General features: G+C 38.7%; 3 protein-coding genes and 1 pseudogene across 3 annotated transcripts; 2 read left to right on the top strand and 2 right to left on the bottom strand.

The window, feature by feature from the left end:
• Positions 1 to 865: 865 nt before the first annotated feature.
• LOC146723070 (uncharacterized) lies at positions 866 to 2,017 on the bottom strand. Its single transcript, XM_085483216.1, has one exon. It carries the CDS (start codon positions 1,981 to 1,983, stop codon positions 886 to 888), a length of 1,098 nt encoding a protein of 365 aa, XP_085339342.1. The 5' UTR covers positions 1,984 to 2,017; the 3' UTR covers positions 866 to 885.
• Positions 2,018 to 17,951: 15,934 nt separating this feature from the next.
• Positions 17,952 to 18,929, top strand: LOC146723069 (uncharacterized). The gene has a single exon (XM_085483211.1). The coding sequence runs from the start codon at positions 17,952 to 17,954 to the stop codon at positions 18,927 to 18,929; it is 978 nt and encodes a 325-aa protein (XP_085339337.1).
• A 13,506-nt stretch (positions 18,930 to 32,435) lies between these two features.
• On the bottom strand, positions 32,436 to 33,556 carry LOC146723068 (uncharacterized; annotated as a pseudogene).
• An 11,038-nt stretch (positions 33,557 to 44,594) lies between these two features.
• On the top strand, positions 44,595 to 45,731 carry LOC146723067 (uncharacterized). Its single transcript, XM_085483210.1, has one exon. The coding sequence runs from the start codon at positions 44,595 to 44,597 to the stop codon at positions 45,729 to 45,731; it is 1,137 nt and encodes a 378-aa protein (XP_085339336.1).
• Positions 45,732 to 72,089: the final 26,358 nt, after the last annotated feature.

The following is a 72,089-nucleotide window of genomic DNA, read 5'->3' as shown; positions in this document are numbered from 1 at the left end:
TTATTGTAAAATTTTTAGTTTTTTCTTTATCCAAAAATGACGCTAATTTGTCGAGACTAGCACTGAGAAACTTGTACGAATCGATAAAGCGTAATTTAATATGATTTTTCGAATTGTTATCTTGCGTCAATCTAACAGTTTTCGAGAATGAAATGTATTTTTCCTTTGTTATCGGCAGTAATTCGATTTCCCTTTCGAACGCTGTGGCTATGTCCTCGATAATAAAATGTGCGTCGTAGCCGGACAGATTGTGAAAGACTATAGGGATACAAAATGATTCTTTGTAATTTAAGTTACAATTTGAATGCGCAGGACCCCTGTACCGCCCGGTGAGGTGGCAATGATCGCGGACGCGTGTATCGTCTTCGTCAAACGGTTTTTCACAAATGTGACAATGCGTCGCGGTGCGAAATTTTAACCACTCGTCAGGCGTTAAATTTACCATGGGGACATTGGTCGTTAAAATATTTTTTACGCGGATTGCTAAATTTTTAAGCTGTTCGGCGAACCATGCGACGCAATCGACACTACGGCGGGAATTGTACGCGGACAACGAACTGTCGTACGAACACTGTACATAGTATGCGATGCTGAACACTTGATGGTGTTGATGATTTTTGGCATCTTCGGTCTTTGCCAAAACACACTCGAGGTCGGCGTACACTACAAACGGCAGCCGCTCTTTCCTCGTGTAGTTGTCGAAGCTGAGCCACTTGTCCTTGTCGCTCGGCAACCGGATAGCGCAGTCGTTCAGTTTCCCGCAATCTTCCGTATGCGCCTGCAACTGGTCCTCAGAATAGAAATAATGTAGGCATCTGTAAAAAAAAATAAAAATAAAAAATTTAATTAGAAATATTTTAAATATAATTTAAGTTTACTATATACTTACCGATCGCAAATAAATTTTCTACATTTGTGTTTGCTCAGTTGCGAGCTCACGAGACGAGACAGATTTTTTATGCACGCGAAATGCCCGTGTTCGTCCTCCACGTACAGCAGATTGACGTGCCTGTCCTTTTTTTCCGAAAGACGCAACGGGACAATGTTCTCGTTCTCGATGATGTACACATTCACGGAGATGTCGTTTGCAAGTTCAAACTTTTTAATTTGATTCACAGTCACTGGAAACTCAATGTTTTGGAGATTCAGCACTGTTGTGTAATGTGGATAAGAGGATTCTCGACCCGTGTTTCTTTCAGCAGGGTAAAGAGCGGCCACCACCGACCATGCGAAACACGCTTTGTCCGCTGATTGCACATTAACCACCGCTCTCTTTGCCATAATTTTTTGCGGTAATTTGACATGACATCCCGCGCGCATTGGATTGTACTTATTTACATTCACTGTCAAATCTATTATCCGCGACAATGCCCAGCCGCTATCGCGTTCCTGGAACTCTTCTAGCGATGCTAGCGTGGGCTCGATTACGCGGCGCTCGTACCACTCGCGTACATCGGACGTGCGAAAGAGTTCAAAGATTCTCGTGTTAATACTTTTATTGGCGCGCTTGTCACCGGACACAAATTCACCGTTGAAAACAGTGTTCACTTTTACACTGATGTGTCTCTGCAGCACATTCTCCACGTTCTCGACTACAATGTCTGCGGCATTTTCCAAAAACTGACGCGGTTCGATGTGGTCTGCGTTAATTACCACGCCGGTCAGTATACGGCTATCGAACGCCGTATCGATTTCGCGCCAAACTAGTCTTTGCGCGTTATTGCCGCCGCCACTGAATCCGCCGCCACTAGGCATGGATTCACCGACATACCGTCTCTGCAAGCGCACCTTTGCACCCTCGAATCGCGCTATTCTCGCCACCAGAGATTGTCTATGTCCAATCGAGAGACGCGGACGCTTGGCACGGCTGCGTTCTTCCAGCTCTTCGATAAATTCTTCGCACTCTTGCAGCCATCCGAAATATTCGCCCAAGTTAGCAACTTGGCGGGAACGCTCCAACAGGTCGCGCTCAACGTTCTCCATTTTTTGTAAAAAATTCACTTTTTTCACACTTATTACAAAAAACAACTTCTTTGCACACTAAACTTTTTTTTCTTGCACCTCGAATGAAGCGTGCGCTCGCCAGTGGTACTATGGTCCGGCAGCTGCATCGGTCCTCATTATATATCCCGATCATCCCTTTGTTCGTGGGGATGATGATGCAATTGTTAATTCGCGAGAAATATTTGTGTGATATCTTCGGAGAAAATTTAGATATCGCTGATAATTCTTAGAAATACATAGATAAATTTCACCCCGTCGGCAAGACACGCCGGATCGGATTGACATGTCGCAACCTGTACGGATCAACCCGCTTGATTGTCGGCAAACCTTTTGTTTTTAGTAATTCGCAGAATTATCTTATCTTCGGAGAAAACTTAGATATCCGATTGTCGGCGCTCGGCTTGGATTTGGATTTTGCGGCAGCCATTCGCAGAATTTTTATCTTATCAAATTTAGATGAAGAAACGCAACCCCCTTAGTAATAGATATCCGATTGTCGGCGCTCGAAATGCGGCAGCCATTCGCAGAATTTTTATCTTATCAAATTTAGATGAAGAAACGCAACCCCCTTAGTAATAGATATCCGATTGTCGGCGCTCGGCCTGAAACGGCGGCAGCCATTCGCAGAATTTTTATCTTATCTTCGGAGAAAATTTATGAAAACTTTGATACCGCTCATAGACGCAGCGTATCTTTGATACCTTTCAAAGACGCCGCTTATCTTGGATTCGAAAACTTAGCTTATCTTATCTTGGATTTTCGGAGAAAATTTATGAAAACTTTGATACCGCTCAAAGACGCCGCTTATCTTATCTTATCTTGTTTATGAACATATCAGGTAACATGATCCCCTTATCTTATCTTGTTTATGAATATATCAGGTAACATGATCCCCTTATCAGGTAACATGATCCCCTTATCAGGTTATCTGATATGTTTATAAACAAAGATAAGCTTATCTACTGATAAGACCCCCTCCCCCCGCGTGACGTCACCCCCCTCGCCCCCGATTCCCTCCCGCCCCGCACCCCCCTCATTGCCCCTGAGTTAGAACCCCCATAGTATACCTACTGAAAAATTCTCGCGCGTATCCGCTATCGAAAAATTTTGCAATTATTGCAAGAAGCGTGGACATAACCGCGAAAAATGTTGGGAGTTAAACGGGCGACCGAAAAATAAAACGCTCCCACGGAACAAACCAGAGAATCGAAAAAACCCGCGAAGTATTAATAAAATAGATAATCAAAGAATCCGGCAGGAGAGAAATTCCGATTCCGAACGTAGCAGCGATGAAGACGGATAACGCTTAGATAAGATTAAGAAGACTCGCGCGCTCGAGTATCAGGTGACACACGTGCGCCGAACGCCGAGAAAGAGAGAGCGAATTTAAATATAATTACTCTGCCCATGCGAGAGGCGAAGTACGGCAAAGTAAACATGCTGTACGAGTTAGGAGCCACGATTTTATTAATAAAAGTGAAACACTTAAAAGGCGCGACCGAAATCCACAATGATAAAATAACCGTCGTTGGAATAACCGGTCACATAGCAAAGACGATCGGGAAAATGTACGCGATCTATGAGTTAAACAGAAACAAGATAAAACACGCGATTTACATCGTGAAGGATGATTTCCCGATGGAATATGACGGGATCATAGAAATCGATTTTTTCCAGAAGCAGCAAGTCACGTGCAATTACAAAAAACGCGAATAACAAATCGGAAACGCCGTTCTAAAATTGCAACTGTATAACAAAATTATCTTAAAGCCGCGTAGTGAAACAATTATACAAGCGACAACAAATAATAAGACAGGGATTATTCGAGCCAAGGAAGCCGCCCAGGAATCTATATCGGATGATGTTTGGTGGAACCGAAGAATTGCCAATGTCCCATCATCGTAATTAATACAACTGATAAGCCGGTCAAGATCCACACACCCCTCGTAACCGTAGAAGACATTTGCGATGATAACAGGCACGAATTATACACGATATATTGTGACGTGGCCTTTTGGAGCCCGTCACAAGGGCGAACGCGTCCGGCCGGGAAGAGTCGGAGAGTGTTCAAAATTTTGCGTATTGCGGGTGAGCAGCGATCTTTTCGCTGGCTCGCCCTTACTCGGTAGCGGGAGTCGAGGTGGTGGGCCAGGAGGGTTTAAATTGTTTTAGAGAGAAGAGGATTCAGGCGAATTGAGGAGGGACGACCCTGAAAAGGGAAAAACGAAGGCTGAGCGCTTGGTCCGGTGAGTAGTAAAGAGAAGTCGAGTATATGCGGTACCAAGTGTATAAGAATAAGATACTGCGAGTGAAATCATTACAGCCCCGGCTAGACGACCATAAGCAGTCCGGAACAGGGACGAAAAGGCGCCTGCATCCCTCGACAAGGATGATCACCTTGAGGGGCCCGCCGTCACACGTCGAAGAGGACCCGGAGGTCGTCCGGGACCGATCACCCCGGAACGATCTCCCCAGCGGAACAAGGCCGTCACGAACACCATCATGTAGCCGTACGAGGTATGGACAGGGCCGCGAAGAACGGACCTGTGACGTCGTCACTCCTGAGGGCGAGCATTTGAACTTGGCGGCAGGAAGTCCGCAACCCGCCGCGACAGACGGAGATCGATACGAGGATCGATTCCGGGCCTGGCGCGGGGCGCAACGCTGCCGCGAAACATGGCAACCGGGTTGGGGTGGCGCGCAGTGTCTCCCCCTCTCCCAGCGTACCTCCCGAGATCCTGCCGGCCCGAGGCGAATTCACTGTTTGGCGAGCCGGTGTCCCAAGCGCACGAAAACAACCTGCATCCCGCGAAGACTAAGCAGTATTGTAAGGCCACCTCCTCGATCTTCCGGTAAACGTGGATGCGGCCGAGACCCGTGTGCTACTAGAGTCTTTCGCGATACCGAGTGTATGGGCTCGTTGTAATTTATTGTTGAGAATACCGAGAATCTGTCGGAATACGCACGGGACTCGCGTCGATTTCTGCGTAATTACGTATTTAAGCATTCCTTTGCCTTTTTCGCCTCTCCGAGGGGCACCAAAAACGAGTCGACAGTCACTTTATTATCGTATTATTATTGTAAAATTGTATCGAGTCCTTTATTACCGAGCTTTGAGAATAACTTTCGCTGGATTAACGTATGGCGTTCACGATTCCGAGCGGACAACAAAAGGAGGAGAGTAACGATAATTAGATACTTAAAGAAAAACCCAGCGACCTTCTTCGAGCTCAACGATTATATTGTATAAACGCCTTGTTTCTACCCACCACTAATTGGAAATATACAATTGTTATTTTATCTTATATTTGATTGTAGTTTATGTTGATATTTCCTCTCTCTCTCCGAGACTGCGATTCCGACTCTCCTTGCGGAAAGAACTCCAACACTCTACCCCCTGTTAATACCGAGCTTCCGAGGCTAAGCCGTCGTGTCCGCTAATTAGTTGTCGCGATTTTAATGAGTGGTGCGGCCTGAGCGTACCTGGCGCCCAATATTTGATACCCAGTAGCAATCGAGTTAACGGAGAGCGGCACGACGAAGTTGCGCATCGGTTTCTCTCTCACTCTCCCTCTTGGCAAGAGGACGGAGAGACGGTGGCAATATACAGACGAGACTCTGAATCTACTAACGCGTGACGAACAAATCTGACAATTATTACGCACAGAACATTTAAATATGGAAGAAAGGAAAGCGATACAGAAAATATGCAAAGAATATAGCGACGTGTTTTATTTAAACGGAGAACCACTGTCATGCACAGCAAAATTGAAACACGAGATAAGCACGCGCGCCGATACTTCATCCGTCAATGTGAGATCGTATCGCCTTCCCGAGAAACACAAATTAGAAGTGAACAAGCAAGTACAGGAAATGCTAAAAGACGGAATTATTAGTACAAGCATTAGTCAATGGAATGCATCGTTATTAGTAGTGCCAAAAAGAGCTAACGCAATAGGCAAACCGCGATTAAGAGTAGTAATCGATTTCCGGAAGTAAAATGAGTTAATTATAGGCGATTCGTTTCCACTACCAAATATTACCTATGTTTTGGATCAGCTAGGAAACGCGAAGTATTTTACGACGCTTGACCTCGCATCTGGATACCACCAGATACCGATGGCCGAGCGCGACAAAAATAAGACAGCCTTCTCGACTCTCGACGGACACTACGAGTTTAATAGAATGCCGTTTGGACTTAAAAACGCGCCTGCGACTTTCCAACGACTCATGAACTCGGTGCTAACCGGGATACAAGGGCTGCAATGTCTCGTTTATCTCGACGACATTGTTATATAAGGATCCAGTTTAGAGGATCACAACAGAAGACTCGCGGAATATTACAACGGCTACGGAAACACATCTCACACTACAGCCTGACAAATGCGAATTTTTACGCAAAGAGGTGATATACCTTGGACATATTATTTCCGAAAACCGTATATTGCCAGATCCGTTGAAATTAGAGGCGGTAAAAAATTTTCCGACACCGCGGAAAATAAAAGACGTACAGTCATTTATTGGACTAGCGGGTTATTACCGAAAATTTATAGAAAACTTTTCGCGAATCGCAAAACCGTTAACAAAATTAACGAAGAAAACGGAAACGTTCGAATAAAAAATGAACAAATCGCGTTTGAAAAATTAAAGGAAAAATTAATGACAGCGCCAGTGCTAAAGTATCCGGACTTCAATAAAGAATTCAACGTGACTACCGATGCCTCGGACTATGCCATCGGAGCCGTACTATCACAAGAAACGGTAGGCAAGGATAGACCTATCGCATACGCCAGCCGAGTATTATTTTGTGCGGAACAAAATTATAATACTACGGAAAAATAATTATTAGCGATTGTATGGGCCGTAAAACATTTTAAATCATACGTATATACGGGACAAAGTTCAAAATTATCACAGATTATAAACCATTAGTATGGCTATTTAACGTAAATGACTCCGGCTCAAGGTTAATTCGCGGAGGTTAAAATTAAAAGAATATGATTACGAAATTATACATACGGCCGGACGAGCAAACGGAAACGCCGACGCACTGAGTCGGAACGTAATCCGAAACGCTGACTCGAGCAAAAAGATGGAAGAGATATGTAAGACAAAAAAAGAAGAGAAAGAATTCGCCGATAATACAAGGAAATATTCTGAAGAGGAAAAGAATCAAATACTCTATGAATATCACGATGCATGCACAGGAGGTCATCAAAGAATCGAACAAACAATAAAAAAAATACGATTAAATCATAACTGGCCAGGATTGACAAAAGATGTCGAACGATATATTGCCAAATGCAAATCCTGCCAAAAAAATAAGCTATTACGCCGAATAAAAGCACCTCTTGTAATCACGGATAATCCGAATAAACCATTCGAAAAATGTGCATTAGATATTCTCGGACTTCTAACAGTTACCACTAACGGAAACAAATATTTGTTAACATTCCAGAATAGCCTGACAAAACTCAGTAAAGCGATATCGATCGCAAATCAAGAAGCAAATACCGTCGCGAAAGAGTTTGTCACAAAAATAATTTTCGAACACGGCATTCTCGAAAAAATTTTAACAGACCATGGCACTCATGAGCGAAGTATTTAAAAAAATATGCAAATTGTTAAGAATAAAAAAGATACAAACAACCGCGTACCATCCGGAAACAATCGGGGCACTCAAACGGTCACATAGGACGTTAACGGAATACCTTCGGCATTATATTGACGCTGATCAAACCAACTGGGACGAATGGACGCTTTATGCAATGTTCACTTATAATACGACCCTACACAGTGCAAAGGAATACACGCCTTTTGAGCTAATTTACGGACATTAAGCAAACCTACCGACGGCATTAACAAAACCACCGAAGGCTACTTACAGTTACGATGACTACGCCCAAAAACTTAGAGAAAGGTTAAAGGCCACCCAACAAATTGCAAAGGATCGCGTAAACGAAGAAAAAATCAAATCAAAGAAATACTATGATAAAAATGCAAAAGAAATAAAATTTAAAGTCGAAGAAAAGGTGCTAATGTACGATAAGACACTACGACGAGGACGACCAAAGAAACTTGACGCCTTATGGACAGGACCGTACACGATAATTGAAAAGAACTCCGACGTCAATTATACAATAAAGAAAGGAAGAAAAGCGATACGCGTGCACACAAACAGATTAAAATTATTTATATAAAATTAGGATTTACCTAATTGTCTGCTTCGTCCTCGCGACGTACACGCCCATAAAAGAGAGGCCGCCCCTCTTGCAGAGCTCTCAGGGTTTGTATAGCCGCAATCATGAACCCTTCCTCGGGAGGCACTAAGGCAACCTCTCACACAACGCGCACATCGGACCGCACATTTACACTTACGTGTAAAGAAAATGGAAAAGATCTAGCCGCATATCGTGCGACAGCCCCAAAAGCCTGTTCAAAACAGCTGGTCAGCAATTCTGACCCCACAACCGGCCCCTGACGGCTAAGAAACCGCGAGCAGGAGGAACACATTGGTTTTCACCAGGGCACGAACTCTATATGGCATCGCGAACAATCAAAATACATATTCTCAAACATTTTTTTTGCTATACGACACAACTGTATTAACCAAGCAAAAGTTGTCATAAGATTAAAAGGTGACGACAGAAGACACGTAGAACGAACGCTTCTTTTTCATGATAAAAATTGCAAACAAAAGTATATACTCACGATCAAAGATGAAGTAGTAAGAGGAAATATATGTATATTATTACAGGGCACTCTCACTCTTAGCCTGCAACGCTGCAGTACTCAAGAAGGAAAGTGAGAAGGGTCAACGGTATGAGATAACAGAATTCAAGCACAATCCAGGGATATATTTCGAGCAAATCGGACAACTACATTTTTCCAAGAAAACATGGAAATTAGTAATAAAATTAAACCTTGCACTCTTACATTACAGACACGAGCAAATTGACAATTACATGAAACAGACAGAAACGATGTGCGACAAAACAGAGAATACATGCGTAAACTCCATTAATATCATAAAACAGAAATTAAAATACCTAAACAATATAAAAAATCAAATTGATACTATATACAAAGGACCTACAAACAAACGTCGAGGATAATAGACGGTATAGGGTCAATAACAAAAACATTATTCGGAATCATGGACGCAAACGATGACTTCGAAATACCGCGATCAGTACTAAAAAGAAATCAAAGTACTAAATTTTAAGAAACAATTATAAAACCTACTATGTATCGGGGAAACTATAATTGTACGTAGAATAAGATATAAACATAATCAAATATTGTTAAAACCAAAGGTATAACGAAAAACCTCGTACCTCCGTTTTTCTCTTTGAACGGGGGAGGGATGTTATAGCCCGAAAGGCTATAATTATAAGTTTAACGGATATAAAATATAAAATTACTACACTTTCCACGTAGAGACCGCTGATACAGCAGCGGGCCGGAAACCGCAAAGACGCAAGCTAAGAGCTTTATGTTTCGAACAGCTTTTAGCTCAAAATCTAGCCGCGTAAAAAAAAAACCATGCACCAATCGGGTGCCTGTCGCCAGGCACCTCTTCCAAACGAAATAACGAAAAACCGAGTTTACGTAAGAACTCGGAAGTGAACAGAGAGAGTTCAATTAGACCAACCAACCGAGTCACATCAAGGATAACTCCCGACTCGCAATCAGACGAGCCGTTAACTAACGTTCGAATAAATCTAGAGTCGCGTCAAACGAGTGGAAAAGAGAAACGAAGTTACCAGAGGTTTATAAAAAACTATACGCCGAGTCTTATTAAGTTTGTATACCAATATATATTGAATAAAGAAAAAGAATTCTACATCTAACAAGACTATAATCTACGGAGAAATCTCGACGATTCGGAAGTCATCGGGCGGTAGAGGGGTCCCGTGCACTCAAATTGTAACTTAAATTACAAAGAATCATTTAGTATTCCTATAGACTTTCACAATTTGTTCGGCTACGACGCGCATTTCATTATCGAGGACATAGCCACAGCGTTCGAAGGGGAAATCGAATTACTGCCGATAACAAAGAAAAAATATATGTCTTTCTCGAAAACTGTTAGATTGACGCAAGACAATAATTCGAAAAATTATATTAAATTACGGTTTATCGATTTGTATAAGTTTCTCAGCGCTAGTCTCGACAAATTAGCGTCATTTTTGGACAAAGAAAAACTAAAAATTTTACATTCGGAATATCAAAATTTATCGACAGATACGTTTAATTTATTGACACGGAAGGGCGTCTTTCCGTACGAATACATAGACTGTGTGGACAGGTTACAAGTCACATGTTTACCGCCGCGCGACTCATTTTACAGTTCCCTGACCGGCGACACAGTATCCGAGAGTGATTGCGCGCACGCCGAGACCGTCTAGAGCCGATTCTCCCTTCGAACGCTAGGCGAATATAGCGATTTATATTTAAAAATTGATGTCTTGTTATTGGCCGATATATTTGAAAATTTTCGCGACAGTTGTATAAAAAGTTATGGACTCGATCCCACGTATTATTATACTCTCCCCGGATATACATGGGCCATGTTAAAACATACAAATATAAAATTTAAATTATTAACAGACATTGACATGGTAATGTTTGTCGAACGGGGTATACGCGGCGGCCTTAGTCAATGTTCAGACCGATACGCACAGGCTAATAACAAGTACATGCAATCGTACGATTCATCGAAACCCTCATTTTACCTCATGTATTTTGATGTAAATAATTTGTACGGATGGGCAATGTGTCAACCATTGCTGTATGCCGATTTTCGGTGGGTCGACGATGTATCGAATTTTGATATAACATTTAACGCGTTCGATTCGCCTATAGGCTATGTTCTCGAAGTAGATTTAGAGTATCCGCAGCATCTTCATGACGCGCACATTGACCTACCGTTTTGTCCGATGCGCGATAAGCCGCCCGGCAAGCGGGAGTATAAACTCCTCGCAATGCTTTACGATAAGAAGCGCTACGTAATACAATATCGTAATCTACAGCAGTGCACGCGCCACGGGTTACGCATAACAAAAATATACCGCATACTACAATTCACGCAGTCAGCGTGGCTGCAAAAATACATCGGGTTTAATAACAGTATCTAGTTTTTTTGGAATCGTATAAATAACACTTAAGCCTGTTTTCTTAATAGATCTCTCAATAGTCTCACTTAGGTTCTTAACATACGGCATTAAAATAAACTGTTATACTCCGAAAAGACAAATTACCTAAAGCCGATATGACCGAGATAGTTTATAAAGTTGACTGCAACGACTGTGACGCCACATACATTGGACAAACTAAAAGACACCTTAATACTCGGATTAAAGAACACATGAATAATATAAAAATGCATGTCAGCAACCAAAATGTTATAAGCAAACATAGAAATGATTTTTTGCATGACTTTAAATGGACAAACTTAAATATTTTACATCGAGAAACAAACACTAGAAAAAGAGAGATTGCTGAAATGTTTTTTATAAAAAAATTTAACAACACGATCAACCTACAGAAAGACACAGAGAATTTGAATCCGATCTATGATAGAATAATCCAAGCTGTTTAACTTAGTTCGCCTTTACCATCCATACTGAACGTTTTACGTGACACAGTTTTTATATTGAAATGTGTAAAATAAAAAAACTTAATTATATATTGTACTAAAGATTTTGTAAGGTACGTCTTAATTTGTTATTACAATCTTGGTTTGCGCTTTGCTTTCTTAAAAATCGAAATTCTTGTATGTACATCTATTGTATTTTTTAATTTTAATTTTAGACTTGATAAGGACCTAAACCTAAGGTCGAAACGTTGTCTTTTCTTGTATATGACATCAAACTAATAATAAGAATCAATTTAAGCCAGTTGGGACGTCTCACAGTTATTTTTAATATTATATTTATATTATATTATATTGTAAGGATGTATTAATGAGAATTATATATTTTTTTTGTTATATATATATATTTTTTTTTGTTATATATTTTATATATGGTATACAATATATAGTATGTTATACAATGATTGAATAAAATACTTTAAATAACATTGTTTTTATGTATCCATGAGTTGTGCGAACTGTCGAATCCCAGCCATTTTACGTAAACCTCGTCACCCCTCCTGCGCAGTATTTTCTCCACGAGGTACACATCTGGACAATTTGCGCGATGCAGCTCGTGCTCGTAAAACGCTCCAGCGATAGATGTCTTGCGATAATCCTCGAGTAGATATGTTACGGGATTAGTATGCTGCACTTTAACAATCGTAAACACTTCGGTTGTCCAATTTGGCGTGTATCCCTTCTCGAAAAGTTGTTTGTACTTGCTGACGCGTACCTGATCACCTACTTTAAATTTTGCCGGGCCCGCGATTTTTACACGATTGTACACGGTAGCCAAGAGTCTTTCATCGATCGCGGGGGTAACGTCGGCGGGTCGCATACCAATCGTTCGATGCTTGCGTCCTTTGTAATCTGATATGAGGCGTGGTAGCATGTCGAACCACTTGTAAGTGCCATTCAGCGTAAACATCTTCCACATGTCGTTCTTTTGCGTGCGATTGAATCGCTCGACGACCGACGCCTTCAATATCGAATATGTAGAATAGTGATTAATGTCATGTTTTCGCATAAGTCGTTGCACATCGGCGTTGTAAAATTTCTTCCCGTTATCAGTTTGCATGTTTTTTGAGCATCTCTTGCTATCTCGAATTATCTCGGCGATTGCGTCAGTTGTCTCGCTTCCTCCTTTACTCTTGAGTGGTACAGCCCACGCATACTTGCTCAACACATCGATGACGGTGAGTATGTAGTGGTAACCTCTGTTGAAACGGGAGTACGGACGCATCTCGACAATGTCGGCTTGCCACAGATCATCGTATCCTCGCACTGTGACATGTCTTCGAGGAAAATTTTTTCTCGCTGACGCGTGCAACTCGTTTACCAACTGCCGTTTCTTCAAACTATGTTGCTCGTTGTTATTTTCACTATTCATTCTCGTTCTTTCGGGTTCGTGCCTCGTTATTTCGGGTTCGTGCATCGTTCTTTCGGGTTCTTTCACGTTCGTGCCTCGTTATTTCGGGTTCTTTTGAGTTAGTTCTTTCGGGTTCTTTCGTTTACTCACGTCCTTGACAGTTTCGAAAATTGTTCCTGACTCGATCGCAGTTTTTTTCGCAGTCGCTTCTGACGCGTTCGAAGCCCGCCCTGGCCCGTTTGCAGCCGTACCTGAGGCGATCGTAGCTTTTAAGTACTTGTTCGTAGCCTCGTTCGCAGCCGCTTGTGACCCGTTCGTAGCCTCGTTCGCAGCAGCTGATACGCCGTTCACTGTTAGACTTTTGGGCAGTTCTCAGCGGTCACATAACTACCATCGCTGCTCATTGTAGATTAGTACTACGCTGATAATCCTTTGTAGCTGTTCAACAACTGTTTGCAACCACTCGAGAATCCCTTCTAGACGTTTTACAACTGTTTGATAGACGTTTCCGAGCCAACCGCTCATTAGATGTCTGTGTCTGAGGTAGTGTTTGCCGCACGCAAAAGTTCTTTTATCGCAGTCTCCAACGCTCGTACATCCTTCTCTAACGCAGTCAGCTTCTCATCTAACTTTTTCTGTTAGATCATCAATGTTTTAAAGCACTCTTCCAGGTACAATTTGTTGACGGCATCGGTATCCGCCTCAGGTAGCGCTACACGGCGAATCTTGCGCGATCTCGCGTCATAATCTATAGCGACGCAACATAGAGCGTTTTTACGCACACATCTTCTCATCAATGTGTACCAATGATCGCCGGTTGTATCAATTCTCCTCTCGAATAATCCAAATTTATTGATAGACTTTTTTTTTTGCAATGCTTTGTAAAGTGTCATGCAATGGACTGAATAGATTGTCGGGATCTCGTTTAATTTATAATAATGCCCGCTTCCTGCAGTTCCTCGATGATCGACAGGATCTCGTTGTGCGCGTTGTTGCCGGCTTGGCGCGAAGCGTCGAGCAATCGTAAGCGATCCACTAGCTCGTTGGGGTCGTCCCAGTGCACGTAATCAATCTTATTGTCGGTTAGCGTCATAGCGCGAGGCATTCCAATGCCAGATTTTGGGTCGTCCGATTTCACCCGCGTCAACAGTGCTATTATATATTTGTACTTGTCCCCTTTGCTACTCTTCACACGGCCTTGCGCATCAAAATTGCGTTTATGCGCGTTTGTCGCCAATAATATGTGCTTGTATTTTCGCAAATCGTCTTCCTGGTAATCAGGTCTTTTCTTGAAGATCAACTGGTATAATCCGGGCGTTCCAATGTACCGCGTGTCACCTATAATTATATTGTCATCTTTATCAATCGCGAATCGCTTATTTCCAATGCGCATTTTATTCTCGCCGAAATAGACTCCGTATACATTATCAATTTTTTTCTTCTCATCAGCACCGAAGAGAGCGTCCATGTACTCTTGTTTTAATAGCCCCCAATTCTTTTACATCATTTGTTGACCTTTCGACGATCTTAACCAGTGTCGAAGGGATATTTCGGGTGGGTTACGCGTGGTTTCAAAAACATTTTCGTTTACAAGTGTTTTGGGTATTACAAGTTGTACGCTTTTTGGTATAGAGGTTGTCGGCAATAAAGCGTCCAATGGCTTTGAAATATCTTGCACATATTTTCTCTTTTTCGGTGTCTCCTCCTCCTCCTCCTTCTCCTCTTTATATCGCTTGATGGTTTTATGTTTTCCCTTTTTCGGTGTCTCCCTCTCATACCGTGTCTCGATCTTTACACCGCCGTCGTCGGTGTTAGGCTCGTTTTTCACCAAAATCGTCGCGTTGTCGACAATCTTTTGTAGCGGCTCGATAATGAGTTTAAAGTGAGTCTTGACAGCGATATCGTCATCGATCTTTCCGGTCTTCAGAGCGCGATGTTTCTTGCGGATCGATTCGGCCGTCTTCGCAATCTCCTTGGCAATCTTTTCACGCTCGCGAATATTATCAGCCATGTCGGCAGCACTTTCTAGAGTTTTCATCCCCTCTCGACGTTCCTCCGCGAGAGGATTGTCGGCGACGACTAATGGCTCTGCGGTATCGCGAACTCGTTAAATCCTTTTTTGTATCGCCCGTTTGTAAGCGAGCTGTCCTTGTTTATCAGTAGAAATCCATACTTTTGCTGCCAACAAGTACGACATAACTTACTGAAATTCTCATACGACATGTCGGTATTCACGTGATCGTTGTACACGTGCTTCAAATTGGCGCTCTGTTTAAACAGGATTAGCAGGTTCGCGTTGTTGCGTATAAGATGTTTTGGTATTCTCGCGTATGTCTGACAGAGATAGAAGCAGTCGATGTTCGAGTGGCGCCCCATTGAGAAGTACTCTCTTATCGTATTTTGCTTGTCACATGCCATGTCATCAACAACAAATTGTTATTGGAGAATGTAAAATAGCCGATTTCGTCAATCGGCGTCAATAAATCCTCCAAATAGCGATATTTCGGTTGTTGCAGCGATTTTAAGTACACGGTCTCGAATCGCACGTCGTGCGGACTTTCCAGCAGGCTTATCAACACGTTGGTTTTACCGCAGTTTGAGGGGTCGCAAACGATCGCGCGTATAGTTGTCGGTAGCATCGTACCGTGTTTGCGCACACCTTCGTTCACGCTGCAGCGTACTCTGTCGTCGTAATTTATTATTCGTATTGTCAGAGGTTGTCGCACGAATTTCATTTTCTCACTCCCGATTTGACCTCCAACGTCTGCCTATTTATAGCTGCGCGGACTCGCGCTTTGCTCAGTAATGTCTAGAGATTGCAGCTAATGTCAACGAAAAAAGGCACAGGTCTATTAAATCGTACGATAAACGCACTTCCGGTCGAGCTTCATATCCCCGGATATCAATTTTGTGGCCCGGGAATTCGTTTGGAAAAGCGATTGGCTAGTGGTGATCAATGTGTCAACCTATTGGACGCGGCGTGCCGTGAACATGATACAGCGTACTCTCGGAGCAGCGAACTCACCAAGAGACACGTGGCGGATAAGGTACTCGCCGAGAAAGCGAAAACTCGCATCGTCGCAAAAGACTCGAGTCTCGGTGAAAGAGCCGCGGCCGCAGTTGTCTGGGCAGCGATAAAAGCCAAGATGAAGCTTGGCATGGGCTTGAAGACGAGAACGAAGAAGAGGATACTTTCGGTAGCGAAACGAGGCGGATTTTTACCGATTTTACCAATGTTGGGCGCGCTTTGATCCCTGGTCGGCGGAGCGGCGTAGCGAAAGCGGTGAACGACAAAAAAGCCGCGCAACGTCAGTTGCAAGAGATACTACGCCACAATCGCGCCATGGAAGGCCGCAGACTGTGTCTCGCCCCTTACAAATATAGACGAGGACCGAGAAAAAAAAACGTCAAAAAAACGTTAAAAATACCGGAAGGTGTAACTACAAATGTGCAATTGCTACAACTTGCAAAACGTATGCACATTCCATATTTTAAAGGTGTATTTATGCGCAATAATTTACCGATAAATGGCGCGCGAGAAAATGAGAGCGGTATCGTCAATCTGGACAGTACAGACGGTCCTGGCCCCCATTGGGTGGCGTATGCAAAAAGGGGAGATCGCGCAATCTATTTCGATAGTTTTGGCAATCTTTGACCACCCGAGGAATTGGTGCGATATTTAAAGATGCCGAAATTGGAATACCATTACACCTCTTATTAAACGTATGATCAGAGTATCTGTGGACAATTATGCTTGCAATTTCTCCGAGAGGTTGAATTCTCGCCGCGAATTTAAAGACTGACATTGCGTTATTTAACTCAGCTTTGTCAACATGTCGCTAACACTAACATTGACTGGGAAGAGTAGTGTCCTCGCGGCGATCTACTTTCTGTCTATAGATTTGAGCGACGCGGACTACGAGCTCGGTCTAACGGATTTTGAAACTTATCACACTATATCGAATGTGAATTTCTCGAATAATAAATTTTACTACGGCAAAGACGACGCGGAAATTACGATTCCCGAGGGATTGTACGAGCTGCAAGCGATATATGAGTTTTTGAAACGCCGACTTTCCCGAAAACATAATGCTATTAGTGATAAAGATGTCGACGATGAAGATTACCCAATTGTACTTTGCGCTAATTACAATACGATGAGAAGCGAGATCAAGTGTGCCTACAGAATAAACTTTAGCAGACCCAACAACATTGGATCGCTGCTGGGATTCTCGAATCGTATACTGCAACCGCGAAAATGGTACGAATCGGACATGGCGATTAATATTATCAACGTGAACGTTATCCGCATAGAGTGTAACGTGATTACGGGTGCATACAGCAACGGTAAACTCGTTCACAAGATACACGAATTTTCACTGAGGGTACCACCAAAATATAAGATATCGGAAACACTGGCGCAGATCATTTACCTGCCGGTCTTCGTACGGAGCATTACTGATTTAGTGTTACGCGTTGTTGACCAGGAGGGACGATTGCTCGATTTTTGAGGTGAAGAGATAACAGTTAGATTGCACGTACGACGGCAGGCCACCCTTGTGCGACGGGATGCTCGTATTGAATAAAGATACGAAGGACACAATCAGACCAGCAGCAACATCATTCGCTAATATCAAATCAACCACGAAGAAGAGACTCACCTCGTCAAACGTTGCGTTTTTACAATCTTTGGGATTTGCGGTGCGCGCCATCTGAACAATGACTGAGATTTTCAACATCGAGGAAGAGCCAGTCTTTGACGATTGCATCGTCAAGATTGAGACTCACACATACAACCCGTTTGCCAACACAACATTTGGACACAGCGACGAGATAATAATACCCATACAACAACAGGATTTATATACGTTGCCGTATGAGATTTTTTTCTACATCGAGAGAGAACTGCGGATAAATCATCCAGTTAAGAGATCCAATATGGCGCTAGGAAATAATTGCGTCGCATTCATGTTTGACGAAATTCGCTATGAGCTCGATAGTGTGGAGATTGATCGCAACAGGAATGTGGGAATAACAAGTCTGCTGAAGAACTATGTAAAAATGTCATCCGATAGAAGCGTGATTATGCGAAATGCAGGCTGGGATAGCCCGACTACTGTGAATGGATACTTTAATTTTTGTGTGTCGCTGCACATGTTGCTGGGATTTTGCGAGGATTACAAACGCGTGGTTATTAATGCGCGTCATGAGTTGATCCTAATACGAGCGCGCAACGACAATAATTGTCTGTATGGAGATTCTGCACTAGAGCCTGCGATCAACATATTCAAGATACAATGGCGAATGCTACACGTGTTGTTGAGCGAGATTAAGAAGCTGTCGATGCTGCGCGCTTTGGAAAGAGAACGTTACCTCAGCATGGGTTTCCGCTTGTGGGATCTATACGAATTTTCGCTATTGCAGCGTACGACCAAGCATTCGTGGGCCATTAAAACCGCGACTCAACTGGAGAAGCCGCGATTTGTAATTTTTGCCTTGCAGACAGAGCGGAAAAACATGTCCGAGGATACGAGTCGATTCGACAACTGTAAATTAACCAACGTGAAACTCTATCTGAACTCGGAATGTTATCCGTACGACGATATGAATTTGGATTTTGATAGAAATAGATGGTCGATTCTGTATGACACGTATGCACGTTTCTGCAAAAATTATTACGGATACGAGTATCTCGAGCCGAGCCTCACCGTCTTGTTATTTCTACGTCACGGTCCGTTTGTGATTATCGATTGTTCTCGACAAAACGAGTCGGTCAAGAGCGCAACGATGGATGTGAGATTAGAGTTTGAGTGTAAGGAGAATATACCTAATAATATCACAGCATATTGTCTCATCATGCACGATCGCGTGATCCAGTACAACCCGTTGACCAACGTTGTGCGCAAAATCACCTAAAAATGTTTACACAATTACGCGTGTGAGAGAGGGGGAGGAGGATACATAATCATGATGATGTGAGATGTCTGAAGAGTATCGTAATATCTCTCGACTAACTCACATCGAAGATTTCATGTCTGCACCAACGTTTGTTGACCTGTAAAGATTTATCCTAAATAAACGATTTATTGTGAAGGAAGCAGCAATCCTGAGAAGAGGATATATCCTGTCGCACTATTTCTTCGCATGCCCTGTGCCATAGAGCGTGCTTATAAAGTCGGAAAGGCGCCAGGGCTCGTGGTTAACTCAGCATTATCGCAGCTTGCAATGGAAGGATGGAAATGTTCCATACGGCATGGCTCAGCGCCTGATCACGGCAGCTATCGTTGGCACAAATGAACAAGAAGAGGAGGAAGAGTCCTCTTTCGTGTATGTAAAAGGACTCGAAAAGCGAGAATGGCTGGCCGAAATAATGGACGATGCGAGCAGCGATTTGTACCTGCATTAAATAAGTTAGATCCCACATATACTCTACGGTGTAATAAACATGTAAAAAATTGCACGTTACAAAATGTATTTAAATTATTTAATAGGTGGTCGGCCAATCGCGACAATTATCCGTTTTTTGAATAATCATATTGTTTACATACTATTCTCTTTGTTATTTCTCTCCCTCGCTCACCAGATATTTCTAAGAATTTGTTTTATCCCCACTACTTTTAAAAATTTCTTACGCAATCATATTTTTAAGAATTTTTTTACCCCTTCTCCTACTATTTAATTTAGTTCCACTATTTTTAAATATTTCTCTTTGTTCTTTCCCTCCAGATATATTTCTAAGAATTCGATTTACCCCTTCTCCTAATATTTTTAAAATGATCGTTACTCGATTATTAGTACTTTTTTATACGATCAGTCTCTCGTCGATTGTTCTAACTGACGGTTCACTTTTTAATACCCTCGGTTCAAAGAAGCAGCAGCATGAATTACTACATGCCGAGACGTGATGAAACGTGCGAGAAGAAATGCGACGAGTAAGTATAACTTTTTTTGTATTTTTTATCTTTTTTATATTTTATATTTTTTACGAGTTATAATTTTTATCTAATTTTTTACAGCGTTTCGCTGGAGTCTCGTGCGGTTCGTATACTAGAAAGACGATACGCATTGACGGCCACGAAATTTAAATTCCTCAAAATCGGCATCAAAGTGGATCCGCCGAGTTACGTGGAGATCGCCATAGGAGATCATCGGGAAAAACAGCTATTTATCATAAAACAGCTGGAGTGAAAGAACTATCTCTCGAAACGTGGAAAAGACTCTATGAGCAACGTCACGCTATTCAAAATTATCTGAACAATGACTCCCTCAACAATGATGTGTATAATTTCATAAGTGTTGGGCCGCTAACAGTGCGATTTCACAAGATAAACGACACCAAGCTCATAAGTCTCGAATCAGCGGACGTGCGCATGATGATGGTCGAATCGACGTTACGTCGTATGTTCGAGCTCGATTCATGCATCGAAATAATGTTTGATCGATTGACGAGGCTCATTGCAACGGTTGATATCAAGTATACACAATTCTCTAATATTGCATCCACTGTAACGGATGCTAGAGAATTGCCGAATGCGATACGCGCTAGCGACGCCTTCAACAAGCACCAACTTGTCTATTGTGAGCTGGTGGCTTTAGTTTTTAATATGTAATAAAACTTTATATATAATTATGTATTAAATATAATTATGTATTAAATATAAGACGAATAAATACCTATATGTATATATCATGGTGTACTTTATTTGCTCGCCACCTGTTACATACTTTGCGAGAGATAATTATCGTGTCAAGGACATTGTCATATCCAAATCTGGATTCAACGGCAGCGAGAAAAAAATCGATATTTTTATCTTACGAGGTTAGAGATAAGACGCGGCGAGAGAAAATCGATAATTTTATCTTACGAGGCGCACGCGACGGTCTCATTAAGAGAGAAGACGCACGCATTCGAAAGAGAAGACGCACGCATTCGAGAGAGAAGACGCATGCATTCGAGAGAGAAGACGCACGCATTCGAGAGAGAAGACGCACGCATTTGAGAGAGAAGATGCACGCATTCGAGAGTGAGAGAGACGGCGAAGTAGCGGCGAGAGAGATTCGGCGGCTCGAAGAAGCGGTGAGAGAGATTCGGCGGCTCGAAGAAGCGGTGAACGAGAAAGATTCGGCGGCTTGGGCCTGCGGCGAACGAGAGAGAGTCGGCGGCTTGAAGAAGCGGCGAACGAGAGAGATTCAGCGGCTCAAGCCTGGATTTAGCGGCGAACGAGAGAAAGATGCGAAGGAGAGGGATGCGAAGGAGGGAAACATTTTTTTTAAATTAATAAATATTTTTTGTTTAATAAATATATATATTTTATTCATTATTTTTTTTATACATTACCGCTTTTTTTTTATACATTACCGCTTATTTTTTTTATACATTACCGCTTATTTTTTTATACATTACCGCTTATTTTTTTCTATAAGGATATCGAAGGAGAAAGGCGCGAAGGAGGGAAACATTTTTTTTAAATTAATAAATATTTTTTTTGTATAATAAATATATATATTTTATTCATAATTTTTTTACATTACCGCCGGCATTGGCGTTACCCAAAGTGTACCACGTGGAGGTTGCCGGTCGGATTTACACATCTCATGTGTATGTGTATGTGCGTGTGTGTGTGCGTGTGTGTACTTGTACATGTGTTACAGTAGAGATAAGGACCCCACGGTTCGTCACTTCCGCGGTATTTACTGACTCCAAACCCTCTCTACTGTGTGTGCAAATATAAAAAATAAAAAATAATATATGTAAAAAAAATATATAAAAAATATAAAATATAAAAATTATACAAAATATAAAAATAAAGATAAAAATAAAAAAATAAAAAATAAACATTAATATAGGTGGTTGTACAATGACGGCGAGAGAGAGCGGAGAGAGCCTTATCGCGGCGAGAGAGAGCCAGCGTGCCGCAGCGGCGATTGCGAGAGAGGGGGTCGCGTCAACCATCGCTGTCAGACTGTGCCTCTGCACCTGCACATAGAAATATAATAAATTATTATACTATTTTATATATTTTGACATATATATATATATATACTTACAGCCTTGACATATTGGGCACAAGTTGGCCAGGAAGAGTATGAACACTCTTTCCTGGCAATCAATGCAATGAAGATGCGGTACATCTCTGTACCGCATCGTCACGTGCCCCTCGATGGTTGTGATGGTCGCGAATCTTTCCCTGTTTCTTATGAAACAGGGAATACAGATTCTCACCGACCCCCATGGTGAGACGTATGCCATCGTAATGCATACCCTCGTGTGTTCGTTGAGGGATGCAATTGCCCGTACGTCTAGCGTACGTGAGTGGTACGACTCCCGAACAGCGTTTCCACTGTCGTACCCATCGTCGTGGAGTGGTTGCAGTTCTTCCAATTCTTCTTCATCATCACCATTGTCTTCTTCAACGATGGGTATGACATCAACCTCCATCTCTTCAATATCATCTAAGATGATATTGACCTCCCTGTCATATTCGGGGTCGTACATCTCGGCGTCGCTGTCGCTGTCGGAGATCATGATGACTTCCATCTCGTCATCGGAGATCACCATCATGTCTTGCTCTCGCCATTCTTTATTTTGTATAATTCACTCACTCACTATGCTCACTACTATGATCGTGAATGTCACCGTACTATGGCCCGGCAGCGGCATCGGTCCTCATTATATATCTCAATCAACCCTTTGTTCTTCAACGCGCAATTGCAATTATCTTCAAAAGATGCTCTTCGCTGAAACAAAAATAGCGGCTGCTCAGTAGTTGACTATCGTCATGTTTACACCTTCCGCGAAGACATGTCTCTTACACCTTCCGCGAAGATATATACATATCTACTCTCAGAAATGTTGATATACTCTTCGCATATGTTGTACACCTATTTAATCAAGCAAATAAATAGGTTGCGACAAGTAATCTGACGATGATGACGATGACAATGACGGTGATGGCGGTGAGCCGTAGCGGTGGATCCATGCCTGGATTCAACAACGGGCCCGATGGGGAGGGTTGCAGCGACGGAGATTTCGGCGGTGGAGTATTATTACAGCCGGACGGGACTCCTGCATAATATAGAGAAAACAATATTAAAATTTTTATAAATTTTTTTTTAAATTAATACTTACAATCTCGGTTCCCTTATATCTGACTCCTCCATTTCTTGGTCCGAATCTGTATCATATTCAGATGATTGCGATTTACATGACGTCGATGGTGAAGGCATATCCATGCTACCAAAATAGAGGTTTTCTACTGTGAAATAATCAACACAATTTTTGTAGCGACGCTGAAAACATGCGACTCGCTTGTGTCGTTTAGACGATCTGGTGCATTTAGATAAACCACCAGTCATTCTTAAAATGTCTTTGTGAATTTCCAGGAAATCGGCAACATCTCTTGTATGTGGTTTTTGCACACCAAGTTCGCGATTTCTTAACAATTGTACAACCGAAGTCACCGGAATGTTCTTCGCTTCACGTTTAAAACGAAACGGGTTATCTTTTTTTCACCATGATCACATTCCTGGAGATGCTTATATCATATCTCGATATTTTCATAATACTTGAATGATTTTACTGCGTTCTCCATTTTAATTGTCTGTCACTTTTCACACGTATTACACTTGTAACCTCAGCCTATTTTCGTTGACATTCGCTGCAATCCCTGATCATCGGTGCTGGACCGTCAATATGCGTTTGCATCCACGGTCGATTGTAATGTTCAAGGCAGCGACGATATGTCTGCACCTCCGGATCCGCCTTGATGTGCTTTGAAAGCTTGTCCCACAAAGTTCTACGAAATAGCCGCACTTTTGCAGTAAAACAATTTTCGGAATATATTGCAACTGTTCGGCACTTAAACTGAGAATATCAGAAGCACTTGATAGCATGACAAACATCATGCACCCCGAATGAAGAGAGCGTGCGTTCGCCAGTAGTACTATGGCCCGGCAGCTGCATCGGTCCTCATTATATATCCCGATTATCCCTCAACGATTGTTAATTCGCAAGAAATATTTGCGATATCTACCCGCTGATAATTCTTAGAAATACATAGATACCCGACACGTCACAACCTGCGAAGACATGTCGCAACGCGTTCGCCCCCATACTTTCGCCGCTGATATTTCTTAGAAATATACGTATGGATCACGTATCAACCCGCTTGATTGTCGGCGCTCAAGCATTGATTTAGCGGCAGCCCTTTTGTTCTTAATAATTCGCAGAATTTTTACCTTATCTTATCTTGGATTTTCAGAGAAAATTTAGATGAAGAAACGCAACCCCCTTAGTAATAAATATCTGAATGTCGGCGCTCAAGCCTGGATTAAGTGGCAGCCATTAATAATTCGCAGAATTTTTACCTTATCTTGGGTAATAGATATTTGAATGTTGGCTCTCACCAAAGAATTGGCGGCAGCTTTTAATAATTCGTAGAATTTGATTAACCAGAATTTTTTACCTTATCTTATCTTGTAATAGATATCGCTGTAATAGATATCGCTGTAATAGATATCTCACAAAGATGCCGCTTATCTTATCTTGTAATAGATATTGCTAGAATGTTTATCTTTTGTTTATAAACATATCAGGTAACATGATCCCCTTATCAGGTAATATGAGCCCCTTATCAGGTAACTTGAGCTGATAAGATAAGCTTATCTGCTGATAAAACCCTCTTCCCCGCGTGACGTCATCCCCCTCACCCCCGATTCCCCCCGCCTCTCACTCCCTCTCATTGCCCCTGGGTTAGAACCCCCCTAGTATACCTACTGACTGACAGAGTTTTTCGTCTTTCTCATCCAAGATTCCACAAGAATAATCTCGAGTTAATAATAGAGATTTTAATTGATAACGGCTACCCAATAGATTTTATTTTTAAAACTATTCATGACAGATTAAAATATTTATTTAATAAAAAAGAAGATATTATTAATGTAAATAATAAAAGTTTTTCGGATTCGACGTCTGATATTCGAATCTCGTTTTTTAATGTTCCATATGTCCGAAATTTCTCTGAAAGATTTAGAAACACAATACGGGTCACAAATGTTAAACTTTTTTTACATATATTACAGTTCATAAAGAGAAATTACTAAAATCTTTACACAATAATGTTGTCTATAAAATTTCATGCTCTGATTGTGACGCTTCTTATATCGGACAAACAAAGAGACTATTGTCCACTCGTGTTAAAGAGCATAAAAATCATATCAACAGAAATACTAACCAGACTTCTGTTATTACTGAGCATTGGTTGCAGAGACATAAATTTAATTGGGATAATGTGGAAGTCTTGGATGAGGAACCTTTTTTTCATAAAAGACTTGTGTCGGAGATGTTATTCATTAAGAGACAAAAAAATGGCCTTAATAAGCAGGAGGATACCGAAAATCTGCATTCTACTTATTTATCGATTTTGAAGAATATGCCGACCGTGTAATTTTTTACTCATATTGATATGTTTGCTCAATCTGTATTATTTTTGTTTTTGGGATTTTCGTGTGTGTCTGCTTATTCCTTGACATTTAGTTTAACTTAGACTCTCGAATGTGACGGTCGTGCGTTGTTCTTCGACTTCTGGCGTGTGTTGAATTGGTAAGTCTCAGTTTCTTATCGGTTTAATTGGGCTATATTACTCAATTTCTTTAAGTTTTGGACGTGTTTTTTTCATAGCTTTGCTATGGGTAGCATTTCCACGCATTACTTCCGTCTTTCAATTGGAATCGATGAGAGGCTTGTCATGCGATGCACGCCATTATGTCTGATTTGGCTATGACTTTATGAGTTATATAATTGCTAAGTTTTCTTTTGTACGTATTTCTGTATTTATATCTCTTTTTTAGTCTGATATTTCTGATAGCGTAATGTTTTTTAAAAATAACTTTTTATGTTACATATTTTGTTTATTTTTGTGTTGACAGTTACTGAAGATGATTTCAAGGAAGGATCGAAACGTATAATTAAAAATTTTTTTTGTGTTCGAGATTCGAACGTTAAAAACCTGCGGATAAGAAATCATTAGAAACTTTCATGCAGTATTAGCATGCAACATGCATCATGCAGATAATTTTAGATTATTTTGTAAATGCGTAATCTTACATTATAATAAAAATAGCGCTCGGCCGCGAGGGTATACGGATACCCCGCGCCGTCAAGAAATAAGCGCTTAAATCTTTTAACATTAAATGTAAACACCTCGGTCGCGCGAGAGGAAACAAAAATAGTTCCTTTAATAACAAATATGAGATCTAACTCCGAAGTAAATAATTACAGTCCACGCTCTTTCGCTCTCAACCAAACGATAGAATAAGAAAATTGTTCTCGAATATTCTAGAAATACAGGCCTATATAAACCTCCTCTCTCGTGACCGCGGCGCTCTTTTCCGATTGCTTGTCGCGTCAAGAGTGTGCTTCTACTTTACGAAAAAGATTGCTTGTCTTTTTTCGTGTCTAATTACCGTTGCTTGCGGAACATTTAGTTATTAATTATTGACTCGGCTATTTCCTTTGGTTTATTCTTATTAGTTAATTCTTTTGGTAAATTCTGTGCGGTTTCAATAATTGTATTTTTTGTTATTGATAGTTTAAATATATTTTTTATATTGAACGATACGTGTGTGTCGAGTGCACTGCCTATCTATCGTCTCGCTTCCGCCCTTCCTATCCTGCTTTCCGTCGCGCACATTTTGTCTTAGTTTTTTATACCTTTTTATTGTTTTTACTTACGCCTTTACCACCCGCGTTGCGGCTCTTACTAGCCTATTATTGGATTTTTATTTTTTTTAAAATTTTTAATTATTTTTTTTTGTATAGGGATATTGAAGGAGGGAAACATTTTTAAATTAATAAATAATTTTATTATAATAAATATATATTTTATTCATTATTTTTTTATTTGTACAACACCGCCGGCATTAGCATTGTCCAAGGTGTACCATGTGGAGGTTGCCGGTCGGATTTACACCTCATGTGTATGTGTAAGTGTGTGTGTGTGTGTGTGTGTGTGTGTGTGTGTGTGTGTGTGTGTCACAGTAGAGATAAGGACCCCACGGTTCGTCACTCCCGCGGTATTTATAGACTCCAAATTCTCTTTACTGTGTGTGTGTGTGTGTGTAAATATAAAAAATAAAAAATAATATATGTAAAATAAAAAAAAATATTAAAAAAATATAAAATATAAAAAATATAAAAATAAACGTTTAGAATTTAATAAATGAGCTTTATTTGAGATCTCAATTCAATTTATTAATTTTGTACATGACATCCGCACAGGCTCCGATTGCCGTCGATATTTCATTTTTATTGTAACACAATAATTCGAGCCGAGATCAAAAGTTTTTATATATAAAAAAAATATAAAAAATAAAAAATAAACCTTAATTATAACAAGTGGTTGCGACGGTTTTTTTTTTAAACCTTTTTTTTAACCCCAAAAAAAAATTTTAAAAGGTTTCCTTTTGTTTTGGGGCCCCCTTTTTTTTTTCCAAAGGGTTGCCCTTTTTTTTTTAAAAACCCCCCCTTTTTTTTTTTTTTTTTTTTTTTTTAAAAAATTTTTTCCCCCAAAATTTTTTTTTTAAAAACCCCCCAAAAAAGGGGGGTTTTTTTTCCAATTTAAAAAATTTTTTTTTTTTTGGCCCCAAAAACCCCCAAAAATTTTTTTTTTTTTTTTTTATTTTTTAAACGCTTTTTTAAAAAAAAAAAAATTTTAAAAATTTTTTTTTTTTTTTTTAAAAAACCCCCCCTTTTTTTTTTTCCCCCCCCCCAAAAAAATTTTTTTAAAAAAAAGGGTTTTTTTTTTTTTTTTCCCTTTTTTAAAATTTTTTTTTTAAATTTTCCCTTTTTTAAAATTTTTCCCTTTTTTTGGGTTTTAATTTCCCCCCCCCTTTTTCCCTTTTTTTTTTGGGGGGGGGAATTTTCCGGACGGGGTTTTAAAAATTTTTTTAATTTTTAAATTCCGTTTTTAAATAAAAAAATTTTCCTTTTTTTTTTTTCCCCCCCCCCAAACCCCTTCCCCCCCCCTTTTTTTTTTTTCCCAATTTTTTTTTTTCCCCCCCAAAAAATTTTAAAATTTTTAAAAAATTTTTTTTTTTTTTTAAAATTAAAAAAAATTTTTCCTTTTTTAAAAAAAACCCATTTTTTTATTTTTCCCCCTTTTTCCCCCCTTTCTTTTCTTTTTTAAAAAAATTTTTTTTTTTTTTTTTTTAAAAAAAATTTTTTTTTTTTCCCTTTTTTTTATTTTTTTTTTTTTTTAAAACCCCCCTCCCTTTTTAAATTTTTTTTTTTTTTTTTTGGGGGAAATTTTTTAAAAAAAAAAAACCCCCTTAACTTTCCTTTTTTTTTCCCTTTTTTTTTTTTCCTTTTTTTTTTTTTAAATTTTTTTTTTTTTTTTTTTTTTTAAAAATTTTCCCCTTTTTTCCCCCCTTTTTTTTCCCCCAAAAAAAAAACCCCCTTTCCCCCCCTTTGTTTTTTTTTAAAAAATTTTTTGGGGTTTTTTTCCCTTTTTTTTTCCCCCTTTTTTTTTCCCCTTTTTTTTTTTTTTAAAAACCCCCCCAAAAAAAAACCCAAAAAAAAACCCCCCCTTTTAAAAAATTTTTCAAAAAAAAATTTTTCCCCCCCCCTTTTTCCCCAATTTTTTCCCCTTTTTTTCCCCCCCCTTTCCCCCGGGGGCCCCCCCCTTTTTTAAAAACCCCCCTTTTTTTTTTTTTGGGGAAAATTTTAAAAAAAATTTTTAAAATTTTTTTTTCCCTTTTTGGAAATTTTTTTTTTTTAATTAAAGGGCCGGGCCCCCCGGGGGGGTTTTTTAAAAAAAAAAAAAACCCTTTTTTCCCCCCTTTTTTAAAAAAGGGGGTTTTCCCCCCCCGGGGGGGTTTCCCCCCCCCCCTTTTTTTTGGGGTTTTTTTCCCCCTTTTTTTTCCCCCCAACCCCCCCCCCAAAATTTTTTTAATTTTTTTTTTTTTTTAAAAATTTTAAAATTTTTGGTTTTTTTAAAAAATTTTTTTTTTTCCGGTTTAATTTTTTTTTTTTTTTCCCCCCCCCCTTTTTTAAAAAAAAACCCCCCTTTTTTCCCCCCAAAAAAAAAGGGGGCCCCCCCAAAACCCCTTTTTGAAAACCAATTTTTCCCCGGGGGGGGAAATTTTTTTTTTTCCCCCCCCTTTTTTTTTTTTTTTGGGCCGGGGCCCCCCCTTTTTTTTTTCCCCCCTTTTTTCCCCCCCCCCCCTTCCCTTTTTAACCAAAAGGGGGTTTTTTTTTTTAAAAAACCCCCCCCTTTTTTTCCCTTTCCCCCCCCCTTTTTTTCCCCCCTTTTTTTTTTTTTTTTGGGGTTTTTTTTTTTTCCCCCCCCCCCCTTTTTTTTTTAAAAAATTTTTAAAAAGGGGTTTAAAATTTTTTTTTTTTTTTTTTTTTCCCCCCTTTTGGTTTCTTTTTCCCCCTTTTTTTTGGGCCTTTTTTTTTTTTTTTTTCCCTTTTTTTTTTTTTTTTCCCTTTTTTTTTTTGGGGGGGTTTTTTTTTTTTTTTTTTCCCTTTTTTTTTAAAAATTTTTTTTTCCCCTTTCCCCCGGGGGGGGGGGAATTTCTTTTTTTTGGGTTTTTTTGGGTAAACCCGGTTTTTTAAAAAATTTTTTTTTCCCTTTTCCCCCAAAAAAAACCAAAAACCCTAAAAAAGGGGGGCCTTTTAAATTAAAAAACCTTTTTTTAAAAAAATTTAAAAAAAAAAAAAAAGGGGTTTGGGGTTTTTTTTTTTAAAAAATTTTGGGGGGTTTTTTTAAAAATTTTTTTCCCCCCTTTTTTCCCCCTTTTTCTTTTTATTTTTTTTGGGGTTTTGGGGGGGGTTTTTTTTAAAAACTTTTTTTTTTTTTTTTAAAGGTTTTAATTTTTTTTTTAAATTTTTTTTTTTTTTGGGGGGAAAAAAATTTTTTAAATTTTTTAGGTTTTTTTTTTTTTTTTTTTTTTTTAAAAAAATTTTTTTTTTCCCCCCCCCCCCCCCCCCCCCCCCCCCCCCCCCCCCCTTTTTTCCCCCCCAAAAACCCCCCCCCCCCCCCCCCCCCCTTTTTTTTTTTTCCCCCCCCCAAAAAAAAAACCCCCCCAAAAAATTTTTTGGGGTTTTTTTTTTTTTTTTTTTAAAAAAAAAGGTTTCCCGGGGTTTTTTATTTTTTTCCCTTTTCCCAAAACAAAAAAAAAAAATTTTTTTTTTTAAAATTTTTTTTTTTTTTTTTTTTTTTTCCCCCCCGGGTTTTCCCCTTTGGGTTTTTCCCCCTTTTTTTTGGGGCCCAAAAAAAAACCCAAAACCCCTTTTTTCCCCCCCCTTTTAAAACCCCCCCCCCCTTTTTTTTTTTTTTCCCCTTTTTTCCCCAAAAAAAACCCCCCCCCCCCCTTTTTCCCCCCTTTTTAAAATTTCAACCCCCCCCTTTTTAAGGAATTTTAACAAATTTATTATACTTCTTTTCCACTGTTTACCGGTAAAAACCCTTTTTTGGGGGGGCCCCCCCCTTTTTTTTAAAAAAAAACCCCCGTTCAATTATATTAAAAAAAACCCTATTCATTTTTTTTCTCTATTCTGCCCCAACCTTTTTTCCCCCTTTCATAATAAGCGTATCGTCTGCAAACATTTTTATAATTGCATCCCTCCGGACAATACTTCGATTATATCATTTATAAATATATTATAAATAGTAGAGGTCCTAGTACCGAACCTTGTGGCAACTCCCGTTTTTCCGTTCTAGCTAAGACGTTCTGACCAACTGATTGTTAAATTTGACTTGTTGCGTTCTGTTGTTTAGATATGTTCTAAACCATTCTAGCACTATTCCTTTCATTCCATATTGCTCTAATTTTTCTAACAATCTTGTCCTATCCACCGTTTCAAATGCCCGTTTTAAGTCTATGAATATTACTCCTACTATTTCTCCTTCACTAATTGTTAACTTCCAATCATCAATGACGCTTTGTATCGCTGTTTCGCACGAATGGTATTTTCTAAATCCTGATTAATGCTTTGATATAATATCATTATTATGTAAGTATTCATCTATTTGTTCCTTTACGACTAATTCTAAGACTTTCTCATAAATTGGTAATATATTAATTGGTCTAAATTCACTTGCTTTCTTTGGTTTCTCTACCTTAGGAATTGGTACAATAGTAGATGTTTTCCATCCCTCCGGACACACTCCTTTTAATAATGAATCATTTATTATCTTCAATAGTTCATTTTTTATTACGTGAAAGCTCATTTTTAATATATCACTAGATATTCCCTCATCTGTTCCTTTTTTCTTTGGCAAAGCCATAACAATTTGTTCAAGTTTCTTTAAATTTATCAACTTAAAATATTCCATTTTATCTCTACTATTTACAACATAAATGGTTTTTGTATTTTTACTGTCTCTTTTTTCTATAGATTCTATTATATCGTTAATGCTCTGTATATAAAATATATTAAAATTATTCACTAACGTACATTCTTCTACATTCTTTAATATTTCAAAGTCTATGTTATTAATTTCTTTCGAATCCCTAGTCTCTCCTCTTATGACTTCCTTTAGAGTTTTCCACATTAATACAGGATCATTTTTATTATCATCTATCATGTTCTCATAATATTCTTTCTTTTTCTTTCTAATTATTTTGACTGCCGTATTTCTCTCAGTTTTAAACTGTAACCAATCTTGTTCTTCACCCGCATATACCGCTCTTGCATACGCCTCATCCCTTGCATTTGTAGCTAATCTTATATCATCCGTATACCATTTTTTTCCTTCCCATATCTTTGGAATTTTAAATTTTTTCTTTGGTGCTACCCTATCTAACGCCACTACCATATTCTGCACAAATTTCTCTGCTCTTTCATTTACCCCTAAATTAATTCTACTTTCTAATCCTTCCTCTATTGCATATAAAAAATCATCTATTTGAAATTTGCTGTAATCTCTACTAATGAATTCTCTATATTTTTCTTCAATATTACTTCTATTAAGTTCAACGCTTATCCATAAATGATCTGTTATCCTCGGCTTATCATATACGATACAGTTTACCTTAATATTTGCAAAAACTAAATCTATCAAAGATTGACTATTTTCTGTAATCCTAGTTGGTTTGTCTACGTATTGTTTCATGCCCAAACACAACATCTCATTTACTAGCTTTTTAGCATAAAACACTTCCGTCATTAAGTTTATATTAAAATCACCCAACATAACGCATTGCCCTTTCGCTACTGAACGGTCCACTACATCCTCTATAAATCTTAAGAAATCACCATCCGACGCGCTCGGTGAATGGTACACTACTGTAATTACTCCTTTATATATTTTATCTCGCATTTCTATCGCTACACACCAACAGTTAGATACTATTTTTTCTTTAACTATTACCTCATATTTGATATCATTTCTTATGTAAATTATTACGCCTCCTGTGTTTCTATTTTCCCCATCGCATCTAATTAAACTATATCCCGGCGCATTCACTTCACTGTCTTCTATTTCCGCAATGAGCCTAGTCTCCGACAACGCCACGACTGCAAGATTCATCCTCTTCATATAGTCTTGAATTTCATCTTTGTGCGCCATCACACTCTGCGAGTTCGTGTATACAATTGATTCCATCCATGATTGCTACTTAGTGGACTCCCAGCCCGCTCTTTTTTTCTCCTCCTCCAGTGCTCTGGTGAAAGTCGGACATTTTCTGCTTAACGCATCATGTTCGTCATTTATCTTTAAGTTGTACGTTTTAATTTTGTACATACAATTTACACACTTCATCTTCGTTACCTTACAGTCACTTGCTTTATGATTTCCAGCACATTTATGACATGTTTCTTCTCGCTTACAATTTTTAGCAATATGATAGTAACCCCAACATTTAAAGCATCTCTTAACACTGTAATGTTCAAACACAGGACATTTCGTCCATCCGATATTTATTTTTTCTTTTTTCAGCATCAGCTCATGGACAATTTCATCTACCTCCATTATTAAGGAACCGTCTTCTTTTTTTCCACTTCCAGCACGAGAATTTTCGTTACCTTTGGCCATTCTTTTTACTATTTTTATGTGGAGTTCTTTGTCAATTTTATTTTGTTTTTTGATTGAGTCAATTAAGACTTCATCATCCAGTTGCATTTCTTCTTCTCCAACATTTACAGCCTTTATTTTTGGTTTTACTCTTTTCGGTTCTGTGACCTTGAAATCGTCACCTAGCTTTTCACGTACTGTAACCCTCAGCTTTTCCATTTCTCCCTCGCTCTCACATCCAAGGATAATCGATCCTTTATTTCCTTTCTTCAACTTTGATATTCCCACTTCCAGCTTCTTTATATCTATCTTCTCTTTCACCAATTTTTTGGTAGTTTCACTTTCCTGCTCCCTCTTCGGTTACACAATTATAATGTTTTCTTTCTTCTTATTTTTTACCGCTTCACTGTAGTTCCTCTGCAATCCTTCCTTTGAGCCACCTGCTACTTCTTGCATCATCTTCTTCAAATTTTCTATTTCTTGTCTAATACTTCCTAGTTCTTCATGAAGTGCTTCTTTAATCATACTTTTAATTTTATTTTTACAGGTCGTTTCATTTTTTATTTCTTTTACAGCTTTAATGATCCAGTCTACTTTTACATCAATGCCTAACCCTTGAATACCACCGCTTGTGGACGGTCCTGTAGATCCTGTAGATCCTGGATGTTTTATCTTTTCCTCCCGCCGCCGGTGTTTTCTTCATGATTGTTTCTTTCTCACTATCGGTCAAAAACTCCACAAATGGTCCTTTACACAGCACGTATTCTTGATTTTTATCTAGAATTTATGCTTACTTACACATCCTGGATGGTAAAAAAGCTTTGAACAAGTATTACATTTAACAACTTTACTCTTTATTGCCTTTTTACATGCCGAGCATCTATACTCTGCATATTCATCGTCCATATCGATAATTGCCGGCCGAGATCGCTATCTAAGCGTTTGCAGACCTGTGATCCACTTGCACACGTCAGCACTAATGACCACGTATAATGCAAAAGATGTCTACCTGTCTTGCGAAAACTTCTCTGTTCCACAATAGATTCATTGCTCACATTCACATATCGCGACATCCCGGCTAGATAACCCTCATAGTTATCCCCGGTCTATAGCGGCGTAACTTGAGCAACTTATTTACCTTCTTCTCTCTCTATTTACTAACGAAAACTTAGAATTTTGACGGAGCAATGTGACACACGTCTGCTCGAGAGCGCGCGAGAGAGAGAGAGAGAGTTTATTTTTCGTTTGGTTGCTTAAAAGGTTAAGCAGCTGAGGAAAATGTCACTATACTGGGATGGGTGGCCGCGGATAAGGTAAAGCAGCTGCGGACAAAATCACTTTTTCGGGATGGGTAACCGCGGACAAGTACGACGCCGTAGTCGGACAAAAAAGTGACATTTTCGACCAAAAAATAACTAAAAAAATTTATATCTCCGCAATCAATAGAGCTATTAAGTTCGTTATGATCTCGTTTTACTCGGAAAAAATCGTGCTTTTGATTGATATGGTCATCTTTTGAAATATGTTCTCGGTCATGAAATATTTCAAATTATTGTTTTCAAGGTTTCGAAAATCGTGTTACGTCCGGTAAAGTACACAGTAGCGTCCTACGGATAATTTTCGGTATTGTTTCGATATTTTTGCTATATTTTCAATATCTTTCGATATTTTTTTTGGTTTTTTTGTAGATTGTATTTTAATTTGACTAATAAAAGATATAACTTAGCGAGACGCTACCGCGTCTCTTGATACATAAAAAATGCGTGTATATATATAATGCGGGTAAGGGCAAGGTAGAGCGTCGGTGAATAATCGAGAGCCTCGAAGCAGAAGAATTCAAGAGACGTTTTGGAACAAGTCGGTTCCTGCGATTAGAGAGAGAGAGAGAGAGAGAGAGAGAGAGAGAGAGAGAGAGGCTCACGCGGCGAGAGATACGGCAAGAGAGAGGACCGCATCAATCATTGCTGTCGGACTGTGCCTCGGCACCTGCACACAAAAATATAATATATTATTGTACTATTTTATAGATTTTTGACATATTATATATATATACTTACACTCTTGGCACATTGGGCACATGTTGGCCAGGAAGATTGTGAATACTCTTTTCTGGCAATCAATGCAGTGAAGATGCGGCACATCTCTGTACCGCATCGTCACGTGTCTCTGGATGACTGTGATGGTCGCGAATCTTTCTCTGTTTCTCATGAAACAGGGAATGCAGATTTTTATCGATCCCCATGGTGAGACGTATGACATGATGTATACCCTCGTGTTTTCATCGAAGGGTTCGATGGCTCAATCGTCTAATGTACGCGAGTGGTACGACTCGCGAACACCATTTTTACTGTCATACCCATTGTCGTGGAATGGCTGGTGTTCTTCTTCATTATCATCACCACTATTATCGTCTTCTTCTTCAACGATGTTCGGTATGACTTCAATCTCCATATCTTTGATATCGTCTAAGACGATATTAACCTCCCTGTCATACACAGGGTCATACATGTCGTCGCTGTCGTCGGAGATCGTGATGACCTCCACTTCCATCTCGTTATCAGAGATCACCAAGTCTCGCTCACCATTTTCCGCGTTCTCCATTTTTTTTGTAAAAAAAACAATACACTTTTTTTTTTACACTGTATGCTCACTAGTATGCACTAGTACTGTATGCTCACTAGTACGTCACCGTACTATGACCTGGCAGCGGCATCGGTCCTCATTATATATCCCGATCAATCCTTTGTTCTTCAACGCACAATTGCAATTATCTCAGAAAGATGATCTTTGTCAAACAAAAATAGCGGCTGCTCAGTTGTTGACTATCGTTATGTTTACACCTTCCGCGAAGACATGTTTCTTACAATTATGATACAACGTTTCTCAGAAACGTTGATATACTCTTCGCATATGTTGCACACCTATTTAATCAAGCATATAAATAGGTAGCGACAAGTAATCTATACATGGCGACGATGACGATGACGGTGATGGTGTTGGTTCAAATGGCCAACATTTTTTACTAGTTTTACCCCAAATTCTATTACATGTATATATATTTCAAAATTCTCTATGTATCTCATGTTTATAACATGCTGTTCTTGTGTGTTCAGGTATTCCAAGCTTATACATAAAGCATGTATCTAACCTACACTTCTCAGCTTTTTTTATACAATGTTCACGAGCTCCTAGATAATTTTGCACTTTCTTCGTATGCGGTTTTTGCACACCTAGTTCGATTTCTTAACAATTGTACAACCGAAATCACCGGAATGTTCTTCGCTTTTTTCTCTTCACGTTTAACACCAAACGGGTTATTTTTATCGTCATGATCACGATCCTGGAGATGTTTATATTATTTCTCGATATTCTTATAATACCCGAATGGTTTTTTCTTGTCTGTCATATGCACTGCGTTCTTCATTTTTATTGTCTGTCACTTTTCACACGTATTACACTTGTGGTCACTAACCTCAGCCTATTTTCGCTGACATTTGCTGCAATCCCTGATCATCGGTGCTGGACCGTCAATGTGCGTTTGCATCCACGGTCGATTGTAATACTCGAGGCAGCGACGATATGTCTGAACCTCCGGATCCGCCTTGATGTGCTCCAAAAGCTTGTCCCACAAATGTTCTACGAAATAGCCGCACTTTTGCAGTAAATCAATCTTTGGAATATATTGCAGCTGTTCAGCATATAAACTGAGAATGTCGGAAGCACTTGATAGCATGACAAACATCTTGTACTCCGAATGAGGAGAGCGTGCGCTTGCCACCGTGGTCACCGTACTATGACCCGGCAGCGGCATCGGTTCTCATTATATATCCCGATCAACCCTTTGTTCTTTAACGTACGAACGATTGTTAATTCGCAAGAAATATTTGCAATATCTACCCGCTGATAATTCTCCGAAATACATAGATAAAGCCGCCGGATCATCGTTACCTTCCTGGTGTAAATTTCATCCTGTCGCAAGCGGCGAAAACACGTCACAAGCAGCAAAGACATGTCGCGACGCATTTGCCCCCGATGATGCAAACTTTCTCCGCTGATATTTCTTAGAAATATACAGATAACATATAGATCAGCAGCCACGTATGGGGAGAAGAAACGCAACCCTCCTTAGTAATAGGATTGTCGGCGCTCGCCAAAGAAACGGCGGCAGCCCTTTTGTTCTTAATAATTCTTAGAATTTGATTAACCAGAATTTTTTACCTTATCTTGTAATAAATATCTTACAAAGATGCTGTTTATCTTATCTTGTAATAGATATTTTACAAAGATGCCGCTTATCTTATCTTGTAATAGATATCGCTGTAATAGATATATGTTTATCTTTTGTTTATAAACATATCAGATAACATGAGCCCCTTATCAGGTAACCTGAACTGATAAGATAAGCTTATCTGCTGATAAGACCCCCTCCCCCGCGTGACGTCACTTCTCTTGCTCCCGATTCCCCCCCGCCCCTCATCCTCTCTCATTGCCCCTGGTCTAGAACTCCCATAGTATACCTACTTTTGTTACTTTCTAGAATTTTAATTAAATGGAGTCTCATGCATTTAACGTTACTGGAATATTTTTTATTACAAGGATTTCCTTTCAAGGCTACAGTTGTAGCGAAAACCGCAGCATAAATTCCACAAGAGGTGCCAATCTGGTTGTGTTTGCACTTCTTCGAAAATTATATCATATTTGTTGATCTTAGAATAACGAAGGCGAATATATTCTTTTTTTTAGCAGCCAATGTTTTGTACGTAGTACCAGATAAGCTGTCGTACACGTGAAGTTTGGTGCCATCAAAATAAATACATCGCCAATGATCTGTACAATTTCCGCCAATAATTTGTAAGTTTTTATTGCTACGACTAGCTTCAATTATATGCGAGTATTCTATATATAACACACTTTGTGTTTCAAAGCAAAAAGTTTCTCTTATTACGCGTAAATATAGATCTAACGATTCATCATTTAATTTACTCTTTATGGGCAATACATTTTTCTTCACTAATAAGAGCGAAGGTATTATATTATCTAACATTTTTCTTTGCCTTTTTATATCATCCTCAGTTAGATCTCTTTTTTCGTTTGAGTAATCAGTTATAATGCAATCGTCATCTTGCTCTATTTCTGGAATAGCAACAGTGGTAGTAGTGTTTTCAATAATACTGTCCACTTTTATGTCACTTTTTAGCCGCTTGTGCTTTGATGACATACTGCGGTTCTCGAATAGGCATATTTCTTGCCGCTCTACTATCTATTATTTCAAGAACCAAGCAATCTTTGTAGAATCGTGTAAGCAGTGATAACATTTTTGTTTCCCAAAATCTGTTATCACGCTCGACAATTGTGTACTTCAATCCAAGAGATGTCCATACAGCAAAAATGCAATAATTTTTTTGCGTTATGTGGAGCTGTCCCTGTACTTGAAAGTAGTACATGTGTTTTTGATTCATTCGAGTGTCATCCGTTTTATCAAATATTCTATGAATGTCTGAAATCTTATTCAGCATTGCAGCGGTGGAAGACACTTGCCGCGCCGCATAATTTAATCTCAACGATAGTATCGTCTCCGACAATAACATCAGGCGTCGCAGCAAAATATGGAATATTTTCATCAATAAATATTCCACAATTATAAATTTGTATCCCCAACTCCTGCAAATTGCTCACGTGCTACCATTTCTTTTTCTTCACTTCACTCAACAGCCGCATTCATCAATTGAGGAGGATAAAGAATTGTTTTAACTAAATTTTTGCACGAAGTTGTTTCTTTTTTACTACAAACTTTTCCAAAGTTTGAAGCAGTGAGAAGATTTTGCCACATGTTGTGCCACACCAGGTTTTTATGCTGATTCCGTGTAGCACACTCTAATACAGCACGATTACTTTGCTGATCTTTTAACATTTGATAATGATTAGATTTCAGCTGTTTGTACATATAACCTTCTATATCTGGCCGTTCCGCATTTGGTCCATAATCTTTATCAGACGTTAAAGTTTTAGCAAAATATTTAGATGTACGAACAGAGAGACTAATTCTTTTGCTGCGTGTGCGCGTTCCTGATAAGTATTATTCTTTTTTATATTTTGATTTTCTACTATTTTGGTACATGCAGGTGGCTCTTTACCCATTACACGACAAGTAGAACTCAATGCTTTCCAAGTATTAAATTGTACTACAGACGTTTTTACGCGTGTTTCATAAGATCCTCTCCTCGCAAAATGAATACGTTTGCCGCCAATAAATTTACTAATAATTCCATTGCAACTTTCCACGAAATTACTAGTAAATTGATATAATAAACAATCAGCATTTTCTATAATGCGTTTCATTGCAACTTTTATTTTTAAATATAATCCTGCCTTTTGTAATTGGGGCACAAGATTTTCTTCGCCTTTTTTTCGTTCACTTGTACAAAAATATTGAAGAGAAAGACAATCTTTGTGCTCACCAAATACATGGCTAGGTATATTTTGTAAATCTTTAATTAATCCAGCAATTTTTTGTTTCCAAGATGCTTTACTATTACGGCGAAACGTTACAGCCTTTATTATAGCGTTTCTAATTTTCATCGAGCTGTTCGAAACAATTTGTTTTAATTTTGCGATATTTCTATCACCACTACTACCCGCTTCGCGTACTTTATTACGTAAATTGCAGAGAAGATGATTTGTGCATTCAATCTTCTCCACAACAATATTTGAGTATGGTGGAAAATCTCTCAATTTTTTTGCTACATTACTATCTTTGTCGCCAATATATTTACTATAAATTAATCCATGCATTTCTAAGCTATGTTGGAAGCCTTCAAGGATTATATCGCTTTCCATACTTGTCGAGTTTTGATTATTTCCCCAATTTTTATAACATCTATGTTCTTTTGGTTTTAAGAAAAGTTTAGCTGCTCTTGCACAGATGATACAATATTTATTCCAGACACCGACAAATAAACCTTTTTTTGAATAATATCCCGTAATAATAGCTGCTCCAGATGAAGAATCGTAACTACCAGTACGATAGGATCTCTTCATGCACGACCCGTCTGTTATCACGGGTATATGCGGAATGCTGTCTATGACATCTCCTCTTTCAATTGCTAAACGTTTTTCCTCTTCGCCAGTCACGCGCATTTCTTCTTCCGCGGCGGCAGCGAAGGCTTCCGACATTTCGTTATGATGCTTTATATATTTTTTATTGTTTATGCATGCAATATCTGCAGCAGCAAGAAGTTCTTCAAGCTGCTTATGACCAGTCTTTGTCAATATAGTACCGGATACGATACCATTATTGACATTCAATTTTTTGTCGTCTTTTGGTTCACTCCAAAAGTCACCTGTGGTGTGACACATTCGACATTTAACAGAAAATTGGGTTTTTAGATCGTCACGGTTCTTTATGCTCAATACGAGATCAGTAAATCGACATTCGCCCAGCTAATGAGTGGACAGTCTTTGCAATTCAGCAAAAACATGCCCAAAATCGACGATACGTCGTCCACTAATCTCTTTAGAATATAAACGATATGCGTCGATATTCTCATCTGTATGCAAAACAATATTTTCGATATCTTCAACATTTTCAATGTCTTCAACTTTTTCGATGTCTTCGACATCGTCAACGTCTTCAACATTTTTGACGTCTTCAATATCTTCAATATTGCTTTGCATTGTACTTTCCAATTCTATCGGTGTACATGCATCTGCAGAATTATCAAGAAATGTATTCAACGACTGTGGTATGAACGCATTATTATCTGTCGTCACATTTGTCTCATCTGTATGCGTATGGCTTGTTTATTGGCAAACTTGTCAAATTTTCACAAAATTCACGAACATCTGATAATGATCCCACAGAAGAATCATCATCGAAAATATTTGTGTCTGATTGAAATTTTTGTGTGCATACATCGACAGATGATTGAGGAAATGTTTTCATAAAAGATAATGATGGCAATGTGTCGTTATTTACACTTCTCTTATCCTCGCATGCGTAAAATTGGTGTGTGTGTTGAATTGTAATTATTTTAAAGTTCAAATTTTGTTGGTAAACCTTGAGCTGTGATAGAACTCTTGCCCTATATAATAAATTTAAAAGAAACCTCAGAAAGGACGCTACTAACTGTTCCGCGTGCGCTAATATATGTGCGCATTGCAACCGTTGCGACATGCGATTGTTCTTCAGAAAGAGATAGATACTGCAACGCAAATAAGCATACATGCAGTTCGATAAGACTGAATAATTTTATTTTTAAAAACATTGCATTTAAGATATAAGTGATTGTACGTTATTTAAAAGGTATGAATTTATACTTTGTAAGACTAATTGCTTTGTGTAAATAATCATATGAATTTATTTCTTATATTCGTTTTTTATGTTTGTTTTGCAGGCGCCTTTTTTTATTTGTGTTTTTTGTCTGTGTATCTTATGATACATTATTTTATGTACAACGTCTGCAATAAATGAAGCATTGTTCCACTGCAAGTCAGGATCTGCTTATTAGACAGAAATCTACCAAAATTGTAACAACTGGTTATGGGCCCAGTATTGCCTTATCAAAGCTTGGTGGATTAGACAGATATCCTGGTCAGTATATATAAACGTAAGTCATCGTCAGTCTACATCAGTCAAGTCAGTCAAAAGGTCAACGTCAATTTATGTCAGTCGAGTCAATAAAAAAAAGTCAACGTAAAATAGGTTAAGATACAAAAGTCTATGTAAATATTGTTTATGTCGCACTGCGTTAAATTATTATAACAAATTTAGTAAATAATTTCTTGCGGTCAAAAAAAAAAACTTATAAATATTTGATTAGTATTATATAGGTGAGTAAAAATAAAAAAATTTATCATACAAAGTCATGGATTCAATTAAGTCACATTTGGTAACATTGTCTGAGGACTCACAAGAAAATGTTAATTATGTATCGTGGAGATTTAAATTGAATCTAACTTTAAAATCAAAAAGTCTATTTATAGTAGCAACAGGAATAGAAGTAAGTCCTCCTGGTTTAAATACAAATGAGGCAGTTAAATTATGGATCAAACAAGATCTTGAGGCTCAGATATTTATAAATTTAAATGTAAGTAGTAATATAGCTAAGAAAATTGCAAATTGTAATTCTGCGCAACTAATGCTGGATAAATTACATACATTGTATGGCAAAAAATCTGATCTTACAGTTGAAGATTTACAGAGACAATTTTTTGGTTATAAACGATAAGTCAGTTATTGAAAATTGTATGATAATTCAACAGTATGCAGAAGATTTAGCAGCTGAAGGAGAAGAAGTGAAAGAAAGTTGGATTATGACTAGAATTTTGGGAATGTTGCCACCTAAACTTCACCATTTTCGCACTAGATGGGATAATGTCAGAGGAGAAGATAAAAATCTGAGCAAATTGTTTAAACGTCTACAACTGGAAGAGGACAGATTAAACGAAGACGAGCAATCAAGTGAATCTACATCACAAAATGCTTTGATCTTAAAACAAAGAAATAAATTCCAGAAGCCATCTTCTAAAGGAAATACTTCTAATAACTCAAAGGTTGAATATTTTACGTGCGGCAAGAAAGGGCACGTAAAGAAATATTGTAAAAATAAATCGTGCGCAAAATACTTGGCTTATTGTAAAAATAACTATGCTTGCAACAGTTGTAATCAGAAAGGTCACTTTGCCAAAAATTGTCCTAAAGGAAATTCGAATGAAAGCGGATATTCGAAAAACGACAAGTCAGAAAAGAATGATTCCAAAAAGTCAAATCATCGTGCACTTATAACCCTTGGACTGTCAACTGCAAATGTGAAACAAATAAAATCTAAATATGACTGTTGTGATTCATGGTATCAAGATTGTGCTGCAACGCAACATATGACTTCTCGAAGAGATTGGCTGATAAATTATGTTAAACTAGAAGAGCCTATGATGGTCATCATTGAAGATGCTACAAAATTAGAAGGCATTGGATTAGGCGACATTGAACTAGAAGCCTTTGACGGAGATAAATGATATCAAATTATATTGAAAAATGTCTTATATGTACCTAAGATGACTTTTAATCTCTTTTCCGTTACACAAATGTTGGATAAAGGGTATGTACAAACTGCAGATGCAAGCAAGTCATTCTTTAAAACGCTGGACGAAAAGGAAACAGTGGCTATTGCTAAACGCGATGAAAATCTGTACAAAATGATGTTTCGACAAGAAGAATCTTCAAAATGCTTGTTGACAGCTTTGATCAAAATTTGGCATGAAAGACTTGCCCATCAAAATGTCAAGTATGTCAGAAATATTTTAAATAAGAATGATATTAAGTACATTGATGACTGGAACAACTACATTTGTACTGGATGTGTCTATGGAAAACAACATCGCGTTTCTCATCCGATAAATCTTAAAGTAGCTGAAAACACATTAGACCTGATACTTGTTGACTTGTGTGATATGAATGTAAAGTCTTTAGGAGGAGTTAAATATTTCCTTCTGTTCGAGAAAAAGACGATTACAATATAGATAAATTCTCGTTTGATTTATAACTCTTGATTCGAAGGTCGAGTTCTCAGGCAAATAACATTTGCTTCGGATTCTAAGGAATTATTTTCCTCTAGTTTTTCTGACCTTACCGTTGCTGCCGAAATATGACAAACATCGGTGGTCGATCGTTATTGGTTGAAGAAATCATACGACCGACACCGAGTATGTTATTGTACCCGACTCGGTAGGGACTATTATCGAGGATTGAGCAGAATCGTGTGTGTCCTTTATTGAACGGATTTAAATTTAAGCATTCGTGTCATATTATTTCGGTCTCTATTTGTCCGCCTCTGCCTTCTTCCCTGATCTCCCCGTCGTGCTCGGTGGATCGAGGAGCTGGGAGCGATGGGCGAGGCGGGGAAGGGGAGCATCGCGAGTGTCGCGCGTTGACCGGCACTCACTCTCGTTTTGAGGACGATCGAGTAATTACACGCGACTCGCTCTTATATTACGTTTCGATCCTTAAAGGTGTTAAGATTTCCTATAAATCAAGACGAAACGAAATCTTGTTGCGCCCCCGCGCAAGGTGTTTAGCTTTTTTTTCGCTTATCTTTTGTTAAGTGGCAAATAAAGTGAAGTTTTGTGAAACTAGAACAATTAGTGTCTCTTATAGATACTCCTTCAACCACGCGGACGTTCTCCAAGCTCGAAGCCATTTCGAACCGAGACTTTACGCGAACATTTGGTCCTTCGAGCCGGATACTCGGATCCGGAGCTCCTTTTAACAGTTAAATTAACAATTTTGACTCGCGTTTCCGGACGCGGAACATTCTTTTCGCTGCGTTCTCTCCCCTTTTCTTTTAAGTGTCGGAGTGCCAGTGAGTGAACGCGTGGATTACACGCGCCGTGATCGTGATTCGCGCGGCGGGAACACGCTGCGTCCGTGCCATACGAGGCGCGCGGAGCGCTCACTCGAGCGTCGGCATCGCGTTGTCGCATTGCCTGGTCGCGCAACGAGTAACTTGGGCGATTCCACGCGCGCGGTCGCTGATACCAGGCTGAGCTTGCCGTGCTCCACGCTATGATGGACCGCATGATCAAGCAACAGACTTTGGTTGCGGGATACATCACCCGTATGTGGGTGAACTTGCAAAAGATAGGGCAAGCCAAAATCACGGAAAATGAGGTCTCCACCCGACTAGCGCGCCTTGATGATTATTGGACGCGGTACCAGAATGCGCATTTCGAGATCGCGTCCGATCCTGAGGCTGACAAGACGGCCTACATGAGGGACGACTGCTTCACTACAACGGAAGAGACGTATTTCGGGATGCGTAGTAAGCTTAATGATTTACGCGATCAATTAAAAAAGGCGGGAAACATCGAAACCGAAGCGCGGTCAGGGCCGAGCTCCACGGCCGTCGCGCCCGTGCTCAAGCAGATGCAACTTCCGAAGCTCGAGTTGCCGAAATTCTCCGGAGATCAGCTCGAGTGGGAGGGATTTCGAAATTTATTTCGGTCGGTCGTTCACGATGTCACGGGGGTTCCTAAGGTGCAAAAGCTCCAGTACTTGATGGGATGCCTGACCGGTGAAGCTGCGGAAGTTGTCGCCGGCGTTCCGTTGACTGACGGTGCTTATGACGGGGCCTGGCAGGATTTAATAATGCGCTACGATAATCAGCGCGTTCTTCTCTGCGCTCACATGCGCCATTTGATCTCTTGCTCGGCCGCCGTCAAATCGTCGGCTACCGAGATCAAGCGACTGTTGGGCGTGCTTAACCAGGCCCGGCGAGCGCTCGCCTCGCTAGGGCGCCCAGTGGAGTCATGGGACGACTGGTTCGTCCATCTGCTTGTTAGCAAGCTGGATGCCACGACGCGGATGCACTGGGAGACGTCGCTTCTGGATTCGCGTGATTTCCCGACGTTCCTGCAGTTACAGATGTACCTGGAGAACCGAGTGCGCGCTCTGGAGGCCGCGAGAGTGGACGCTCCCCTCCCGCGCGGAAGTCCAGGAGTGAGTGCGAAATCCCCGGCTAAGCCCACGCGCGTCGCATGCAACACGGCCGTGACTCCGAAGTCGAAAGCAAAAACGTGCACGCTTTGTCAAGGCACGCACACGTTAACGTTTTGCCCGAAATACAAGGCGTTGCCAGTCACACAACGCGCGGAGCAAGTGAAAAAACTGGGCGCGTGCTTGAATTGCGTCAAGCCTGGACATTAAGCGGATTCTTGTCCGGGCAGCGGTCGCTGCTTGGTATGTGGTGCGACCCATCATACTACCTTGCACGGACTTAATTTCAGGCAAACCGGAGGCGCCTCCAAGGACCAGACGAGAACCACGGAGGATCCGGTAGCTGACGCTAACTCCTTGAGTGCAAGGATAAGCTCGGCCGTCGCTACTAGCGGAAAAACCGTCCTGCTGGCTACGGCTCAGAGTAGCACAAGGTTCACCGGACTCTTTGCGCACATCTTCTGCTTTCGGCGGGGTCCTGTTGGGCAGCGGTGGATTGGAAGAGAAATGCTTCGGTCGCCAGAGGCATACGGTGACTGTGCTGCTGACACACCCAATGATGAACTGTCGGAGACTTTGTAAGCGGCAGTGGGAGCTGGAGGAGGTCGATGGTCCAGGTCTCCGAAGCTCCTAAGAGGACCAAGCGGAGAGCACTTCAAGAACACGCACTCTCGCGACGCGTCTGCAGATACGTCGTGCGGTTGCTAAAAGACCGGATCGGCTCGACCAGCTAGGCCGAATCGCGCTCGGCTGCGCTGTCCATGCCTGCCGGCTCGGGCGGCGTAGGGCGATAGAAAGCACCGAGCTGCAGAAGAAGAAAAAACGAGACACCGGACTCATGGTGGAGTATCTCGCTCTGGACTCATATGATCCATGCCTGTTGACGCTCCTTGTCCGTCGGCAATCTATTTACTTGTTTCCCAAACGCGTATGTCAAAGCGGGAGGGTCCCGCGGAAAGATACGCGTGGTTTTAACGCATATTTTACAACAAAATTCTGCGTATTCGATGAATGACTGTCTGTTAGCAGGTCCTCGATTTACAGACCGACTTATGGGTCTCCTGACTCTTGGAGACGGCCAAAGGTGGATTTATGGCAGACATAATTAAAATGTTCCGGCAGATCCGGTAAACGAGGCTGACCCGTACGATCTGCAGAGGATTCTCTGGCGTGCCGGGTCCTGCGGAGAGTGTCCGAGAGTTCCAGCTCCCGAACCGTGATTAGTGGACGACTTCGGCGCCCCTCCTGGCAATACGAAACGCTGCAGCAGGTTGCTCGGGACGAGGCGGTTACGGCTTCCGCTGGAGCGACTGACTCTTGCGACATCTATGTCGACGACTTTTGGCAGGTGGGCCAAGAAGATTGACGCGAGCCCAGGAGATTCACGCCAGATAGTGGCGTGCCTAACGGCCGGAGATTTGCGCTCGACAAGTGGGCCTCGAATGCACGGGACTTTCTCCCGCAGGCGTCATCAGGAACGCGCTGCTGCCGGCTTGAAGCAGTGAGCGCCCTGGGATAGTGTGGCATCACGACGAGGATGCGCTAGTCGGTCGGGTGGCGGCATTAATAGCAGCACGAAGGCGGACAGTTCTCTCAGACGGCGGATCGATTGTTCGACCCGCCTAGGCCGGGCGCGCCGCGCTAGATTTATGCCGGATCTTTATGACAGGATCTGTGGGGCTGGCTGGCTGCGGTGGGATGATTCGCTTCAATGAACGGCAGAAGCCTGGAGCGTTTCCGTGCATCCTGCCCGGATATCGGCACTTTGAGCAATACCGCGACTGGCTGACAGCCATGATCTAGGAGACGGGTCGAGCTGACGAGGTTCGCCCGCATGCATCGGAGAAGATGCCTAACGACCGGCCCCCGGCCGTTCTCTGTCGGGTCAAAAAGAAAGACGGCCGGGTGGAGGTGAACCCATTGCTGACCCCCCGACAGACCAAGGGGCTCCGGTCAAGAAGCAAGTGGCCTCGCTTGGAATTACCCTATGCGGAGCCGTTATAATGGCCTCGCTTGCTGCACCGGGTCGTCATGACCTGGATTGGCGGAGGTGCCTGTCGTCGCCTGGACGGATGCTAGGTCGTACCTTGTTGGCTGCGTTCCCATTGCGTCGAGCTGGAGACCGTTTGTGGCGATCGCCAGTGGCAAGCTATGTGACAACCCTGGAACCGACTCATAAAGAAATGGATATTCAGGTACGCATTCGATTGTACTTAGTTTGTACCCGTTTGCTAACGATTTTATTTTGTTTTGTACCCTAAGGGTTGGGCAGTATTAAGGGTGAAAAAACACAGCAACCCACTTGGAGATATCGTAATTTTCGTGGTGCCGTTCGATTCAGTATCTTTGCTACCCATTTGTACCGATTTCCATTTCGCGTTTGTACCCCGTAAGGGGGTGGAAATATGGGGTACCGTGAAGTTCGCAAAAGGGGTAACCTTGCTATTTTAAAGATTTCACGAAATCTGTAACATCGGGTGCTGCTCTTCTAATCGTTTGTACCCGCCTTTGTACCGCTTTCCATTTCGTTGTACCTAAGGGTGGTGGAAATTACGGGGTATCTTAAGATTCGCGAAAGGGGTAAATTTGTCAATTTTAAAGATATTCGAAATCGTAAAACGGTGCTGCTTCCCATCGTTGGTACCCGTTCTGTACGCTTTCCATTTCGTTGGTACCCTTACAGGGGGTGGAAATATGGGCGGAAGTTTATTTATTAATGTTCCGAAGAGGGTAACTTCTGCCATTTTTAAAGATATTCGAAATCTGTTAAACGGGTGCGCTTCCTTAATTGTTTGTACCAGTTTGTACCGCTTCCATTTCGTTGTACCCAAGGGGGTGGAAACTTACGGGCCGTATTTAATATTCGCGATAAGGGTAACTTTGTCAATTTTATTAAGATATTCGAAATCTGTAATCAATTGGGTGTGCTTCCGAATCGTTTGTACCCGTTTGTACCGCGTGCCATTTCGTTTGTCCCCCTAAGAGGGGGGACAATCCACGGGTATTTACCCTACTTCGACGAAAAGGGTACTCGGTCAATTTGCAAAGATATTAAGAATCCGCAAACGGCGTGCTACTCCTAATCGTTGTACCCGTTTGTACCCCGCTTTCCAGTTCGTTTGTACCCCTAAGGGGTGGCAACACAGGGTATTAATATTTGCGAAAGGGGTAAACTTGTTAATTTTAAACGATCATTCAAATTCTGCCAACGGGTGCTGCTTCCTAATCGTTGTACCGTTTGTATCGCTTTCCATTTCGTTTTACCCAAACGGGGGTAAAAATATGGCATGCCTGGAACAAACCCAGTATCAGGAATAACTTGTCAAACTGAATCAAACTAATACTTAAGTGAAATTTAAACTCAAAATAAAAATTGAACATTAAAATGAATATTCTTGGATTAAAATTTTAATTTTATTTATTATTGTGATTTCATGCGAAGCCTAACTAACAAAAACCTGAAATATTAATATAAATATGTTGATAATAAATGAAAATGCCCGCGATGTCGCATGTGTCCTGGATGCGCGTGTGTACGCGCGAGAGCGTAAAAAATGTGAGTGTGTGGCATGGTGTGTCGTATATACATTACATACGATATATTATACTCTATATAATATATTATATATAAAGGTATTAAAAGCGTTAAATATCGGCATACTGTTAAGATTTTACCTATATTTTTTTTCTATTTTTTTTATTTTGTCTTTGTTTTTTTTAGGTTTTGTTGAGATTTTTTAAATTTTTTTACTTAAAAAACTATTATGTTTTATAACCGCTTGAAACGAATGAAAACAGTTTCATGAGACATGAAAAAACTAAAAAGTTTGTATGGATAAGGCATACGAACTTAAAAAATAAATAATTATGGTAAGGCAACATATAATATAGTGTGTTTTATATTTAGATATATAATAAACGATAATTCTTTTTTTGTGACATTATTCTTGCGATGCCATCGCGGCTTTTTATTTCTGAGAGATCATTATGAATTTACCATCTTCTTCTTCAGTTGCGTCTGTTTGCAATATAATGCCCCATACTTTCTACATCTGATGTGCCTTGATATTCTATAACAGAAGCAATTTGTACAGGCAATCCATGAAAATAGGAGATCTTACGGGTATGGGGCTAATGTGAATGTTCCTTCCCAATCTAATATATTTAAATTTTTTGTAGATGTGTCGGATGGAAACACTCAATTCCCAAGAGCCAAGCACGGTGTTCCACAAAATAATAGAACATTCTATGTTTTTCCGTCACAACGAATACATTTTTGTTCTGTAAATATATTTTTCATTTATAAATGTGTAAAGGCGCGCATATGTTCTTATAAAACGGCTTGACATTAATAGCTAGAATATTAAAGTTGTCATTTGTACGTATTGGCAAGTATGACAAAGGTCATTTCTGCTGTAAGGAGAATCGTCCTTTAATAAATCTGTGTTGCAACCCCACATTAAGAGATTATAGCAGCAATAATAGTTCCATGTGCGGGAGTAGTTTTTTGATAAACTTATTTAATATAAGTGCTCTGTCGTTATACCCACTCTGTAAGGGAAGGGCCACCATGTCGACAATTTTTTTTTTTTTAATTATAACGAGAACATGTCATTTGAGTTCTTTACATAACTTTTTATGGAAATTTGACCAATCATAATAACGACTAGTAACGTTGAGCTCTATTTGATCAAAAGAGCATGTATTAGTAAGCATCAGTGGGCCCCCCACCCATCTTTTCCCGAGAAAGGACCGGTATACAAGTCTACCATTTTTAATATAAAGGTACTGATGTTGTTAAATTTTGGTTTTAAATGAATATTTCATGGCCGGACACGCAGTTAAAGACTTGGCCAACGCTTAGTCTTTGGACTATTATTTTTACCTTTCCATTTTACAATTTTATTAAGATAGTTTCAAACTTAAGTTAGATTAGTGTCTTCTATATTACTGTCTGAATAGTAGGATTAATATCAATAGCGCGAGAGAATTATCGCCACGCTAATATGTATCTCAACAATCAGTGCGTAATTTTAAATCTTTAGAGCGTATCTTAAGATTCATTTTCATGTCATCGGAAAAGGTCATTATTATGTTGTAGGTCTTGTTAGTATTACAAAAAGATTGCACATTAGATTTATTTAGATTAATTATTATCTCAGAATATCTAAGTTAGTATGTTGCGGCATGCAAATTACCAGCTTGTAAAATTTTTACCGTGCCTGCAAGCGCTGCTGAGATGTGTAATCAAAATTTTGTCACACACGCATTGCACTTAGCATCTTTTAAAACAAGTTTTTTAAAACCCTTAAAATATTCTTCGCCTGTCAAGCGGAAAGAGGCTACGCTTGTCGACATTATTGGCTGTCCATAAAGGGAAATGTTTAGCCATTTTTAATAAATTAGTGCCAAATTGAGGACAACCAGTATGGATTCGGTTTTCGCCAGTATCACGTGGTACTTTCAACTTTGTAATTAGATTGCAAAAAACTGTTATTTTTAGATGTGATTTATCATCTAAATCATCATCAAAATTGTTCATTATAAAGTCTGTATCATCAGTAGTATCTTAGTATATAATTAGTATCATAATTTAGATCATATATTTCATCGTTTTTTATAATTGGATTAATCGTGTGTGTGCAGTATAAGGCATTCTAATTGGTTCGTCCGTGTATTTCCTCCTTCAGTATCTGTGTGCGCTTACAATTTTTTAAAAAATGTAACCACAAATATGACCGAAATTGATTGTACATGTGCATGTGGTCAGAAGACCCAAAACAGCGTACGTAGCAAATGCTTTACCACTCGCTTATGTTTTCCATTCATAGCACTCTCCATTACATTACAATTTGCTATCGATGCGCCGATATCAATACGTATTGCATTTTGGTTTTGCATCGGTGTCCATTAAGTTTCTAAAAATGTCATGCATCGTTCAAACGTAACAATTCAAATTTACTTGCTTAAATGCAAGACTAATTGCATTTATTAAGCAAAGCAGTAACGCAACAACAATTCTCTGAAGGGACAAGTAAACAGTACGCATTTAACTCATCACCGTAACCCAAAAAGAACAACCATATCCACTTAGTATCATGTCTTCGGAGCCATTTGACACACTGGTAATGCTTTTGTCATTCAAAGGTAGCAACCAGTTGGTATTTTATAAATTACCATTTGATGACCCATCTGGTCTATTAATACGTTGATTTAAAGATCGGTTAGCATATTTGCTAAGACACCAGTGCGTTTTTATTAAAATATTATATAAAATATTGTTCATCACTCACATACCATTAGTAACATTATCCTACCTATGTCTCTTATAATCCACAAATCAGGTTGCCATATTTTAATTGAGCAAGTGATAGAATAGGATCAGTATCAACTATATTAATCCTAACGTTCGATCTTTTCTCCAACTGTTTTGCTTTACGTAAAACGTTTTCGCTTGTTATAAATGTGCTGGCTCCAATTCTCCAAAAAGCACTTACTTAATTCGCCTTTTCTCTTCTCCATGCATTGTGATGACGCACATATTTCTTTGACAATATTGCTCTATTAGCACCACGCAATTGTTGTTTTTTTTTTATGTTGTATGGCAGGACGTGGCAGTCGTACTCATTAGTGATATTTGAATATTCAATACCATCTGCCTTTGATGGTTTATTCAGAGGGACGCATTAATCATGTAATCACATTCGGTGCATGTACCCCATATGTTTTTTAAAAAATATTTCGCCAGGATTATCATATATTTTGCATTTCTTGCATGCAAGCAACATGGAAGCTCAGTGCTTTACACAATTCTTTCGGCGATTACATCCCAGTCCAACCTGTATTTAAAATTTTATATGACAAGATCTTGCTAGAAGTATCTATCGGCGCTATTTTGTGCAGGTTTGCTGATAAAATGGATTGAAGTAACGTTAAATCAGGTAAAATATTGTTCGAGGATTGTTATAGACCAATTGTAGATTTGTAGATGATATGACCCGATGTATCTTCATTTTTTTGTTGGTACAATTATCTTATTCCATAATGATCTAGCAATTATGTAATAAGCCATTTCTGTTTTGTGACACTGTACAATATATATATTTTTTGGACATCGTATTATTAATTAATACGGGCCTTTCCTTCCCAAACAGAATGCGTTTTCAAAATAAAAACAGCGACCTTCGTCATTCACGAGATATAAATCTTTAACAGTGCGAATATATCGGGATGGAGTGGAGATTTGAAGCAGTTCGGGCATATTGAAGAAAGTAATATATTTTAAACAAATAAAAAAATATAAAATAATATAATGTAATATTTCTTTATCCGAAATAGAAACCGAAAGAAAAACAGATTAATGTTAAATTTAACTTAAAATTATATGAGCAACCTTATTATATATGAGAACTAAAATATTATATATGGAAATATTATACATGCAAATACTCATAATATTATATGATACATATATATAATCTATATAATATATATATAATATATTATGCAACTTAATAAACTCAAGAAAAGAGTTTCTTCGACAAATCTTTTAGAGTGCGTTTTGTGGTGACCAAACAGACAGAAAGTGTCTTCTTAGGTTTTAAACAGTGGAAGATGAGGAGGCTCAATCGTACGCGAATGTGCAATTGTTTCCTATTCAGGAGCAGTAGTCTTGCTTAATCACCTTATGCAGCCCCCTTATATAGAATGAAGCAGAACGGAGGAGGAGACGATGTGCCGCGGCTGGGGACGCGACGTGTGAGTGGTTACGATTCCTCTCCACCGCGTCACAGTCGGTGCTCGCTCCTTGTCTCGCTCGTCCTGCTCTCGATATAATTTTAAGCTCGCGCGTTAACACACGGCACACAGCACTGCGCTCGCGCCATTTTCAATTTATTAGATCAAACATATTTATATTAATATTTCAGTTTTTGTTTATTTAGCTTCGTAAAATAACAAATAATAAAATAAAATTAAAAATTTTTAATCCCAAGAATATCATTATGTTCAATTTTATTTTGAGTTTAATTGCACTTTAATATTAGTTTGAGTTCATTTGCCAAAGAGATATTCCTTATACTGTTTGTTCAGCATTCCATATTTTACCCTCGTGGGCGTACAAACGAAATGGAAGCGGTACAAACGGTACAAACAATTAGGAAGCAGCACCCGTTTGCAGAATTCGAATATCTTTAAAAATTGACAAAGTTACCCCCTTTCGCGAAACATTCAAATACCCACCCCTATTTTCACCCACGTAGGGGTACACAAAACGAAAAATGGAAAGCCCCCTGGTACAAACGGGGTACAACGATTAGGAAGCACAGCACCCGTTTAAGAGTTTCGAATATCTTTAAAAATACGCAAAGTTACCCCTTTTGCCCGAACATAAATACCCCATCTTCCACCCCCTTAGGGGTACAAACGAAATGGAAAGCGGTACAACCATGGGTACAAACAGCTACTGAATTCGAACGGCACCCCCCAAAGCACACAATTACCACGATATTCAAAGTGGGGTTGGTGGTGAGTTTTCACACACCACTATCTTAATAACTTTGCAACCCTTAGGGGTACACACACAAAATAAAAATCGGTACAAACGCGGTAAAAACGAAGTAACAATCACGAATGCGTATTCCCCTGATTTTTTTAATATCCATTTACTTATAGTCCGGGTGCCAGGGTCACCATAGCTCGAGTGGCAGAGGGAAAGAGTCTGGTACCAGGCGAACGGTGGAGACATGTTCGACTGCATCACAAAACCCGGCTGATCGTGGCCAACCAGGGGAGTGCGGTCTCGGAAGCTTCTTGGTTTAGACCTGTGGTGGAAGCAGGTTTCGTCGGCCTTCGGTCGGACCAAACCACCGGTAACTGTGGTCGGTGACCTCGGTGACCATCCGAGGAAGAGGGAAAGAAGAAATATAAGAAAAACGAGCGGTGCACCCATGGCCGTCAAGGAGAATCCGCGAGGATCTATTCGCGAAAGGAGATTCTCCACTTTTGACCGCGGCTTGTCACGGTAGTAGCCTACTGTTACATAGGTTCATCACAAGGCCTCGAGGTATGAGGGACCCAAAGCGATTTCCTGTCCGGCGCCCCTCGGTTGATTGAAGAGGCTCTATCTGTGCATGGGAGGCACGGATCCGCAGAGATAGGGAGTTTACAGAAGAGCGGGAGGGAGCGCTTACGGCGGGCGGCCTATTGCCCGGTGGGCCTTGTCTCTGCGAGCATTCAGCCCGTTCTTGGACGAGGATGGTTCTTACGGTGGGCGGTCGATTCAAATCGGCCAATGCACTTCTCAGAAAAAAGACCACGATGATACTGCCGAAGGTGTTACTTTTACTGAGCTGGCCTTCGCGGACGAGCATTACGGAGACCTGCCTGGAGGCCCTCACACTCATCTGCGGAAGCCTATCTTCTCCGTCGCTTCTGGGTCGTGGGCGGTGGCCACTAGGGTCCGGAAGGATCGCCGGGACGCGTCGCGCTGTGCCCGCTTCCGCGCGAAACTACTTAGCGCAACAAAAGATGGCGTACTGCCCGCCGGAGCGGTACGCTCACCAGACCCTTGCATCGGCGGGAGTTCGAATACGATGTACGATTTTTCGCTTATCGATACGATGGTCAGCCAATTTTTTCGCTTATCTTTTGTTAAGTGCAAAATAAAGTGATTTCGTAAATACCCCTCGTGTTTACTGGGTATCAGAGATGGCAAAATATCAATTAATTTTTTATAATTGAAAAAAATGTTGCGTTTAATTTTTTTTTTGCGATTTTTTGGTTTTTAGATTCGTACAATGAAAATTGATTAAGAAAAATTAATCGAAAGATCTTTTAAAATTAAACAATTATAAGATCGAAGTCAATAAAATTATTAATTGACAATGATTAAACGAAATTAATCGGGGGAAGGGATCGTTTAAAAAAAATTTTAATACAAGAATTTAATAAAAGTTTTTTAATTAAGAATTAATATGGTTTTTTAAATTAAAAAAAATACTTTTAATGACCCTTGAAAAAACAGATTCATCAAAAGATATTTATTTATTTAAAATTCAGTTTTTTATTAATATCTCAATCAAACATCTTGTTTAAAAATTTAAATGGTATTAATGTACACTTTTGGGTTTTTGGGAAAAATAGAAAATTTTTTTATCGATTTTCTTTCATCAATATTGGGGGAAAAAGAGATTTTTGCTTTAAAAATTTGCTATATTTATCGTCAATTAAATTTTTTTAATTGTTTTTCTCAATACAATTGTCAATTTAAAAATTGTTTTTCTTTTGAATCTGTTTTTTTTTTTTTCAATCTTTTTTTTTTTTTTTTTTTTTTTTTTTTTTTTTTTTTTTTTTTTTTTTTTTTTTTTTTTTTTTTTTTTTTTTTTTTTTTTTTTTTTTTTTTTTTTTTTTTTTTTTTTTTTTTTTTTTTTTTTTTTTTTTTTTTTTTTTTTTTTTTTTTTTTTTTTTTTTTTTTTTTTTTTTTTTTTTTTTTTTTTTTTTTTTTTTTTTTTTTTTTTTTTTTTTTTTTTTTTTTTTTTTTTTTTTTTTTTTTTTTTTTTTTTTTTTTTTTTTTTTTTTTTTTTTTTTTTTTTTTTTTTTTTTTTTTTTTTTCCCCCCCCCCCCCCCCCCCCCCCCCCCCCCCCCCCCCCCCCCCCCCCCCCCCCCCCCCCCCCCCCCCCCCCCCCCCCCCCCCCCCCCCCCCCCCCCCCCCCCCCCCCCCCCCCCCCCCCCCCCCCCCCCCCCCCCCCCCCCCCCCCCCCCCCCCCCCCCCCCCCCCCCCCCCCCCTTGGGGGATAAATTGGGAGACGTTTTTGTTTTTCAAACTATATTGATATATAATTTATAAACTATATAGTTTTTTGCAAAATATTTTGCCATTTTTTTCTTATACTTATTTATATACAAAATTTTGAAACAGATTTCGACCGAGACTCACGAAAATTAATATTTATGAATACTTAGTTCATGTCAAAATAATGTGTTTTAAATATTCAAGATCGTAGACACCACATACCCTGTTAAATATCTCTTTGCTGATTATCTTATACTTACAAAAACCTTATGGTTTTAAAAGATATTTCACTTTTTGTACGCGATATTTTTATTCTTTGTATTATTCCCTTATTCTATAGTGTATATCGTCTATAATTTATAATTCTTATAATTCTTTTTTTTTAATTGCATCTTTGCTATATTGTTTTTTTATGGTTTTTGAATTATTACCACTGCTATACCTATTATATTATATATAATTTTGTCTTATTTAGACAATCAATAAACAATCAATTTGTTTACAGAAACTATTATAATAAATCATATATTTTACAATACATCTAATATATATAATTTGACGATAAATTCGTTAGCACCCTTTATTACCTGCCGCATGCATGGCAAACACGCCTTCTCTTAACGACACAAATATTTTGGAAATCGTTCCGTTTATATACAAACAGCAAGTGAGTAATACAATATAGAATTAAAATATACAAAAAATAAAATGACATAACTTAAAATAATGGTATAATAAATAGAAACTTTTATAAAAGGTCCCTTAATTTTTTGCTTCTTCTTTCTGGACATGATGTCCATAATGGTGTTTTTTAATTTTTTATTGTTTTGTATTTTTACCAATCCGCTATTTTTATTTGTTTTCTACTAAATTTATTTTTTAATTTCATTATTTTACTATGAAAACCGCTTTTGTAGAAAGAAGAAAGAAGTTGTTTGATTTTATCGGTTTGTCCCCCCCCCTGTCGCTCTTCATTATGCGCTTCATTGGTGTTTTGGTTTATTTTGTTTCATAATTTGTTTAGGTTTTGAAAATAATTTTTGAAAATATTTATTCTTTTTATTATTTCCCTTATTGATGATATATGTAGAGTTTCATGTCCCATTAATTCTTATTTATTAATTTATTTTCTTTTTTAATTGCCTCTATGATTTTTTTATGTGGTTTCTAATCTTTTTAACCGGTTATTCTTATTAAATATTAACCATAGCTTTGCCATTACCTTTCCATTTGTTAGTACCGGTCTTGAGCGGTAGGATGTTCTACCTACGTTATTTTCTGATTTTTGTGTTTTGGCTTTAGTTACTTTTTAATTGTTTGGGCGGGGGCAAAAGCAGGGGAGTAACGCGCCCAGAACGGGGGGGGTGGGTGCAAAGAGATAGCTGGGGGGAGGGCGGGACTGAAAAAAGAACGAATCTCTGATGTAAGTGGGCCAGGCGAAAAGGAGGGAGGGAGCAGGCGGGAGGAGGCAGAAGAGAAAAGAGAAGATATGTTGTGTTGGTGCCTCGGGCGAGAGAGACAGAGGACAACAGAGAAGAGACACCAGGGGGGGTGGGCGGTTCGCCGGTTTCGCGCCAAAATTGGGATGGGAAATCCGGGGGGCGTCAGGGGACTTTTGTCGGGTGTTTGTAGAAAAATGCACTGTACTTGTCTTATTAAAATTCTTTATTCAACTTCAAACCACTGTGGCCCTTATTATTTCATAATAATACACTGAAAGCTTTGCCGTTGTGTTGCGGCACTGACTTTCGTCACTCCGCGTATCGCGCACAACTGCGAGTCGAGTAAGTTGTCCAGCGCTTTGGCGTGGTCCGTTCAGTGTCTAGCCCGAGCCCCCTATCCCCATCTCCTCCATCCCCCCTTTCCCCACTTCCCCACTTCTTTCCACCCCCCCCCATCACTTCCTCCCCCCCCTCCACCCCACCCAATCCCCCTTTCCCATCCATCCTCACTGCTGCTCTCATGCCTCTACCCCCCACTCCTATTCCCTCCTTTTCCTCACCCCTTCGCTCCTCCTTCGCTTCTTCTCTCTCTGCTTCCTCTTCCCTCTTACCCCACCTTTTCGTGTCCTTCCCCCCCAGATCGTGGTTGTTTAGTTTTAGCAGCGATTGATGGTTTGTTGTCTGCTGATTGAGCGCGAGTTTGTAGGTCTTACTCTCTTTTATATTGTGGTTTTTTTTTTAGAGTGGTCCAGAAGATCCGGAAGGGTAGGGTGGGGGTTGGTGCCTGGCAACAACGGTTCTCCAACGTACGAGCAATCTAGGTTTGCAAGCGACCCACGCAAAATATTTTCCACGATTTTTCATCGCGTCTCGTCAGTTTCTATCGGCATACCAATCCTAGTTTAAATAGCTTTTCCCGTCATGCGCATTTGATTTGTCTCTGTCTGCTTCGTTTTCAGATCATTTTTCGCCGCTTTCTCGATTTATTTCGCAACGTTCTCAAAAGCTTTCTGTATTCTCGGAGCCATTCTATTTCGTGAGCTGTTGCATTGCCTTCCGTTAAAAAGACCCCTCTGCTGAATGCTTAAAGGCATCCGTGTAACTGTAGTCTCGCAACTGTACCTTTTGAGTTTCACTCATCTCTCCATGGTCCTTGAACAGAAGAAGACGCCGCGAGTAAGGTAAAAGTCGAGTGTGTTTAAAGATGTAAAGTATTTTCGGGCTCAGTTTTTATATTAAATCCCGATCAATTAAATTGTAATGGTGAATTAATAACACTTCTTTGTCTTTCGTTTTTTTTTAGCACAAAATAACCCTTGACCTGCCCAGTATTTCAGTGTCTGTTACAGGTCAGTTTTTGTAACACTGACTTGTCAATTATTTGAATCGGGTTCGGAATCGTCCTCAGAAATCTGCCAAGACCCCCCCACCAAATTCTTCGTCTTACATAAATTCAAGATTTATAATTCCTCCCTTGAGGTTATTTGGTCATAGTTTAACCTCATTCCGATGAGGTGAACGAACCAGTAAAGAAGTGCGTGAGAAAGAGAATTGTGAAGCAGGAGCTGGTGAAGGGCAAGGAAAGGCGCGGGAACGGGAGAGGGGCATGTCACTAGCAGGATACATGATCATCTTGAACACCCTGGTTTTCATTACCGTCCTTACAAGGGATCCCACTAGTTGTATCCCGCAGATCTAGAAAGCACCCCGAAATTCTCTGTTATTAATAAAGCCCTTGCCAAAAATTTTCCCCCCCCCACAGTTTCGATTGCCAAGGAGGATTATTCGAATCTCCTATCACCTTCATTTAAGTCTGTACTTGCATTGTCGACTTTGTTCGTGTGGATTTTGTGTTAATATTGAGTTTACAAACTCTGATTTTTCTCTAATAAATTGTATGTCCATATTTTCCCTCCCAGGCATAATTTGATAGCCGGATTAACTTCATTATAACCTTTCCGACTACTTGCGAGGAAGGAAGGTCGTTATACAATCTGCCTTGTTTTTTCTTATTGCTACCAGTAAAATTTTTTCTTATCGACCCCCCATCTCAAAAGTGATAACGTCCTCTTTATTTAAAACGACGAGAAAGTCTCAGAGTTAAACTGGCCGCCGAGGAAAATCGAAAACCGACCACTTGCGGTGTATTATAGTTGCGTTTTCTTTGCGTACACGCATGCAATACGAGTTATGTTTATGATTCTGAGCAGTATGACCGTTTATTTGTACTTACAAACGTTGGCGAAACATTTCATCTGGTAATCTTCACCACGTTACGTATTTGCGGAATAAAACCCCGTGTGTGCAAACTTATTCATCGGCCGATTTTCCTATCGTTAATATCGAATCTCAGGGGTTTTGTGTGAGGAAAAGCCTACGTTTTTTAAAACGATGATCTTAATTATTTTGTTTCCCGTAAATGTACAAATTTTAATCTGGTAATTCCTCAACAAACCCCATTTATTTGCATTTTCGTTTTTGGGGATTGACAATCGATATTCTGGTTTTCCCGCACCTTTTCCCTTTAATAGATCATCAGGGTGACCGGCGGAGAAGGTTTCGAGTGTAATGAGGATTATGTTTTTTCAAAACCTTTTAAAGCCTTTTAAACCCCTTTTTTAATATCTACCCCAAATTTTTCCCCCAAACCAAATTTAGATTTCTGGGTATACCCGAACCCAGAATAACTCGTTTTTCAAATTATAGGATTTTTCCGGAGGACATACTTATCCCCGTTCTTTAAGGTAAGGAAATGAATGTTTTACTTTTTTCTTGCGGATCATTGGTTATGCGGGGATAGTTTGTTCGAAACATTGCCATCAAATTGCACTACTTGAAAGCTGCTCATTTTTTTTGATTAACATTTTTTCGTAATCATTGAAAATCTGACAAAACATCTGGTAAGGGTTTTTACCGCAAGATTATTCAAAATGCAAGTAGAAGGCAACACGCCTTTCTGAATTTACCCAAACAAAGCTTACAAACGAATTCAGTATTATTACTGTATTCTGTTACGTTTGCTATCAGATATTTCCAAAAAAGGTCCCAGTCTATTGTTTTCCTCCGCTTCTCGAGCTTAGAAACGTCTCTTCTCAAGCATAATTTTTCGCAGAGAGGCAAGGGATACGTGGGTAAATCAACAATCGCTTTTTCACTGACTTTAAATGCTTCGTAATTTTGCGAGAAAATCTTTTCCTCGTCCAAACAAACATCAGATACATTTTTTGGATAAAATCTTGCTTTATTCTTAAAATCATTGGAAATTTCAACTAATTTATCCATATTGATGAATCTCAAAGATGAAAACAGTTGACAAAACTTATTATAATTGTCGATCAATTTGTAAACATTTTTTCGAATATTCCTCACAAAAGGAAAATGAGGTGATAAAGTGTTTATCATTGCAATGTATGACTTGCAAAGATTCGGATTTGTATAGCATTCCGGAGGATGTCCTAATCTGCTATTCATACGTGAAACGGAACAATTTTTTAGCTGCGCCATAAATTTAACATTCATTATCTTTTTCAAAGTACCTTTTTCAAACAGTTCCAAAAATTTTACAAACTTTTCCATGGAAGTATCATTTATGTGGCATTTGTTCTCATCACAATGCCACATTTTTAACTTTTTACCATTGTTATCTATTAACGGCAAAACATTTATTACTCCGTGAGGAGAGGATCGTCTCATTATAAGTTATTGCTCAAACTTTTTCCTTTGCTCGTAAGCAGTTTCATAAAAGTACGCTTCGGAAGACGAAGTATGTTTGGATAAGCCACAAAGAGCTCTAAGTTGATCGCTTTTTGGATATTTCAAAGTCTTACATTCATTGAATCGCAATAACGCAGCTTCAGCAACGTTTTTCAAATATGAAAACACTTTTCTTGCTGCATTGAGGTACGATTTTTTTGCTATTACACACCACTTAAATATCTGTTCGGCTTCCAATCGAGCACATATTGTTGATTTATTAATTTTTCTCGACATCTGTTAAATATAAAACTCTGAATATTTTGGAAACTTAAAACACTTTTGCCAAGATCGAACGGTATTAAATTTTTCCTACATTCTCTTGAACATTTTCCATCTTTGTACGATAGACTTCTCGCTACGTTTTGCATTGCACCTCTTGTTGTATAATTTTTTTGAGTCGGGATATTTTTGTCTGAATTTTCGTTGGCGGTCTCTTTCACGGGCAGCATTTTTAAAATAATTTTTTCTTTTGACGTACGTTTTATTTTCTACATCTTTTTGGTAATTGCCCCGCTTTCTTTTACGTATTCCCTCAAGATCTTTTTTATATATATCACGCATTTTTTGACGCTTTGTTTCAGGATCCTTTTGGTACTGATCACGCACCATCTGAAGTTTTGTTTCAGGATCCTTATGGTACTGATCACGCACCATCTGACGTTTGTTTCAGGATCCTTATGGTACTGATCACGCACCATCTGACGTTTGTTTCAGGATCCTTATGGTACTGATCACGCACCATCTGACGTTTTGTTTCAGGATCCTTATGGTACTGATCACGCACTATCTGACGTTTTGTTTCAGGATCCTTCTGGTACTGATCACGCACCATCTGACGTTTTGTTTCAGGATCCTTATGGTACTGATCATGCATTATCTGACGTTTTGTTTCAGGATCCTTATGGTACTGATCACGCATTATCTGACGTTTTGTTTCAGGATCCTTATGGTACTGATCACGCATTATCTGACGTTTTGTTGCAGGATTCATAAAATATTTTTCTTTGTGAGAAAAAGCATCTTTTTCGATTCGTTTCGAACGCTGTTCCTCTGTTTCCTTACTACGTGCAAGTCTTTTTCTCAGTGCATCTCTCTTGTCTTTTCAATGTCTCCAACGGCAGTAGCGTTAATGGAGCAATTGAATCATAGAGGTACGGAAAATGAGTTATTGTTTGTTTTTCAAACATTGCGGACAAATGAGGTCTTAGCAACGATTGATTATACGTCACGATGCAAGGATTTACGCCAAACAGAATAGATGTAACAATCGCAATTGCCATAGGACCACATGTATAACCGTTACCTTGCGACTGAACTTTAGGAAAAACTATTGGATTGTTTTGACAATCATGAAAGGGAAATAATCTGTCCACAAAAATTCGAATTTCTCCATTCAAATTTTGTATATTTGCATTACGACTACCTTCATGAGAATCATATATAATAATAGATTTTGCATCGTAATGGCAAGCAACCCAATGTCCACCACCAAAATCACTGTGCAGTATTTGCAAATGCTTCTTCTTTGAATTATTCAGTGGAACAATCTGATCGGGAAATATTGTCAACCATACAGGTCGAGGTGCATAATCAGAATTGCTCTCGAGTAGCGCATGGAAACTCTCTATCATCGTTCCCGTCAACCATTCTTTGGAAGCCAAAATATTCTTTTCCTTATTGCCATAATGGAACTTGTGACACTGATGATCCATTTTCAGTTGTTTGGGACAGTTTTAGTTATAGATATACGGCGTTTGGGGCAGCCTTCTAGTGATGCAAGTATCAAATAAGATTTTTCTAATTAGACGCCTAGGGCAGGCGAAAGGTCTGAGATATTGCAGACTAAAATGCTACAAAAGCGAATACTGTTAATTTGGATGTGTAATAGACCCAAAACAAAAATACTTTTTCTAATTGTATAGGCGCCACGGGCAAGCCAAAAATCTGCGCTATTACAGACGAAAACGCTATAATAGCGAATAATTTTAGTTTGGATACGTAATAGGCCGAACAAAATTAATTTTTGTAATTGGATGCAGGCGTCTAGGGCAAGCCAAAATTCAGCGCTATTAGCAGCCGATGTTCTAATTCAGCGCTTATGGCAGCTTTTATACAGCGCCTGAGCAGCCGATTAATTTTTTTTTATTTTTCCGGATCTGTAAAATAAAAAAATAAAATATTATATTTCGTTCGCCAGGAATGAAATACTAAGGTAGTAGATATTAAACTGACTACACTGGCTGTCTATTCGATTTGTTAAACTATATTTATTGACGTTTCGACCATACGGGTTGTGGTCCTTTTCAAAATTACAATAGAAGCATTAATGAGTTACTGCATATCGTTATTGACATTTAAAAGTACGCTCCGGTGAGACTTAACTTAAGATCGGATGGTAAATTAACTGCGTTTCACTTGTGTCATCTTGCTACGACTGAGCACACTGTACTGTCCATACACAAGTGAAACGCAGTTAATTTACCATCCGATCTTAAGTTAAGTCTCACCGGAGCGTACCTTTAAATGTCAATAACGATATGCAGTAACTCATTAATGCTTCTATTGTAATTTTGAAAAGAACCACAACCCGTATGGTCGAAACGTCAATAAATATAGTTTAACAAATCGAATAGACAGCCAGTGTAGTCAGTTTAATATCTACTACCTTAAAATAAAAAAGTTATATAAATACATTATAAATTATTTTAATAAACATATGCAAAGATTCAAAATTATTACACTAATTAAACAATACTTCAGAAACTGCAGTTAAAAAGAAATGAAATTACATCTGTTCATTTTTCTTTTGTATAGTACTTGTAATTCACGTAATCACATTGACACGTCAAAATAGTATTTATTTATTATTATTGTAAATAAATCATCATTGCAGTAGATTTAAAATTTCTTAAAATTAAAAATCATAATCGAAAATTTGAAGTAAATCTAATTTTTTTTTATAAATAGAAACATTTTATTTTTTTTTTAATATATCGATTCTTCACAATATTTGATTCAATAATCTTACCTCAAGATTTTTATGCACAAAATGATGAATACCAATCAAAGTTAAATGCCTATCTTTGTTTTCCCTTTAAACTAAACAACTTTTGTCTGAAATTTTCCTATATACTTTCGAGATATTTAATAAGTACAAAATTTACTTATGAAATAGGTATTTCTGTACAAACAAGATTTATAAATACAGGATTTACTTACAGATTAAACAAGAATTTTTAAGAGGCATTGATGATTTATTGATAATAAAACTTCCTACGACATTTAAATAAACTTGTTAAATATGCAAGACGAAAAAATGTTTCAAACAAACACCATAGGATTTGAAGAAAGACAGATGATGCTGATATTCATTTGACCTTGCAGAGATCTTGAAAATTCCTGTTAACGTTAACCCACTAAACATGAAATATACATGCAATGTTTCAAATTGTTTCATTTAGATTTCAAATGATACATTTTACGTATTTGTTTTTGATATAATTCATAAATGTTACAATTGAAATATTTCATCATAGTATATATTAAAAATATTTCAAATGAAATATCTCAATTGATATATATTTAAAACATTCCAAAGTTATCGTTTTAGGTATATTTACAAAATAATAGTAAAATAAATATTTATGTACACGATTAGATAATCGCTTACATAATTTGGAAAATGGCAATCACGTATTACATTCAAATTGTGTTTATTTATTATAAATAAATTATTAGAGAGAAATATTGAAAAATATTGAATAACATAATTAGAATACGTTGTATATAAATATTTATATAAATGGTCTTGTTTTAAAATTGTATTATTATTTAAATGCTTAGAATGTATATATTTTGTTATTATATATTTATTTATATATTTATATTTTTTTTATATTGAAAAGATTCATTTTTCTTTTTCCTTTTTTTAAATTAATAAATTTTATTAAATATTTGTTTGCCAATTAAACAAAAATGTAATCGTACACCAGCAATTACTTTTCGAAAATATTATTTTTCTTGTGTGTGAATAGTTTCATATAATATCTTGATTGCAAATATATATTGTATAATAATAATAGTTTTGTTGCATATCTATTATGCATATAATTTGGAAATAATATAATTTAATAATTAAAAATTGCAAACAGAATAATATATTCACATATTTATATTTATTATATTATATCTGCACATATTCATATTGATGAGATAATTGTTTATTATATAAAATCATGTGCGTGATAATTAAATATTTTCTATGCAATCAAATTAATAAGGAATATAATGATTTAACATGATTATATTCTAAATTTGTTGGTGAAAACGTTACGTGTAACAAATATATACAATTAAAGTTATTAAAATTTTATTATTTTTGTAAAATATCATGTTGAGAAATACGGTAATATATATATATTTTTTTTTTTTATTTTCGGAGCAAACCGTTGAGAATGTTTGAATATCCTTTTCAAGGATGATTGTATCGCGATGGAATTTGAAAAACAGCGTGATAGCCTCGTGATCACTCGCGCCTAATAGGCCGAAGTATCTCGCCTTACTTTAAGGGATCCAATCACGATAACGCGCCCTACGCGCGCTCCAAAACTCGCGCTGTACTCACAGCAGTCTCAATCGAGAGAGCGAAAAGAGAACACTCTTGTACATAGCGTTCTTGTGCTAATCAAAAAAAAAAAAATAAAGTTACGATTCGACACCAAGTGCAAAGTTTTCATTCAGAAAACACGAACCCGGCGATAACATTAACATACAAAATTGGTCCTTCGAGCCGGATCCGTGAAATTAATCGGATGAAACTGCGACCTTGTTCTCAATCACGCGTGAATCAACCCGAGAGTTTCGGACAACTTCCCAGTGTTCCGGAAGCCTTTGTGATCGACGTTTAACGCGTTCTCGTTCGTTGCGGAGCTCTGTGTGCGAGAGTGAGACCGCGCTACACGACCAGCTGTCGCGCGCTCAGAGACAGTCTCTCTCTCTCTCTCTCGCTCTCTCACGACGACGCGTGGAGCGAGAGAGACAGCGCAACGACGCGCGTTCCGACGCGCCACTCTTTCTCTCTATCTCTCTCTTGCTGCGGCTCTCTCGATCACGCTCTTACCAGTGCTCCGGACGAAGCCGCGGCGCTCCAGCCACGTGACGGTCACGCGCCCTCACGTACCCGGTGTCCGTCGAATTCTGCATTTGAAAAAAAAAAAAAAAAGGCAGAATTTCGACGTTGAAACATTTTTGCAGTACAAGCGCCGCTATCACGCGCTTTGCAATTTTGCCCTTCGGACGGCAGTTAAATGCCGTTCGAGAATAGCAACTGCACGTGTACTCCGCTACCCGTGCCCAGTGACTCTCATCTCCGGTGCCGCGATCACGTGCCAGTGATGGAATTCTCTAACACCGCGGGTGACAGTGAACATTGTTGCAAGTAACCCGCGCGCGCGCCGCAATCACGCGCTTAGCAAGTCGTTACACACTGTGACTCTCATCGTTTAAAGGTGACTCTCATTAATTGTGAGCCGCTATCACGCGCTACGAGCCAGTGAATCAAAACAATTCCTGGGCATTAATTTAAGAAACTTTCTGCATGCCTGCAGTACCAGGCGCAGGACGTCGTGCGCGCAACTATAAAGCGCCCGTCTCCTGCTTCTCTCCTTGACTCTTGTCAACTTTCGTCGAATCTCGACATTCTTAAACTACAATAAAGGTGCGTGATTTCAAGTGTGACTTCGCTAAAACGCGTTTTGCTATCACCACCGCCACCATTATGTGTACTTTGCTCTAAGTGACAAGGATAGCCACTAACGGCCGTCGTGACGACGCCAAATCGCGCTAAAAATTAACTCTTTCTCTCACGCTCGCGCTTCGAGCCGAGGAATTTTTCCTCGCCGAGCAGCCGCGCGCGCCTTCTGCTCCCGTGAGTGACGGTCTCATATGACGCGTCTCTCCTCACTCGCCTCTAATGCGCCGCGACAATATACCGCGCCGAAAATAGTTGTCATTTGCAACTTGCCTACAAATTAATTTAAAACTTTACCATGTTGTTTATCATTAACACTGCTTAATTTATCATGAAATCTATCACAAGTTCCGGTGTGTACATGAAAGAGAGAAGAAAGAGAGATGGAAGGAGAGAGAGGTGGGAGAGGGGGGAGACAGCGAAATGGAGAAACAGAGATATATATGTATATATAACTTAATCATGATAATTTCTGATTTTTATAAATATAAACTAATACTTAATTTATAATCATTTATATAGTTATTTCCATATTTTACATACTAATTTTGTTAAGTATTTTTTTAAACGTTATTTTAATTTCTATGTTTATAATACGGGTGCAATAATCAAATTTTATGATAAATATATATATATATATATTTTACATACTCCCGCAGCACCAGGATACTGCTTGCGCCGCCGACAGCACCAGGCCTAGTGCTGCGGCGGTGCAAATATATATCCTGATGCTGCCGGCGGTGCATTCACGTATCCTAGTGCTGTGGCGTATATATCCTGGTGCTGTCGGCGGCGCAAGCACGTATCCTGGTGTTGCGGGAATATAAAAGCGGGCGATCGGCGTAATTTTCGTTGGCGCGCCGCTCCTTGTTCACTGCCTTACAAAACGCGGTGTTATTTGCTGTAAAAAAAAGAAATTTTATATTTACATATATATATATATATATATAGGGTGTTAAAAAAGTTGTCGCATACCGCTCAGTACCATCGATAGAAAATGAAAATCTAAGAAAACTGTTTAAATACTATTTTTCTGATCTGATCAATATTTCACCGCAATTAATATGTAATCAGTCAATCAGGCGCGGAAGTTACCAAGAGTAAGTCCAGGGGCGGGCGCGCCGAAGTTAGCTGTCGGCGCGGCGGCAACCGCGCTCACGTATGGTACGCAGTTTTACTTTTTCATAGCATAAACAATATTCCATTTCATATAAAAAGATTAAATAATTAATTGTCTTATAAAATATAAATGAAATAACGATCAATTAAAATTAATATTAATCAAAATTAATATTGGTCGCTAGTGGTGAAAATAAGCTTAAAAAACTTGACTTTGACGTAACTAGCAAATTTTATTTGATTATTTCATGACGTTCGACCATTTGGTTGTGGTCCTTTTCAAGTGAAATTTCTACAACATAATATTACACAATAGTTTTTAACATACGAAAACTCATTTAAGTGTTAAATTAATAAAATAAATATAAATTTTATAAACATACCCATCAATTAAACCGAGGTTAACGTAACATCACACTGGTGTTATTTAAAATCGAAAGTTAAAAGTTAAAAGAGGAACACGTCCCATCGTTATGATGTTTCGTTAACGACTAAATTTGAAACGCGCCACTAAACAATCTTTATTATTTTGTCGTAAATGTTTGTCAAATTTTCGGTGTCTTTCTGTAGGTTAACTGTATTGTCATGCTTCTTTATGAAGAACATTTCAGCAACCTCTCTCTTTCTTACATGTTTCTCGTTATGTAAAATTGTCGGTGATTTCCAATCAAAGTTATGCCCAAAATCACATCTGTGTTTGCTCAAAACCGAATGATTAGACTCATGTAATTTAATATTGCTGGCATGTTCCTTCACTCTAGTGCATAAATGTCTTTTTGTTTGTCCAATGTATGATGCATTACAATTTTCACAATTAATCTTGTATACTACATTCGTTTTAATATCATTAGTTATTAAATCTTTACCTCGTTTTATCAGCCTATTCAACTTTTTTGGCAAACTATAAACGACATTTATGTTAGCATTTTTAAGTGACCTTTTAATACTGTCGCTAACGTCTTTAACATATGGAGTGGAATTACATAATTCTTATCTTGAGCCGAATTCATATTAACGTTATTATCTAAATCAAATCATTATAAACCACATTCGAATTGCATGGATGTTTAGTTTTATCTTTCTGCGCTTTAATAATATTATCCAGTTTGTTGAGACATCTATACCCTACCATACAATTTTTATTTTTTACCGAGGAAACAATCATTTCTGAGATCCCATCTATATACGGAATGACAAAGAATTTTTTATTGACCGAGTCATTTTCCTATACTTTTGTTCTTTCTATGTTGGCCTGTCTCTCTATAATGCTCCCCTTAGATATGATGTGTTCTATCCGATGATTAATTTTGTTAAAAATCAGATCAAGAGGGTAACCATTGCTTCTGAGTATATTAATAATTAACTCCAAATTTTTATTAAAAAATAGTGGATGTGATAGCAATAGACATCTGTCTACAAGGTTATATATTATTCCAATTTTGTGGCATAATGGGTGGTTTGAATAAAATGATAACGTCCTCCTGAGAAGGTTTCTTTTTGATACCAGTCTATATTATATTTTGTTATTAATAATTTTAAGTGATAAATCTAAGAAATTCAAGCTATGGTTAACCTCTTGTTCGACCGTGAATTTAAGTCTTTCATGATAGTTGTTAAAATTATTCACAATCTGAGTCATATTAGTCATAGAGGTGGCCACTATAATGTCATCCACATAACGAAAATAAAACAAACATTCCAAATTCAACGCTTTGAGAACTGTATCCTCAAGATCTTGCATAACCAGGTCTGCAATAATTGGTGATAACGGTGACCCCATAGGGGTCCCAAACGTCTGTTTATAAATTATGTCATCAAATGTAAAATATGTAGAAGTCAATATGAATTTTATACCCCCCAAAAATTCGTTTTTCGGTATTTTAGTATTTATTCCAATGTAATCCCATCTATCGTTAATACCGTCAATCGCAAGATCCAGAGGAACGTTCGTAAACAAAGACACCACATCCAAGGAAAACATCCTATCATTCTCATCAATCTTTTTATTTACCAGACAATATGCTGTACAAATCAAAACTATTATTAATATGACTTTTCGCTTTGGGTAGGCTAGTTCGTAAGGTGTTTTGTAAAAACGAAGCCAGCGAGTATAGAGCTGTATCAACCGATGAAACTATGATTCTAACTGGATAGTTTTCCTTATGGATTTTAAGTAATCCATACGCTTTTGGAAGGAGAGAATCACTACAACGTAATTTATAATATTCGTTTTTTGAAATATAATCTTCCTTAAGCCATCTCTTCAACAAATCATTCAAATCGTTCTCTATTTTTTTGCACGGATTTTTTTTTAACAATAGTGTAAGTGTTGACATCTTTTAAAACGTTTTCCATTTTGTTAATATAATGAGATCTTTCCATTGCCACCGTAGCATTACCCTTGTCCGCGCGTGTGAATAGAACATTCGGATTGGATTGTCTTTACAAAATTTTATTAAATCTCTGTGTGCACCAAGTAATTTTTGTTGACTTACGTCATTTTTATCCTTCGTGTTCAGAAGTTGTGCAAATCTTGGAACCGCGATATTTCTGATCGTTGTGAGATTATTAATATTATTTCGTTTGCTATTACTCTCTATGTCCTTGATGAATTCATGTATCGCTGTTTTTTTACTAATATTCGGAAGACAGAATTTATCACCCATTTGCAACAGATTAGAAACGTTAGGCGGAATGTCTGTGTTGGAAAGATTAACAAACCATTTTTTATTAGTATTTTCCAAAGGGTTAATTGTATCATTGAGAAATTTATTGGCTTCTATGTGTATATTGATCTCCTTGGCATCATTAGTGATTGCCCTGAGAGAATTTTGTGATATTTTCGTCGGTTGTGAAGTTTCAAAATGTAAAGAACAATGTATATCTATAGGTTTGATGCTGTTGATATACTTATAGTGTTGTTTTCTCTTAAGCCAATTGAATTTCTTTTCGTGTGCAGTAACCAATCTGTTGTGGCAATTTTTAAAAGCAATGTTATGATGTTCGAAAATTCTATTCCACGCGAGTACAGGTAAACGATTAAATAACCCGCTGGTGAGATGAAAAATCCTATTTTGTAATGACTCTACCTGTCTATGCAAATCAAAGATTTCAATGCTCATCGCATTTGTTTTGAATTTGTACAACATACTATCTAGTCTTCTGATCGATCTGTGATGAAAAACGTTAAATTTAATGCGGCAAAAACCTTCTAAATGTGTAGGAAAAATATCGCCATTTTTACAATTTCTTAAAAATTCCAATTTTGCTCTCGCTCTTATTAACAAGTAATTCGCATTAATCCATTGTTTAAAATAATCTGCGGTTATTCTTCCAAAAACTCTATGAATAGAATTAAAATGAAAATAGTAATCAGTCCGTTTTGTGTTAAATTGACGCATTGTAAGGCCAGCGTATATTAAAAATAAATTAATTGTCGCTCGTATATTGAAAACAAAGTGATAAATATAAGGCCAACTTATCGAGCTGAATATTCGAGATGTTCAGTCAACTACCATTTATTACATGTATAAATTATAAAACTACAGTCATTATATTAAAACTAACGCAAATTACAATCATTCTATAAACATTTCGACCGCACGCGGTCTTCTTCAGTATAATTATTGAAATATAAATTCTTACAATTCACATAATATCGAAATTTAATTATAGTTATTCAGAATCAAGAGTTTTTGAGCAATTAACGC

This window comes from Nylanderia fulva, unplaced genomic scaffold (genome assembly GCF_048542155.1).
Source record: "Nylanderia fulva isolate GAGA-0341 unplaced genomic scaffold, ASM4854215v1 Scaffold238, whole genome shotgun sequence".
NCBI classification, from domain to species: Eukaryota; Metazoa; Arthropoda; class Insecta; order Hymenoptera; family Formicidae; genus Nylanderia; species Nylanderia fulva.
Note: the sequence above shows the minus strand (reverse complement) of the source record. Positions and strands in the feature narration are given on the sequence as shown.

Bases quoted from the DNA above. Each gene is read 5' to 3' on its own strand.
- LOC146723070 (XM_085483216.1), bottom strand. From the start codon at position 1,983: ATGGAGAACGTTGAGCGCGACCTGTTGGAGCGTTCCCGCCAAGTTGCT.
- LOC146723069 (XM_085483211.1), top strand. From the start codon at position 17,952: ATGGCGCTAGGAAATAATTGCGTCGCATTCATGTTTGACGAAATTCGC.
- LOC146723067 (XM_085483210.1), top strand. From the start codon at position 44,595: ATGGACCGCATGATCAAGCAACAGACTTTGGTTGCGGGATACATCACC.